The sequence below is a fragment of the Petromyzon marinus genome, unplaced genomic scaffold (assembly GCF_048934315.1).
Source record: "Petromyzon marinus isolate PM22_M1 ecotype Great Lakes invasive population unplaced genomic scaffold, UKy_Petmar_22M1.pri1.0 PM_G_Scaffold_142, whole genome shotgun sequence".
In the NCBI taxonomy this organism is placed as follows: Eukaryota; Metazoa; Chordata; class Hyperoartia; order Petromyzontiformes; family Petromyzontidae; genus Petromyzon; species Petromyzon marinus.
Window position 1 is genome coordinate 50,333 of NW_027422698.1, and position 72,089 is coordinate 122,421.

Below are 72,089 nucleotides of genomic sequence, written 5' to 3' on the forward strand. Positions count from 1 at the left end.
GTAGAGGGACCCTGGTAGAGGGACCCTGGTAGAGGGACCCTGGTAGTGGGACCCTGGTAGAGGGACCCTGGTAGAGGGACCCTGGTAGAGGGACCTCGGTAGAGGGACCCTGGTAGAGGGACCCTGGTAGAGGGACCCTGGTAGTGGGACCCCAGTAGAGGGACCCTGGTAGAGGGACCCTGGTAGTGGGACCCCAGTAGAGGGACCCCGGTAGAGGGACCCCGGTAGAGGGACCCTGGTAGAGGGATCCTGGTAGTGGGACCCTGGTAGTGGGACCCTGGTAGAGGGACCCTGGTAGAGGGACCCTGGTAGAGGGACCCTGGTAGAGGGACCCCGGTAGAGGGACCCTGGTAGAGGGACCCTGGTAGTGGGACCCTGGTAGAGGGACCCTGGTAGAGGGACCCTGGTAGAGGGACCCTGGTAGTGGGACCCCAGTAGAGGGACCCCGGTAGTGGGACCCCGGTAGAGGGACCCTGGTAGAGGGACCCTGGTAGAGGGACCCTGGTAGGGGGACCCCGGTAGAGGGACCCTGGTAGAGGGACCCTGGTAGAGGGACCCTGGTAGAGGGTCCCCGGTAGAGGGACCCTGGTAGTGGGACCCTGGTAGAGTGACCCTGGTAGAGGGACCCTGGTAGGGGGACCCCAGTAGAGGGACCCTGGTAGTGGGTCCCCCTCGTCCGCGTGCCACTCTCGTCACGTCCCGGTCGTTGGCGGCGATGGCGACGACGTCGCGAGTGAAGGTTTTGTTTTTGGCGTGAGGGAGAGCTGCCCAGGTCCTGGGGGGCTGTCCCCCCTCCTCCTCCCCCCCCAATCCTCCCCCCCCCCCCGGTTGCCGTAGCCCCCCACGAAACTCTTTAGTCGGACGTGGCGGCGGTGTGGACGACGACGGTGGCGAAGGTGGCGAAGGTGGCGAAATTGGCGAAGGTGGCGAAGGTGATTCACGCGAACACGGAGGAGGGCGATGATGGGTGGTGGCGGCATCTCTCTCCAGGGCGATGTCTCGTCTCTCTCTGGGCGTGCGATCCGCATGGCTAGCGCATCGATGTTAGGGGTTTGATCGCTGTGTGTGTCTGTGTGTGTGTCTGTGTCTGTGTGTGTGTCTGTGTGTGTCTGTGTGTGTCTGTGTGTGTGTCTGTGTGTGTGTCTGTGTGTGTGTCTGTGTGTGTGTCTGTGTGTGTCTGTGTGTGTGTGTGTGTGTCTGTGTGTGTGTGTCTGTGTGTGTGTCTGTGTGTGTGTGTGTCTGTGTGTGTGTCTGTGTGTGTGTCTGTGTGTGTGTCTGCGCGTACACTTATTTGTTAATTGTTTTAAATAAGTATTAAATAGTTGTTGACGATTTTGCTGCGTTTGAAATTGTTCATTTGTTTGGGCTGCCAGAATTGAGGCCCATTTTGCTTAGTCGTAACGTGTGTAAGTTAGACCTTACGTATCGCTTGATTGATGAATGATCGCGAGCGTTATCGGTTCTAGTTAACGTAAGCTCTGCAGTGATTCTCACAGTGCTAAGATATTCGTATTGTCCCTCTCAGTCACGGCGGGGCTGTTTAGTGCTTATCATAGACGTGATAAGTCGGGCAATACAAATGATAGCCAGGATAAGATTCAGACTTTAAATCCTAGTCTGGATAGGTAATATAATGAATTTCGTAGATAGGATGAGTATGGTAATACAAATGATAGCTGAAACATGTGTTAAGGGGCCGTCCATAAATGACGTAACCCAGCTGGGGGGGTGGAGGAGAGGTCAGACATTTGTGACGATGTGTGAGGAGGTGGGGGGGGTGTTTGAGAAATGTGACGTCACGTCAAAATGCGCAACTTTAAATAAACACGTCCTGCTGAATTAAAGAGTAAACAGACTTCTTAATAAACGTTTCCTGATGACAGTGAACACACACCCAGCATGCACGTGCCTTGACACTCACTACAGTCAGGACACAGCAAGAACATTTATTTGATGAAGTGGGAGAGAGATGCTGTGGTAAGAGGTTATACAGTTTTGATTTAAATCTTTCATGACTGCAGTAATTCATATTATTAGTTTTTTCGGTAAAGTCACGTTGAAGAGAAACAACAAAATAATAAAATATATATAAAACAATAAAAAATTCTCACGACGTTTCGACCATAACTCAAACGGTCATCTTCAGGTGTGTTGGTTTGCATAAACACCTGAAGATGACCGTTTGAGTTATGGTCGAAACGTCGTGATAATTTTTAATTGTTATATATTTTATTATTTTGTTGTTTCTCTTCAACGTGACTTTACCGAAAAAACTAAGAATGTAGGTTATACAGTGTCGGTAAGAGAGGGGGGTAGGGGGAGGGGAGCGTCCACGCAATTCTTGCTGTGGTTTTCCCAATGATGATGATGGACGCTTGTGTTACAATCGAAACGTCATTTATTTTATTTGATTACCTACGTGACTTTACCGAAAGAACCAAAGAGCATGTTTCCTCTTTGCGATAAGATATCATTAAACCTGGGTACAATGTATATGTGTGTGCACCCTAGTGGAGATAATGCATACTAGAATTTAAATAAAAACCTAGTGCCATTTGGTACGCTTCGTACCAAGACAGTTATATATCCATACGGTTTTATTTTCTGGGTGAGATCACTTCAATACAAATGTGCCGTTAAACCCGCCAACCAATTGGTATGGTGTCACGTAAATAGAACGTGGACAATTCCTTACTAGTACAGTACAGCGGTATGTTTCAGTGTAAATAGAACGTGGACAATTCCTTACTAGTACAGCACACCGCTGTGTTTGAGGGTAAATAGAACGTGGACAATTCCTTACTAGTACAGCACAGCAGTATGTTTCAGTGTAAATAGAACGTGGACAATTCCTTACTAGTACAGCACACCGCTGTGTTTGAGGGTAAATAGAACGTGGACAATTCCTTACTAGTACAGCACACCGCTGTGTTTGAGGGTAAATAGAACGTGGACAATTCCTTACTAGTACAGCACACCGCTGTGTTTGAGTGTAAATAGAATGTGGACAATTCCTTACTAGTACAGCACACCGCTGTGTTTGAGTGTAAATAGAACGTGGACAATTCCTTACTAGTACAGCACACCGCTGTGTTTGAGGGTAAATAGAACCTGGACAATTCTTTACTAGTACAGCACGCCGCTGTGTTTGAGGGTAAATAGAACGTGGACAATTCCTTCATAGTACAGCACACCGCTGTGTTTGAGGATAAATAGAACGTGGAGAATTCCTTACTAGTACAGCGCACCGCTGTGTTTGAGGGTAAACAGAATGTGGACAATTCCGTACTAGTACAGCACACCGCTGTGTTTGAGTGTAAATAGAATGTGGACAATTCCTTACTAGTACAGCACACCGCTGTGTTTGAGTGTAAATAGAACGTGGACAATTCCTTACTAGTACAGCACAGTGGTGTGTGTGAGGGTAAATATAACGTGGACAATTCCTTACTAGTACAGCACACCGCTGTGTTTGAGGGTAGATAGAACGTGGAGAATTCCTTACTAGTACAGCACACCGCTGTGTTTGAGGGTAAATAGAACGTGGACAATTCCTTACTAGTACAGTACACCGCTGTGTTTGAGTGTAAATAGAACGTGGACAATTCCTTACTAGTACGGCACACCATTGTGTTTGAGTGTAAATAGAACGTGGACAATTCCTTACTAGTACAGCACACCGCTGTGTTTGAGGGTAAATAGAACGTGGACAATTCCTTACTAGTACAGCACACCGCTGTTTTTGAGTGTAAATAGAACGTGGACAATTCCTTACTAGTACAGCACAGCGGTGTGTGTGAGGGTAAATAGAACGTGGACAATTCCTTACTAGTACAGCACACCGTTGTGTTTGAGGGTAAATAGAACGTGGACAATTCCTTACTAGTACAGCACAGCGCTGTGTTTGAGGGTAAATTGAACGTGGACAATTCCTTACTAGTACAGTACACCGCTGTGTTTGAGTGTAAATAGAACGTGGACAATTCCTTACTAGTACAGCACACCGCTGTGTTTGAGGGTAAATAGAACGTGGACAATTCCTTATTAGTACAGTACACCGGTGTGTTTGAGTGTAAATAGAACGTGGACAATTCCTTACTAGTACAGCACAGCGGTGTGTGTGAGGGTAAATAGAACGTGGACAATTCCTTACTAGTACAGCACACCGCTGTGTTTGAGTGTAAATAGAACGTGGACAATTCCTTATTAGTACAGCACACCGCTGTGTTTGAGGGTAAATCCACAACATTTACTATTTGAGGACGACGTTTCACCAGTGATTACAGCCGGCATCGTCAGGCGACAGCCAGATTTGGCTCCCCAACACACAGCCGGTGTCGTGCTGCACTCGTAACGAATTGGCACGTCTTGTTCACGTGACAAACCTCCCTGTTTGGCTGTCGGGTGGTGGCGGGTTTCACGACACACATTTAAGTGATCTAACTCCCCCCCAAAAAAACCCCCTCATGGATAAAATTGGTCGCAAAAGCTTCCTACTTCTACCACGTGTTCAAGTGTTTATACATTTCGTTTATTTTGACGGTAACTTTTTTTTTTACGTCTGTTGCAGTCGTGAAAAACCGAACATTAAAACGTTAATAACGGACATGAATACCGAGTCTGTGGTTTTCTCTCCCGTGATGGAACGTTCATATATCGCGACAATCGTCGTACCTAATAGCGAGAACTGGTATCGTACCGTGCACAACGACACCACGACAACACTCGTCACAACCCAGCTGGTACAGCAGGTTATGGTTGCAGCTTGTTGTGCTAAGTGCCTCCTGTAAAGCTGCCCTCTTGCATTCCTTGAAGCAATGACAGCTGAAAAGAAATCACTGGAAGTCTTAGAGCAGGGGTGGGGAACATTTTTTCTGCCAAGGGACATTCGGATATTTATAACATCATCATTCGCAGGGCCATACAAAATCATCAACTTAAAAATTTGCCCGTTAATATTTGGTCAAACATTTAATTAACTCGCCCCCTAATGCGATGGGCTGGAACTGCTTCTCTTTGGTGAGGCGTGTGATGATGTTAGCTGGTATTGATGATGTTAGCTGGTATTGATGTTAGCTGGTATTGATGATGTTAGCTGGTATTGATGATGTTAGCTGGTATTGACGATGTTAGCTGGTATTGACGATGTTAGCTGGTATTGATGATGTTAGCTGGTATTGACGATGTTAGCTGGTATTGATGATGTTAGCTGGTATTGATGATGTTAGCTGGTGTTGACGATGTTAGCTGGTATTGACGATGTTAGCTGGTATTGATGATGTTAGCTGGTATTGACGATGTTAGCTGGTATTGACGATGTTAGCTGGTATTGATGATGTTAGCTGGTATTGATGATGTTAGCTGGTATTGATGATGTTAGCTGGTATTGACGATGTTAGCTGGTGTTGACGATGTTAGCTGGTGTTGACGATGTTAGCTGGTATTGACGATGTTAGCTGGTGTTGACGATGTTAGCTGGTATTGACGATGTTAGCTGGTATTGATGATGTTAGCTGGTATTGATGATGTTAGCTGGTGTTGACGATGTTAGCTGGTATTGACGATGTTAGCTGGTATTGACGATGTTAGCTGGTGTTGACGATGTTAGCTGGTGTTGACGATGTTAGCTGGTATTGACGATGTTAGCTGGTATTGATGATGTTAGCTGGTATTGATGATGTTAGCTGGTATTGATGATGTTAGCTGGTGTTGACGATGTTAGCTGGTGTTGACGATGTTAGCTGGTATTGACGATGTTAGCTGGTGTTGACGATGTTAGCTGGTATTGACGATGTTAGCTGGTGTTGATGATGTTAGCTGGTGTTGACGATGTTAGCTGGTATTGACGATGTTAGCTGGTATTGACGATGTTAGCTGGTATTGATGATGTTAGCTGGTATTGATGATGTTAGCTGGTATTGATGATGTTAGCTGGTGTTGACGATGTTAGCTGGTATTGACGATGTTAGCTGGTGTTGACGATGTTAGCTGGTGTTGACGATGTTAGCTGGTATTGACGATGTTAGCTGGTGTTGACGATGTTAGCTGGTATTGACGATGTTAGCTGGTGTTGATGATGTTAGCTGGTGTTGACGATGTTAGCTGGTATTGACGATGTTAGCTGGTATTGACGATGTTAGCTGGTATTAACGACTTAAATTTACAGCACAATTGTGGAGTTCTGACAATACGCCCCCACGTGCACCACCGTCTAAAGTTACAGATGTATTAATTTCCGGCCTGTCTGCTTGCAGGCCAAGGACAGCAAATGTAGCGGAAGCCAACCAACGGGTTTTGGGGCGTGACTGCCTCGCCCAATGGGGGTCATTTAATGGCACGTCAATCAAAACCAAGAGCCGCAAGCCGCCGTGCACTTTGTCTCTCGGGACGGATGATCCCGGTGCACGCAAAAAAACACGGAAATAAACAAAACGAGAGGATCGACGGGGAGACCTGGGAGGGGTCGCGAGGGACACACGAGAGAGAGGGAGGCAAGACGAGCCGGAGGGGTCGAGTCGATGAAGACAGAGGACGAGAGAAGCCGGACCGGCCAAGCTCGCCAGGCTGAGAGTAGCCCTGTGTGGCCCTGCGTAGCTGCCTAGGGTAGGGCCGCTAGGGGGTTAAGCGCGGTCCGTACGTCGGCACGCTTGACCCCCCGGGGGCTGCTGAGACACGGCGAGACACGGCAGCCGGGAGGGGTGAAACGGGGAGAGTAGGGAAGGAGAGCAGTGAATAGGATCGGGAAGGAGAGTAGTGAATAGGATCGTGAAGGAGAGTAGTGAATAGGATCGGGAAGGAGAGTAGTAATAGGATCGGGAAGGAGAGTAGTGAATAGGATCGTGACGGAGGGTAGTAATAGGATTGGGAAGGAGTGTAGTAATAGGATCGTGAAGGAGAGTAGTAATAGAATCGGGAAGGAGAGTAGTGAATAGGATCGTGAAGGAGTGTAGTAATAGGATCGGGAAGGAGTTTAGTAATAGGATCGTGAAGGAGGGTAGTAATAGGATCGTGAAGGAGTGTAGTAATAGGATAAGGACGAGGCGAGTGAGGGAGCGAACGAGCGACGGGCCTAGCAGGTGAGTGTTGTGTAACGAACTGTGATAAAGTGGCCCGGACAGAAGACAAGAAATCGTCTTTATTTTCCACGCTGCAGGTAAGCACGAAGAGGCATACAGCAGCACGCATCAACTGGTTCAAGGCCAGCGTGCTTTGTCAACAATCTCGGCAAAAGCACCGGCGCTTGTGTCGCCGCAGAGTATCTCCTATGGGGATGGAAAAATAAAAAAATTAATGCGGTCAAGCAATTGGCTTATTGCCCCCCCCCCCAATCACTTTCGACTCAAGAGCTCACTCAGCATCTGGCTGTGATCGTGCTGCTGCACGCTGAGCGGCTGTCCAAGAGAAGCAAACAGCGGCTTCTTGACACCACCACCACCACCACCGCTACCCCCAGCACCACCACTCTCGGTGTCAGCGTCGGCTGATTGACGTCGTTTGGATGCTCACCGAGGAGCAGCGGCGGCGGCGGCAGCTTGCCGCTCCGCATGCTCCAGGTCAAGCTCCATCCGCTGCAGCTTGCTGCCACTCCGGATGCTCCAGCTGCTGCTGCCGCTGCTGCTCCCGAAGATCCAGCTGCTCCAGCCGCTGCTGCTCCCGGAGCTCCAGCTGCTGCGGCTGCTGATGCTGCCGGTGCCTCAGCACCAGGTGCAGCTCCAGGTGTGGGTCCAGCTGCTGCTCCTCAAACTCAAGCCGCTGCTGCTGCTGCTGCTGCTCCAGCTGATGCTGCTGCTACAGCAGCTCCAGCTGCTGCTGCAGCTCCAGCTCCAGCTGCTGCGCCAGCTGCTGCTGGTGCCGCAGCTCCAGCGGCTGCTGCTGCTGCTGCCGAAGTTCCAGCGGCTGCTGCTGCAGCTGCTGCTGCAGCTCCAGCTCCTGCTGCTGCTGCTGCTCCAGCGCCTGCTGGTGCCGCAGCTCCAGATGCTGCTGCTGCTCCTGCTGCTGTTGCCGGAGCTCCGCCTGCTCCAGCCACTCGTGGTGCTGAAGCCTCGTCACCAGGTGCAGCTCCAGGCTCGCGTCCAGCTGCTGGAAAAGCAGCTCCTCCTGCTGACGCCTCAGCTGCTGCTGCTGCTGCTGCAGCTCCAGCCGCTGCTGCTGGAATTCCAGCTGCTGCTGCTGCAGCTCCAGCTGCTGCTGCAGCTGCGGGAGATAACGCAGGAGCTCTAGGCAATACACTCCCCTATTCATCATCATCATGCAGTAACAAGCAGCATCATCATCAGCAGCAGCATCCATCATCACCCATCATCATGCAGTAACAAGCATCATCATCAGCAGCAGCATCCATCATCATCATGCAGTAACAAGCAGCATCATCATCATCAGCAGCATCCATCATCACCCATCATCATTCAGTAACAAGCATCATCATCATCATCCATCATCACCCATCATCATTCAGTAACAAGCATCATCATCATCAGCAGCATCATCACCCATCATCACGCAGCAACAAGCAGCATCATCATCAGCAGCAGCAGCAGCACCATCATCACCCATCATCATGCAGTAACAAGCAGCATCATCATCATCAGCAGCAGCATCCATCATCACCCATCATCATGCAGTAACAAGCAGCATCATCATCAGCAGCAGCAGCATCATCATCACCCATCATCATGCAGTAACAAGCAGCATCATCATCAGCAGCAGCATCATCACCCATCATCATGCAGTAACAAGCATCATCATCATCAGCAGCAGCAGCATCGCTGTTTGCCTTTTCCGAAAATGTAACGAAGAATGATTCTGCCCGTTTGGGTGTCATCAGGACGTAGCGCGGGGGCGTGGAGAGGGAGCACACCGCTCACGGCCCGCTGCATCACCCCTCGCCACAGACACAGAGAGATAACACAGAGACAACAACAACAACCGCCGTTCGCCACTAAGTGGCGGTGACATCACCACGACGCTTGTGCCAGGCCATGTGCACCCTGAGGCCACGTGAAGTGTCGAACGCCCGCTGGCAGGGGGTCACGGGGCAGACCCAGCAGGTGCCACGGGTTGACTGACTGAGATGACTGGCTGATGCACCACCTGTGCCTCCTACTGTGCCAACCTGCTGTGCTTTAGCCACCTGGCGCTCCGCTCGTTGTTGTGAGCGTCGTTCCTCCGCCCTCCGTTGTTGTTGGAGGGCGACTACCTCCAACTGCCCAGTAGCGTCCTTCACGAGCCTCCTCCACAGAGGCCGATCTTGACACCGCTGGTACCGGTCATCGGCAAGTCCACTCAGCTCCACGTCTTTCTGTACCACATCACTCCATCTCTTCTCCAGCCCGTGCCGCGCCCGTTTAGCCCCCTCAATCCGTCCGAACAAAAGCTGTTTAGACATGCGGTGGCTGGGCATGCGGGCTACATGACCCAGCTAACGCAGCCTTACCTGCCTGGAGGAACTCACCGATGGGACTTTGTCCAGATCTTTCGAGGATTTGTGAGCTGCTCACACAATCCAGCCTGGTTAAACCCAGGATTGATCGTAGGCAGGCCAGCCTAAATGTTTTTAACCGGCGAAGATATTCCATTAGGGGGGTCCATGTTTCGCAAGCGTAGAGATGCGGAGCGACAGACCATGTAGCTTCCACACAGCGTTATGCAACCGATGAAAAGATAATGCCGCTCGACTGATTCGGAGTGAGACCTCTGCTGTTAAACTGGAGCCGGCCATGAGCACACTGCCCAGGTATGGGAAACTCTCCACTCTCTCCACAACTGTCCCATCACCGATTGTGAGTTTCGGGGGTGGAGTGCCCGATGGTACAAAATACCCAGGCAGGTGCTTAGTTTTGGTGGGGCTGATGGTAAGGCCCCACCTCTTAGTGGCACACTCCAGTTTCAGCAGCAGCACCTCCAACGCCTCCTCTGAGTGAACCCCAATTACCAGGTCGTCGGCATACATAACGTGGTTGACCAATAGGGAGCCATCCCTTGACTGCACCCGGGCATCGATCAGCCTCCGATTGTATCTGTACCAGATGGAAATTCCTCTGGTACAGCTACTGAAGGTTTCACGAACTACGTGGTCAAAATAGATGTTAAATCATGTGGGAGCCAGAGGACATCCCTGTCGCACCCCAAGGTGTACAGGGAATGGCTCTGACTCCCAGCCACGTAGTTTTACCCGGGTCCGCTCACCATCATGAAGGTCCTTAATGATCGTGAGCAGAGGGTCAGGTACTCCAAAAGCACGAAGAACAACCCAGAGCCCAGGATTACTGATGGTATCATAGGCCTTGACCAGGTCAATAAAGCAGAGATGTAGGTCTTGTTGGAATTGCCTACACCACTGCTAACACAGAGACACACAGAGACACACAACATAGACACACAGACAGACACAGAGAGAGAGAGAGACAACACAGAGACACAGAGAGAGAACACAGAGACAGACACAAAGAGAGAGAGAGAGAGACACAGCAACAACACAGAGAGAAACACAGAGAGAGAGAAACACAGCAACAACACAGAGACACAGAGAGAGTTCATAGTTCATAGTTCATTTATTTGGTATAGCCCTGTGAGACATTCGGCTCTTGAATCGGGTGCAACCGCAACAAACAAAAAACATGAACAGGAAAACATCTTAAAGTGATTTTGTGACTGTGCAAACAGAAAATACAGGAAAAAAATATCAAAATATTCCTGAAATAGCACCGTACACCAACGCTGTGTGCAAAAATCCCAGTGGGATGCAGGTCAAACAACAACAACAACCACAAGACAACTAAGATTAAGGCTATCAGTCTAACTCCGTACTACAATAAACAAAAACATGGCCAAAACAAAAAAAACTTTTTGAAATCACCAAAATAAAAGCCATAAATGCAATGTAACAGTGATCATAGGGACTGTGACCGAATTTTTAACAATAAACTCCATAAATAAATTATAACACCAAAATCTAGGGCCATAATTTAGGCCACTGAATAGCAGTGGCAGCTAGGGTTGTACAACTCCTCTAGAGCAGTTTTGAGTGAGAGACAGCAACAACACAGAGACACAGAGAGAGGCACACCACAGAGACACAGATAGAGAGAGACACAGCAATAACACAGAGACACAGATAGAGAGAGACACACAGCAACAACACAGAGACACAGAGAGAGACACAGATAGAGAGAGAGACACACAGCAACAACACAGAGAGAGAGACACAGATAGAGACACACAGCAACAACACAGAGACACAGAGAGAGAGACAGATATAGAGACACAGCAACAACACAGAGACACAGAGAGAGGCACACCACAGAGACACAGATAGAGAGAGACACAGCAACAACACAGAGACACAGATAGAGAGAGACACAGCAACAACACAGAGACACAGAGAGAGAGACAACACAGAGACGCACTTGGCTGCTGAAGTCAAAACTGCGGGAATGAAGGACGCGCGGTACGGGAGGTGGATGGGGGAGAGAGTCGGGGTAGGGGGAGAGAGAGAGAGATGGGGAGAGATGTTGGAGCGCTGAATGAGAGAGAGGGGGGGTTATCTACTCACTTGCAGCGGAGATTTTACATTCTCCATCGCTACACCGGCAGATAAAAAAAATTTTTGTCAGCTGAGAAGCGGAGGAGCAGATTCCACCACCACCACCGTCACCACCACCGCTGCTGTGCGTGTGGGGGTGGGGGTGTCACGTGTCAGTATTTAAATGGCTTAGCCCAGCCACGTGCTGTGTTCAAAGTGCCTAGCTGGTGTGTCACGTGTCAGTATTTAAATGTCTTAGCCCAGCCACGTGCTGTGTTCAAAGTGTCTAGCTGGTGTCACGTGTCAGTATTTAAATGTCTTAGCCCAGCCACGTGCCTCCACTTAACACCTTAATTAACTGAGTGGTTAATTGCTTTAGCGGGTGGCGCGTGAGCATTTAAATGGTTTAGCCCAGCCACGTGCCTCCACTTAGCACCTTAATTAACTGAGTGGTTAATTGCTTTAGCCAGGTGTGGTGGTGTGTATATAAAATCTCCTCTTGAAATCACGCAATACCCTCCACCCCATTATTTTGGCCAAGTGTAAGAAATACAATTTTAAGACTTAAAACTTTCATGACTGCAGGAATTCATTTTCTTGGTGTTGGGATCGAAACGTCGTAGTTTATTTTATTTCCTTTGAAACCTTTATCCGTGACTTTACCGAATGACCCAAAGTCGCGTGACGTCATTTATGGACGTCCCCTTAATTATTATTTTTGTATAGAGGATTTTACCACGGTCAAGTCGTGCGTGAATGAAATGATCATTATTGCTGGGTTCCCAATCACTCCGTGTTCACACCTCGTCACACCTCGTCATGCTGTGTGTGTGTTCACACCTCGTTCACACCTCGTCACGCTGTGTGTGTGTTCACACCTCGTCACACACTGTGTGATCACACCTCGTTACAATGTGTGTGATCACACCTCGTTACAATGTGTGTGTGTTCACACCTCGTTACAATGTGTGTTCACACCTCGTCACGCTGTGTGTGTTCACACCTCGTCACACACTGTGTGATCACACCTCGTCATCCTGTGTGTTCACACCTCGTCACACTGTGTGTATGTTACACCTCGTCACACTGTGTGTGTTCACACCTCGTCACACTGTGTGTGTCTTCACACCTCGTCACGCTGTGTGTGTGTTCACACCTCGTCACACACTGTGATCACACCTCGTTACAATGTGTGTTACACCTCGTCACACTGTGTGTGTGTTCACACCTCGTCACGCTGTGTGTGTTCACACCTCGTCACACTGTGTGTGTTCACACCTCGTCACACACTGTGTGTGTTCACACCTCGTTACAATGTGTGTTCACACCTCGTCACGCTGTGTGTGTGTTACACCTCGTCACACTGTGTGTGTTCACACCTCGTTACAATGTGTGTTCACACCTCGTCACACTGTGTGTGTTCACACCTCGTCACACTGTGTGTGTGTGTTACACCTCGTCACGCTGTGTGTTCACACCTCGTCACACACTGTGTGTGTTCACACCTCGTCACACACTGTGTGTGTTCACACCTCGTCACACACTGTGTGTGTGTGTGTGTTCACACCTCGTCACACTGTGTGTTCACACCTCGTCACACTGTGAGTATTCACACCTCGTCACGCTGTGTGTGTTCACACCTCGTCACGTTGTGTGTGTGACGAGGTATTCTGGCTGTGGTGGGTGGGTGAGGCAGGGCGGGGCCAGGCACACACAAACACAAAGACAAAGATTCCCCACTGTGTAGCCTGTAACAGACTGTAGGGGCAAGTGCTGTTAGCGAGTAGCAGCAGCTATGAAGGCTGCCGGCACTGTGGCACACGAGGGGGTGGGTGGTCAGCACCACGCCCGGCCGCCTTTGTCTCCCTCCTGGCGATGATTACTACACACCGCACCAGGTACTCATTTGAGGTGAGGTGGGTGGTGGTTGTAGTGGTTGCAGTGGTGGCAGTGGTGGTGGTGGCCGTGGTGGTGGTGGTGGTGGTGGCGGTCGTGGCGGTGGTGGCAGTGGTGGTGGTGGCGGTCGTGGCAGTGGTGGCAGTGGTGGTGCGCGTTCACACACTAGGGGGCAGTGGGGGTGGTGTCTGACTTAGTCCACTAGGGGGCAGTGGGGGGTGGTGTCTGACTTAGTTAGTCCACTAGGGGACAGTGGGGGTGGTGTCTGACTTAGTCCACTAGGGGACAGTGGGGGTGGTGTCTGACTTAGTTAGTCCACTAGGGGGCAGTGGGGGGTGGTGTCTGACTTAGTCCACTAGGGGACAGTGGGGGTGGTGTCTGACTTAGTCCACTAGGGGACAGTGGGGGTGGTGTCTGACTTAGTCCACTAGGGGACAGTGGGGGTGGTGTCTGACTTAGTCCACTAGGGGGCAGTGGGGGTGGTGTCTGACTTAGTTAGTCCACTAGGGGGCAGTGGGGGTGGTGTCTGACTTAGTCCACTAGGGGCAGTGGGGGGTGGTGTCTGACTTAGTCCACTAGGGGGCGGTGGGGCGCCACCCCACCAGGCAGCTGGACATGAGAATGATTTTTCAAATAAAAAAGACTTTTCTATAGGTAACATTTTGAGTAGTTCGTATAAGAAACCGCCGCTGCAACGCCGCGCGGTCTGATTTGTGCCTCGTGGGAGGTCTCGAGACCTTTCGCCGTGGGGTTTATATCTTGCAGAACTAACGGACAACCTGAAGTGGCATCACCCTGTTTGGGCCGAAACGTCGTGAGAATTTTATTTGATCAATTTATTATTTTATTCTCATTCTACGTGGTAATGACTTTACCGAAAGAACCAAAGAAGATGAATCCTTGCAGTCACGAAAGCTTTAAATCGGAATTTAATGTTTGTGTTTTTTAATCACGAGTATGTTTGTTCTGTTCTGTATGTACATGGACACAGTTCAACATTCAAAGCATCACAAGGGACAATATCCTCTAAATGCGATGGGTTTTATTCCGCTGTTTAGCCGCTACAAGCAGGCACGGAGGAACAAACGCGGCCGCTCGTGAGCCCCGTACTTAGACCGCTTCGAGTCGCACCTTGGCACAGCGATGAGCAATGTCACCCGATTCCACCAAACGCGGCGTCCAACGTTTTGACCCACGTGCTGTCGTCAGGTGCCGCCAGCCCACGTGACCGTCTGTTGTGACGAGAATGTCGCCCCGATTGTCGGTGTCACTCGCTGAGCCCCGTGCCCCTGCTGGACGTCTTTGCGGGGGGGAAAAATTAATGAGTGGGTGAGTGAGTGGGTGGTTGGGTGGGTGAGTGGATGGGTGAGTGAGTGGGTGGTTGGGTGGGTGAGTGGATGGGTGAGTGAGCGGGTGAGTGGGTGGGTGAGTGGGTGGGTGAGTGAGTGGGTGAGTGGATGGGTGAGTGAGCGGGTGAGTGGTTGGGTAAGTGAGTGGGTGAGTGAGTGGTTGGGTGAGTGGGTGAGTGGATGGGTGAGTGAGTGGGTGAGTGGATGGGTGAGTGAGCGGGTGAGTGAGTGACCGGGTGAGTTAGTGAGTGGGTGAGTGAGCGGGTGAGTGAGTGAGTGGGTGAGTGAGCGGGTGAGTGAGTGAGTTAGTGAGTGGAACGCGAGCCCGCCCGCCCACCCGCACGCCCGCATGCACGACCCTCCCCTGTATGTCCAGTGTGTCCGGCCTTCCACCCCGGCTGGCCGGCGCACAGTTGAATTTGGCTGCTCCTCGCTCGTCGACTCGATGGGCGACGAGGTCATGGAGAGGGAGGAGGAGGAGGAGAGAGAGAGAAGGGCGGGCGGGCGGGCGGGCGGCGATGAGAAAGGAAGATAGCGCGTGAGTCCGTGACGCGGGTCGCTCCACGCGCATCGAACGCACGCGGAGACACGGAGAGACATGGAGAGACGCGGAGAGACACGGAGAGAAGCGGAAACACGCGGAGACACGCGGAGACACGGAGAGACATGGAGAGACACGCAGAGACACGCGGAGACACGGAGAGACACGGAGAGACACGGAAAGACGCGGAGAGACAAGGAGAGACGCGGAGAGACACACGGAGACACGGAGAGACACGGAGAGAGACGGAGAGACGCGGAGAGACACGGAGAGACACGGAGAGACACGGAGAGACACGCGGAGAGACACGGAGAGACAAGGAGAGACACGGAGAGACGCGGAGAGACACGGAGAGACACGGAGAGACACAGAGAGACAAGGAGAGACGTGAAGAGACGTGGAGAGACACGGAGAGACACGGAGAGATGCAGAGAGACACGGAGAGACAAGGAGAGACACGGAGAGAAACGGAGAGACACGCGGAGACAAGGAGAGACACGGAGAGACAAGGAGAGACAAGGAGAGACATGGAGAGACACACGGTGACAAGAGACATGGAGAGGCACGGAGAGACGCGGAGAGACACGGAGAGACGTGGAGAGACACGGACACGGAGAGACACGGAGAGACACGCGGTGACAAGAGACACGGAGAGACGCGGAGAGACGCGGAGAGACACAGAGAGACGAGAGACACGCGGTGACAAGAGACACGGAGAGACACGGAGAGACATGGAGAGACACGCAGAGACACGGAGAGACACGCGGAGACAAGGAGAGACACGGAGAGACAAGGAGAGACAAGGAGAGACACGGAAAGACAAGAGACACGGAGAGACGCAGAGAGACACGGAGAGACAAGGAGAGACGCGGAGAGACACGGAGAGACACGGAGAGACACGCGGAGACAAGGAGAGACACGGAGAGACAAGGAGAGACAAGGAGAGACGCGGAGAGACACGGAGAGACACGCGGTGACAAGAGACACGGAGAGACACGGAGAGACGCGGAGAGACACGGAGAGACACGGAGAGACACGCGGTGACAAGAGACACGGAGAGACGCGGAGAGACGCGGAGAGACACGGAGAGACACGGAGAGACACGCGGTGACAAGAGACACGGAGAGACACGGAGACACGGAGAGACACGGAGAGACACGGAGAGACACGCGGAGACACGGAGAGACACGGAGAGACACGGAGAGACACGCAGTGACAAGAGACACGGAGAGACACGGAGAGACGCGGAGAGACACGGAGAGACGTGGAGAGACGCGAGAGACACGGAGAGACACGGAGAGACACGCGGTGACAAGAGACACGGAGAGACGCAGAGAGACACGGAGAGACACGGAGAGACACGCGGAGACACGGAGAGACACGGAGATACACGGAGAGACACGCAGAGAAATGGAGAGACACGCGGTGACAAGAGACACGGAGAGACGCGGAGAGACACGCGGAGACACGGAGACACGGAGAGACACGGAGAGACACGGAGAGACAAGGAGAGACATGGAGAGACGTGGAGAGACACGGAGAGAAACGGAGAGACACGGAGAGACGCGGAGAGACACGGAGAGAAACGGAGAGATACGGAGAGACGCGGAGAGACACGGAGAGACACGGAGAGACACGGAGAGACGCGGAGAGACACGGAGAGACACGCGGAGACAAGAGACACGGACACGCGGAGAGACACGGAGAGACACGGAGACACACGGAGACACAGAGAGACGTGGAGAGACACGGAGAGACTCTCTCCCCCTCCTCTGTTCCGACCATGGACGAACTCATCCGTCTGAACGGGGCCCGTAGCTATCCGTGGTGCTAAAGTTGAGGGTAAGAATCCACCCATTTTTTGCCATATAGCATTGTGATATATAACGACTTATTGTTGGTAGCTGAGCTGATTGGAGAATATAGAGTTTATTGATAACATTAAGGTAATTTATATTTTAGTTTTTATTGGGTCACTATATAGTACTGTGAATAGCTCAGATGTGTAGGCCTTGACTTCAACATAGTCATTTCTGTGACCAGTCACTAGCTAATCACTCAGTTATTTCAATGCTAAATTCGCCTAGTTATTTCAATGCTAAATTCTCCTGTTTGATTTGTACTAAGTGCCTCGGTGAATGTGTATGGTCTGACTTTAACGTAGCTATTTCTGTAAGCAGTTACAAGCTAATCACTCAGCTATTTCAATGCTAAATTCTATGCTAATTCCATTGTCAAGGAGTGCCTCTGCGGATGTGTATGCTTTAACTTAGCTATTTCAATGCTAAATTCTATGCTAATTCCATTGTCAAGGGGTGCCTCTGCGGATGTGTATGCTTTAACTTTTAACATAACTATTTCTGTGACCAGTCACAAGCTAATCATTCAGCCATTTCAATGCTAAATTATATGCTAATTCCTTTGTCAAGGCGCTTTGTTCCTCTCACACAGCTTAAAGGCCGTGATCTGAACGTGGCTCTTTCACTCCAGCGCTGTCCTACCAGTCTCGTCCCTTCACCTGATGAAGGCCGCTTGTGTTGTGGCCGAAAGGTCGTGAGAATATTATTGTGTTATTTTATTTTATCAATTTATTATTTTATTCTCATTCCTCGTGACTTTACCGAAAGAACCAAAGAAGACACAGGGTTTTATTAGTGATTCCTGGTCCTTTCTATGAAGTAACGGTAGATAGAAAATAAAAATAACGCGGCAAAAATTAGATAGTAAAAATGTTTAAATAATCACTGGGGAAATAACAAAAGCCAAAAAAGCCCACGACGTTTCGATGGCAACACGAGCGGCCTTCATCAGGCGGAGAGAAGAGTTGTTGTTAGTGTGAGAGCTGTACAGAGCAGCACACGAGGCGTGGCGGGGGGGGGGGCGACGTTGGGGATTGACCCACTCACCGGCACAGCGACGGCCTCACCACTGGCACAGCGAGAGAGAACAGCTTACCACTGGTACAGCGAGAGAACAGCTCACCACTGGCACACAGAGAGAACAGCTCACCACTGTTACAGAGAGAACAGCTCACCACTGGCACACACTAACAGCTCACCACTGGCACACAGAGAGAACAGCTCACCACTGGCACTGAGAGAGAACAGCTCACCACTGGCACAGAGAAAACAGCTCACCACTGGCACAGAGAACAGCTCACCACTGACACAGTGAGAGAGAACAGCTCACCACTGACACAGTGAGAGAGAACAGCTCACCACTGTCACACACAGAGAGAACAGCTCACCACTGGCACACAGAGAGAGAACAGCTCACCACTGGTACAGAGAGAACAGCTCACCACTGGCACACACTAACAGCTCACCACTGGCACACAGAGAGAACAGCTCACCACTGAAACACAGAGAGAACAGCTCACCACTGGCACACAGAGAGAACAGCTCACCACTGGCACACAGAGAGAGAACAGCTCACCACTGGCACACAGAGAGAGAACAGCTCACCACTGGCACACAGAGAGAGAACAGCTCACCACTGGTACACAGAGAGAACAGCTCACCACTAGCACACAGAGAGAGAACAGCTCACCACTGGCACACACTAACAGCTCACCACTGGCACACAGAGAGAACAGCTCACCACTGGCACACAGAGAGACAGCTCACCACTGGCACACAGAGAGAGAACAGCTCACCACTGGCACACAGAGAGAGAACAGCTCACCACTGGCACACAGAGAGAGAACAGCTCACCACTGGTACACAGAGAGAACAGCTCACCACTAGCACACAGAGAGAGAACAGCTCACCACTGGCACACACTAACAGCTCACCACTGGCACACAGAGAGAACAGCTCACCACTGGCACACAGAGAGAGAACAGCTCACCACTGGCACACAGAGAGAACAGCTCACCACTGGCACACAGAGAGAGAACAGCTCACCACTGGCACACAGAGAGAACAGCTCACCACTGGCACAGCGAGAGAACAGCTCACCACTGACACAGAGAGAACAGCTCACCACTGGCACAGAGAGAACAGCTCACCACTGGCACTGAGAGAGAACAGCTCACCACTGACACACAGAGAGAGAACAGCTCACCACTGGCACACAGAGAACAGCTCACCACTGGCACAGCGAGAGAACAGCTCACCACTGACACACAGAGAGAACAGCTCACCACTGGCACACAGAGAGAACAGCTCACCACTGGCACACAGAGAGAACAGCTCACCACTAGCACAGAGAGAGAGAACAGCTCACCACTGGCACACAGAGAGACAGCTCACCACTGGCACACAGAGAGAGAACAGCTCACCACTGGCACACAGAGAGAGAACAGCTCACCACTGGCACACAGAGAGAGAACAGCTCACCACTGGTACACAGAGAGAACAGCTCACCACTAGCACACAGAGAGAGAACAGCTCACCACTGGCACACACTAACAGCTCACCACTGGCACACAGAGAGAACAGCTCACCACTGGCACACAGAGAGAGAACAGCTCACCACTGGCACACAGAGAGAACAGCTCACCACTGGCACACAGAGAGAGAACAGCTCACCACTGGCACACAGAGAGAACAGCTCACCACTGGCACAGCGAGAGAACAGCTCACCACTGACACAGAGAGAACAGCTCACCACTGGCACAGAGAGAACAGCTCACCACTGGCACAGAGAGAGAACAGCTCACCACTGACACACAGAGAGAGAACAGCTCACCACTGGCACACAGAGAACAGCTCACCACTGGCACAGCGAGAGAACAGCTCACCACTGACACACAGAGAGAACAGCTCACCACTGGCACACAGAGAGAACAGCTCACCACTGGCACACAGAGAGAGAACAGCTCACCACTGGCACAGAGAGAACAGCTCACCACTGGCACACAGAGAGAACAGCTCACCACTGGCACACAGAGAGAACAGCTCACCACTGAAACACAGAGAGAACAGCTCACCACTGGCACACAGAGACAACAGCTCACCACTGGCACACAGAGACAACAGCTCACCACTGGCACACAGAGAACAGCTCACCACTGATACACAGAGAGAACAGCTCACCACTAGCACACAGAGAGAACAGCTCACCACTGGCACACACTAACAGCTCACCACTGGCACACAGAGAGAACAGCTCACCACTGGCACACAGAGAGAGAACAGCTCACCACTGGCACACAGAGAGAACAGCTCACCACTAGCACAGAGAGAGAGAGAACAGCTCACCACTGGCACACAGAGAGAGAACAGCTCACCACTGGCACACAGAGAGAGAACAGCTCACCACTGGCACACAGAGAACAGCTCACCACTGGCACACAGAGAGAACAGCTCACCCCTAGCACATAGAGAGAGAGAGAACAGCTCACCACTGGCACAGCGAGAGAACAGCTCACCACTGGCAAACACAGAGAGAGAACAGCTCACCACTGGCAAACACAGAGAGAGAACAGCTCACCACTGACACACAGAGAGAACAGCTCACCACTGGCACACAGAGAGAACAGCTCACCACTGGCACACAGAGAGAGAACAGCTCACCACTGGCACACAGAGAGAACAGCTCACCACTGGCACAGCGAGAGAACAGCTCACCACTGACACACAGAGAGAACAGCTCACCACTGGCACACAGAGAGAGAACAGCTCACCACTGGCACACAGAGAGAACAGCTCACCCCTAGCACATAGAGAGAGAGAGAACAGCTCACCACTGGCACAGCGAGAGAACAGCTCACCACTGGCAAACACAGAGAGAGAACAGCTCACCACTGGCAAACACAGAGAGAGAACAGCTCACCACTGACACACAGAGAGAACAGCTCACCACTGGCACACAGAGAGAACAGCTCACCACTGGCACACAGAGAGAGAACAGCTCACCACTGGCACACAGAGAGAACAGCTCACCACTGGCACAGCGAGAGAACAGCTCACCACTGACACACAGAGAGAACAGCTCACCACTGGCACAGAGAGAAAGCTCACCACTGGCACACACAGAGAGAACAGCTCACCACTGACACACAGAGAACAGCTCACCACTGGCACAGAGAGAACAGCTCACCACTGGCACAGAGAGAGAACAGCTCACCACTGACACACAGAGAGAGAACAGCTCACCACTGGCACACAGAGAACAGCTCACCACTGGCACAGCGAGAGAACAGCTCACCACTGACACACAGAGAGAACAGCTCACCACTGGCACACAGAGAGAACAGCTCACCACTGGCACACAGAGAGAGAACAGCTCACCACTGGCACAGAGAGAACAGCTCACCACTGGCACACAGAGAGAGAACAGCTCACCACTGGCACACAGAGAGAACAGCTCACCACTGGCCTACAGAGAGAACAGCTCACCACTGGCACACACACAGAGAGAACAGCTCACCACTGACAGAGAGAGAACAGCTCACCACTGGCACACAGAGAGAACAGCTCACCACTGGCACACAGAAAGAAAAGCTCACCACTGGCACACAGAGAGAGAACAGCTCACCACTGGCACACAGAGAGAACAGCTCACCACTGGCACACAGAGAGAACAGCTCACCACTGACACACAGAGAACAGCTCACCACTGGCACAGAGAGAACAGCTCACCACTGGCACACAGAGAGAACAGCTCACCACTGGCACACAGAGAGAACAGCTCACCACTGGCACACAGAGAGAGAACAGCTCACCACTGGCACACAGAGAGAGAACAGCTCACCACTGGTACACAGAGAGAACAGCTCACCACTAGCACACAGAGAGAACAGCTCACCACTGGCACACACTAACAGCTCACCACTGGCACACAGAGAGAACAGCTCACCACTGGCACACAGAGAGAGAACAGCTCACCACTGGCACACAGAGAGAGAACAGCTCACCACTGGCACACAGAGAGAACAGCTCACCACTAGCACAGAGAGAGAGAACAGCTCACCACTGGCACACAGAGAGAGAACAGCTCACCACTGGCACACAGAGAGAGAACAGCTCACCACTGGCACACAGAGAGAACAGCTCACCACTGGCACAGCGAGAGAACAGCTCACCACTGACACACAGAGAGAACAGCTCACCACTGGCACAGAGAGAAAGCTCACCACTGGCACACAGAGAGAGAACAGCTCACCACTGACAAACAAAGAACAGCTCACCACTGGCACAGAGAGAACAGCTCACCACTGGCACAGAGAGAGAACAGCTCACCACTGACACACAGAGAGAGAACAGCTCACCACTGGCACACAGAGAACAGCTCACCACTGGCACAGCGAGAGAACAGCTCACCACTGACACACAGAGAGAACAGCTCACCACTGGCACACAGAGAGAACAGCTCACCACTGGCACACAGAGAGAGAACAGCTCACCACTGGCACAGAGAGAACAGCTCACCACTGGCACACAGAGAGAACAGCTCACCACTGGCACACAGAGAGAACAGCTCACCACTGAAACACAGAGAGAACAGCTCACCACTGGCACACAGAGACAACAGCTCACCACTGGCACACAGAGACAACAGCTCACCACTGGCACACAGAGAACAGCTCACCACTGATACACAGAGAGAACAGCTCACCACTAGCACACAGAGAGAACAGCTCACCACTGGCACACACTAACAGCTCACCACTGGCACACAGAGAGAACAGCTCAGCACTGGCACACAGAGAGAGAACAGCTCACCACTGGCACACAGAGAGAACAGCTCACCACTAGCACAGAGAGAGAGAGAACAGCTCACCACTGGCACACAGAGAGAGAACAGCTCACCACTGGCACACAGAGAGAGAACAGCTCACCACTGGCACACAGAGAACAGCTCACCACTGGCACACAGAGAGAACAGCTCACCCCTAGCACATAGAGAGAGAGAGAACAGCTCACCACTGGCACAGCGAGAGAACAGCTCACCACTGGCAAACACAGAGAGAGAACAGCTCACCACTGGCAAACACAGAGAGAGAACAGCTCACCACTGACACACAGAGAGAACAGCTCACCACTGGCACACAGAGAGAACAGCTCACCACTGGCACACAGAGAGAGAACAGCTCACCACTGGCACACAGAGAGAACAGCTCACCACTGGCACAGCGAGAGAACAGCTCACCACTGACACACAGAGAGAACAGCTCACCACTGGCACACAGAGAGAGAACAGCTCACCACTGGCACACAGAGAGAACAGCTCACCCCTAGCACATAGAGAGAGAGAGAACAGCTCACCACTGGCACAGCGAGAGAACAGCTCACCACTGGCAAACACAGAGAGAGAACAGCTCACCACTGGCAAACACAGAGAGAGAACAGCTCACCACTGACACACAGAGAGAACAGCTCACCACTGGCACACAGAGAGAACAGCTCACCACTGGCACACAGAGAGAGAACAGCTCACCACTGGCACACAGAGAGAACAGCTCACCACTGGCACAGCGAGAGAACAGCTCACCACTGACACACAGAGAGAACAGCTCACCACTGGCACAGAGAGAAAGCTCACCACTGGCACACACAGAGAGAACAGCTCACCACTGACACACAGAGAACAGCTCACCACTGGCACAGAGAGAACAGCTCACCACTGGCACAGAGAGAGAACAGCTCACCACTGACACACAGAGAGAGAACAGCTCACCACTGGCACACAGAGAACAGCTCACCACTGGCACAGCGAGAGAACAGCTCACCACTGACACACAGAGAGAACAGCTCACCACTGGCACACAGAGAGAACAGCTCACCACTGGCACACAGAGAGAGAACAGCTCACCACTGGCACAGAGAGAACAGCTCACCACTGGCACACAGAGAGAGAACAGCTCACCACTGCCACACAGAGAGAACAGCTCACCACTGGCCTACAGAGAGAACAGCTCACCACTGGCACACACACAGAGAGAACAGCTCACCACTGACAGAGAGAGAACAGCTCACCACTGGCACACAGAGAGAACAGCTCACCACTGGCACACAGAAAGAAAAGCTCACCACTGGCACACAGAGAGAGAACAGCTCACCACTGGCACACAGAGAGAACAGCTCACCACTGGCACACAGAGAGAACAGCTCACCACTGACACACAGAGAACAGCTCACCACTGGCACAGAGAGAACAGCTCACCACTGGCACACAGAGAGAACAGCTCACCACTGGCACACAGAGAGAACAGCTCACCACTGGCACACAGAGAGAGAACAGCTCACCACTGGCACACAGAGAGAGAACAGCTCACCACTGGTACACAGAGAGAACAGCTCACCACTAGCACACAGAGAGAACAGCTCACCACTGGCACACACTAACAGCTCACCACTGGCACACAGAGAGAACAGCTCACCACTGGCACACAGAGAGAGAACAGCCTCTTCACTGCTAGCCTGTTCTCTCTCACCCTCCTAGCCTCTCTACTGCTAGCCTGTTCTCTCTCACCCTCCTAGCCTCTCTACTGCTAGCCCGTTCTCTCACACTCCTAGCCTCTCCACTGCTAGCCTGTTCTCTCACGCTCCTAGCCTCTCCACTGCTAGCCTGTTCTCTCACCCTCCTAGCCTCTCCACTGCTAGCCTGTTCTCTCTCCCGCTCCTAGCCTCTCTACTGCTAGCCTGTTCTCTCTCACTCTCCTAGCCTCTCCACTGCCTGCCTGTTCTCTCTCACTCTCCTAGCCTCTCCACTGCTAGCCTGTTCTCTCTCACGCTCCCAGCCTCTCCACTGCTAGCCTGTTCTCTCACCCTCCTAGCCTCTCCACTGCTAGCCTGTTCTCTCTCCCGCTCCTAGCCTCTCTACTGCTAGCCTGTTCTCTCACGCTCCTAGCCTCTCCACTGCTAGCCTGTTCTCTCTCACTCTCCTAGCCTCTCCACTGCTAGCCTGTTCTCTCACCCTCCTAGCCTCTCCACTGCTAGCCTGTTCTCTCTCACTCTCCTAGCCTCTCCACTGCCTGCCTGTTCTCTCTCACTCTCCTAGCCTCTCCACTGCTAGCCTGTTCTCTCACGCTCCTAGCCTCTCCACTGCTAGCCTGTTCTCTCACACTCCTAGCCTCTCCACTGCTAGCCTGTTCTCTCTCACGCTCCTAGCCTCTCTACTGCTAGCCTATTCTCTCACGCTCCTAGCCTCTCCACTGCTAGCCTGTTCTCTCACTCTCCTAGCCTCTCCACTGCTAGCCTGTTCTCTCACTCTCCTAGCCTCTCCCCTGCTAACCTGTTCTCTCTCTCCTAGCCTCTCCACTGCTAGCCTGTTCTCTCTCTCCTAGCCTCTCCACTGCTGCCCTGTTCTCTCTCACTCTCCTAGCCTCTCCACTGCTAGCCTGTTCTCTCTCACTCTCCTAGCCTCTCCACTGCTAGCCTGTTATCTCTCACTCTCCTAGCCTCTCCACTGCTAGCCTGTTCTCTCACGCTCCTAGCCTCTCTACTGCTAGCCTGTTCTCTCACTCTCATAGCCTCTCCACGGCTAGCCTGTTCTCTCTCACCCTCCTAGCCTCTCTACTGCTAGCCCGTTCTCTCACACTCCTAGCCTCTCCACTGCTAGCCTGTTCTCTCACGCTCCTAGCCTCTCCACTGCTAGCCTGTTCTCTCTCTCCTAGCCTCTCCACTGCTAGCCTGTTCTCTCACGCTCCTAGCCTCTCCACTGCTAGCCTGTTCTCTCACCCTCCTAGCCTCTCCACTGCTAGCCTGTTCTCTCTCACTCTCCTAGCCTCTCCACTGCCTGCCTGTTCTCTCTCACTCTCCTAGCCTCTCCACTGCTAGCCTGTTCTCTCTCACGCTCCTAGCCTCTCCACTGCTAGCCTGTTCTCTCACCCTCCTAGCCTCTCCACTGCTAGCCTGTTCTCTCTCCCGCTCCTAGCCTCTCTACTGCTAGCCTGTTCTCTCACGCTCCTAGCCTCTCCACTGCTAGCCTGTTCTCTCTCACTCTCCTAGCCTCTCCACTGCTAGCCTGTTCTCTCACCCTCCTAGCCTCTCCACTGCTAGCCTGTTCTCTCACCCTCCTAGCCTCTCTACTGCTAGCCTGTTCTCTCTCACCCTCCTAGCCTCTCTACTGCTAGCCCGTTCTCTCACACTCCTAGCCTCTCCACTGCTAGCCTGTTCTCTCACGCTCCTAGCCTCTCCACTGCTAGCCTGTTCTCTCACCCTCCTAGCCTCTCCACTGCTAGCCTGTTCTCTCTCCCGCTCCTAGCCTCTCTACTGCTAGCCTGTTCTCTCTCACTCTCCTAGCCTCTCCACTGCCTGCCTGTTCTCTCTCACTCTCCTAGCCTCTCCACTGCTAGCCTGTTCTCTCTCACGCTCCCAGCCTCTCCACTGCTAGCCTGTTCTCTCACCCTCCTAGCCTCTCCACTGCTAGCCTGTTCTCTCTCCCGCTCCTAGCCTCTCTACTGCTAGCCTGTTCTCTCACGCTCCTAGCCTCTCCACTGCTAGCCTGTTCTCTCTCACTCTCCTAGCCTCTCCACTGCTAGCCTGTTCTCTCACCCTCCTAGCCTCTCCACTGCTAGCCTGTTCTCTCTCACTCTCCTAGCCTCTCCACTGCCTGCCTGTTCTCTCTCACTCTCCTAGCCTCTCCACTGCTAGCCTGTTCTCTCACGCTCCTAGCCTCTCCACTGCTAGCCTGTTCTCTCACACTCCTAGCCTCTCCACTGCTAGCCTGTTCTCTCTCACGCTCCTAGCCTCTCTACTGCTAGCCTATTCTCTCACGCTCCTAGCCTCTCCACTGCTAGCCTGTTCTCTCACTCTCCTAGCCTCTCCACTGCTAGCCTGTTCTCTCACTCTCCTAGCCTCTCCCCTGCTAACCTGTTCTCTCTCTCCTAGCCTCTCCACTGCTAGCCTGTTCTCTCTCTCCTAGCCTCTCCACTGCTGCCCTGTTCTCTCTCACTCTCCTAGCCTCTCCACTGCTAGCCTGTTCTCTCTCACTCTCCTAGCCTCTCCACTGCTAGCCTGTTCTCTCTCACTCTCCTAGCCTCTCCACTGCTAGCCTGTTCTCTCACGCTCCTAGCCTCTCTACTGCTAGCCTGTTCTCTCACTCTCATAGCCTCTCCACGGCTAGCCTGTTCTCTCTCACCCTCCTAGCCTCTCTACTGCTAGCCCGTTCTCTCACACTCCTAGCCTCTCCACTGCTAGCCTGTTCTCTCACGCTCCTAGCCTCTCCACTGCTAGCCTGTTCTCTCTCTCCTAGCCTCTCCACTGCTAGCCTGTTCTCTCACGCTCCTAGCCTCTCCACTGCTAGCCTGTTCTCTCACCCTCCTAGCCTCTCCACTGCTAGCCTGTTCTCTCTCACTCTCCTAGCCTCTCCACTGCCTGCCTGTTCTCTCTCACTCTCCTAGCCTCTCCACTGCTAGCCTGTTCTCTCTCACGCTCCTAGCCTCTCCACTGCTAGCCTGTTCTCTCACCCTCCTAGCCTCTCCACTGCTAGCCTGTTCTCTCTCCCGCTCCTAGCCTCTCTACTGCTAGCCTGTTCTCTCACGCTCCTAGCCTCTCCACTGCTAGCCTGTTCTCTCTCACTCTCCTAGCCTCTCCACTGCTAGCCTGTTCTCTCACCCTCCTAGCCTCTCCACTGCTAGCCTGTTCTCTCACCCTCCTAGCCTCTCCACTGCTAGCCTGTTCTCTCTCACGCTCCTAGCCTCTCTACTGCTAGCCTATTCTCTCACGCTCCTAGCCTCTCCACTGCTAGCCTGTTCTCTCACTCTCCTAGCCTCTCCACTGCTAGCCTGTTCTCTCTCACTCTCCTAGCCTCTCCACTGCTAGCCTGTTCTCTCACGCTCCTAGCCTCTCTACTGCTAGCCTGTTCTCTCACTCTCATAGCCTCTCCACGGCTAGCCTGTTCTCTCTCACCCTCCTAGCCTCTCTACTGCTAGCCCGTTCTCTCACACTCCTAGCCTCTCCACTGCTAGCCTGTTCTCTCACGCTCCTAGCCTCTCCACTGCTAGCCTGTTCTCTCTCTCCTAGCCTCTCCACTGCTAGCCTGTTCTCTCACGCTCCTAGCCTCTCCACTGCTAGCCTGTTCTCTCACCCTCCTAGCCTCTCCACTGCTAGCCTGTTCTCTCTCACTCTCCTAGCCTCTCCACTGCCTGCCTGTTCTCTCTCACTCTCCTAGCCTCTCCACTGCTAGCCTGTTCTCTCTCACGCTCCTAGCCTCTCCACTGCTAGCCTGTTCTCTCACCCTCCTAGCCTCTCCACTGCTAGCCTGTTCTCTCTCCCGCTCCTAGCCTCTCTACTGCTAGCCTGTTCTCTCACGCTCCTAGCCTCTCCACTGCTAGCCTGTTCTCTCTCACTCTCCTAGCCTCTCCACTGCTAGCCTGTTCTCTCACCCTCCTAGCCTCTCCACTGCTAGCCTGTTCTCTCACCCTCCTAGCCTCTCCACTGCTAGCCTGTTCTCTCTCACGCTCCTAGCCTCTCTACTGCTAGCCTATTCTCTCACGCTCCTAGCCTCTCCACTGCTAGCCTGTTCTCTCACTCTCCTAGCCTCTCCACTGCTAGCCTGTTCTCTCTCTCCTAGCCTCTCCACTGCTAGCCTGTTCTCTCTCACTCTCCTAGCCTCTCCACTGCTAGCCTGTTCTCTCTCACTCTCCTAGCCTCTCCACTGCTAGCCTGTTCTCTCTCACGCTCCTAGCCTCTCTACTGCTAGCCTGTTCTCTCACTCTCATAGCCTCTCCACGGCTCGCCTGTTCTCTCTCACCCTCCTAGCCTCTCTACTGCTAGCCTGTTCTCTCACGCTCCTAGCCTCTCCACTGCTAGCCTGTTCTCTCACGCTCCTTAGCCTCTCCACTGCTAGCCTGTTCTCCCTCTCTCACTCTCCTAGCCTTTCCACTGCTAGCCTGTTCTCTCTCACGCTCCTAGCCTCTCTACTGCTAGCCTGTTCTCTCACTCTCCTTAGCCTCTCCACTGCTAGCCTGTTCTCTCACGCTCCTAGCCGCTCCACTGCTAGCCTGTTCTCTCTCACGCTCCTAGCCTCTCCACTGCTGCCCTGTTCTCTCTCTCCAAGCCTCTCCACGGCTCGCCTGTTCTCTCTCACCCTCCTGGCCTCTCCACTGCTAGCCTGTTCTCTCACGCTCCTAGCCTCTCCACTGCTAGCCTGTTCTCTCTCTCCTAGCCTCTCCACTGCTAGCCTGTTCTCTCACGCTCCTAGCCTCTCCACTGCTAGCCTGTTCTCTCACGCTCCTAGCCTCTCCACTGCTAGCCTGTTCTCTCACTCTCCTAGCCTCTCCACTGCCTGCCTGTTCTCTCTCACGCTCCTAGCCTCTCTACTGCTAGCCTGTTCTCTCACGCTCCTAGCCTCTCCACTGCTAGCCTGTTCTCTCACTCTCCTAGTCTCTCCACTGCTAGCCTGTTCTCTCACGCTCCTAGCCTCTCCACTGCTAGCCTGTTCTCTCTCTCCTAGCCTCTCCACTGCTAGCCTGTTCTCACTCACTCTCCTAGCCTCTCCACTGCTCGCCTGTTCTCTCTCTCTCTCCTAGCCTCTCCACTGCTAGCCTGTTCTCTCACGCTCCTAGCCTCTCCACTGCTAGCCTGTTCTCTCACCCTGCTGGCCTCTCCACTGCTAGCCTGTTCTCTCACGCTCCTAGCCTCTCCACTGCTAGCCTGTTCTCTCTCTCCTAGCCTCTCCACTGCTAGCCTGTTCTCTCACGCTCCTAGCCTCTCCACTGCTAGCCTGTTCTCTCACCCTCCTAGCCTCTCCACTGCTAGCCTGTTCTCTCTCACGCTCCTAGCCTCTCCACTGCTAGCCTGTTCTCTCACCCTCCTAGCTTCTCCACTGCTAGCCTGTTCTCTCTCACGCTCCTAGCCTCTCTACTGCTAGCCTGTTCTCTCACGCTCCTAGCCTCTCCACTGCTAGCCTGTTCTCTCACTCTCCTAGCCTCTCCACTGCTAGCCTGTTCTCTCACTCTCCTAGCCTCCACTGGTAGCCTGTTCTCTCTCTCCTAGCCTCTCCACTGCTAGCCTGTTCTCTCTCACGCTCCTAGCCTCTCCACTGCTAGCCTGTTCTCTCACTCTCCTTAGCCTCTCCACTGCTAGCCTGTGCTCTCACGCTCCTAGCCTCTCCACTGCTAGCCTGTTCTCTCTCACGCTCCGAGCCTCTCCACTGCTGCCCTGTTCTCTCTCTGCAAGCCTCTCCACTGCTAGCCTGTTCTCTCTCTCCTAGCCTCTCCACTGCTAGCCTGTTCTCTCTCACTCTCCTAGCCTCTCCACTGCTAGCCTGTTCTCTCTCACGCTCCTAGCCTCTCTACTGCTAGCCTGTTCTCTCACTCTCATAGCCTCTCCACGGCTAGCCTGTTCTCTCTCACCCTCCTAGCCTCTCTACTGCTATCCTGTTCTCTCACGCTCCTAGCCTCTCCACTGCTAGCCTGTTCTCTCTCTCACTCTCCTAGCCTCTCCACTGCTAGCCTGTTCTCTCTCACGCTCCTAGCCTCTCCACTGCTAGCCTGTTCTCTCACTCTCCTTAGCCTCTCCACTGCTAGCCTGTTCTCTCACGCTCCTAGCCTCTCCACTGCTGCCCTGTTCTCTCTCTCCAAGCCTCTCCACTGCTAGCCTGTTCTCTCACCCTCCTGGCCTCTCCACTACTAGCCTGTTCTCTCACGCTCCTAGCCTCTCCACTGCTAGCCTGTTCTCTCTCTCCTAGCCTCTCCACTGCTAGCCTGTTCTCCCTCATGCTCCTAGCCTCTCCACTGCTAGCCTGTTCTCTCACCCTCCTGGCCTCTCCACTACTAGCCTGTTCTCTCACCCTCCTAGCCTCTCCACTACTAGCCTGTTCTCTCACACTCCTAGCCTCTCCACGGCTCGCCTGTTCTCTCACGCTCCTCGCCTCTCCACTGCTAGCCTGTTCTCTCACCCTCCTAGCCTCTCCACTGCTAGCCTGTTCTCTCACGCTCCTAGCCTCTCCACTGCTAGCCTGTTCTCTCACCCTCCTAGCCTCTCCACTGCTAGCCTGTTCTCTCACCCTCCTAGCCTCTCCACTGCTAGCCTGTTCTCTCTCACTCTCCTAGCCTCTCCACTGCCTGCCTGTTCTCTCACTCTCCTAGCCTCTCCACTGCTAGCCTGTTCTCTCTCATGCTCCTAGCCTCTCCACTGCTAGCCTGTTCTCTCACCCTCCTAGCCTCTCCACTTATAGCCTGTTCTCTCTCACGCTCCTAGCCTCTCTACTGCTAGCCTGTTCTCTCACGCTCCTAGCCTCTCCACTGCTAGCCTGTTCTCTCACTCTCCTAGCCTCTCCACTGCTAGCCTATTCTCTCACTCTCCTAGCCTCTCCACTGCTAGCCTGTTCTCTCACTCTCCTAGCCTCTCCACTGCTAGCCTGTTCTCTCACGCTCCTAGCCTCTCCACTGCTAGCCTGTTCTCTCACCCTCCTAGCCTCTCCACTGCTAGCCTGTTCTCTCTCACGCTCCTAGCCTCTCCACTGCTAGCCTGTTCTCTCACCCTCCTAGCTTCTCCACTGCTAGCCTGTTCTCTCTCACGCTCCTAGCCTCTCTACTGCTAGCCTGTTCTCTCACGCTCCTAGCCTCTCCACTGCTAGCCTGTTCTCTCACTCTCCTAGCCTCTCCACTGCTAGCCTGTTCTCTCACTCTCCTAGCCTCCACTGGTAGCCTGTTCTCTCTCTCCTAGCCTCTCCACTGCTAGCCTGTTCTCTCTCACGCTCCTAGCCTCTCTACTGCTAGCCTGTTCTCTCACTCTCATAGCCTCTCCACGGCTAGCCTGTTCTCTCTCACCCTCCTAGCCTCTCTACTGCTATCCTGTTCTCTCACGCTCCTAGCCTCTCCACTGCTAGCCTGTTCTCTCTCTCACTCTCCTAGCCTCTCCACTGCTAGCCTGTTCTCTCTCACGCTCCTAGCCTCTCCACTGCTAGCCTGTTCTCTCACTCTCCTTAGCCTCTCCACTGCTAGCCTGTTCTCTCACGCTCCTAGCCTCTCCACTGCTGCCCTGTTCTCTCTCTCCAAGCCTCTCCACTGCTAGCCTGTTCTCTCACCCTCCTGGCCTCTCCACTACTAGCCTGTTCTCTCACGCTCCTAGCCTCTCCACTGCTAGCCTGTTCTCTCTCTCCTAGCCTCTCCACTGCTAGCCTGTTCTCTCACGCTCCTCGCCTCTCCACTGCTAGCCTGTTCTCTCACCCTCCTAGCCTCTCCACTGCTAGCCTGTTCTCTCACTCTCCTAGCCTCTCCACTGCTAGCCTGTTCTCTCACCCTCCTAGCCTCTCCACTGCTAGCCTGTTCTCTCTCACTCTCCTAGCCTCTCCACTGCCTGCCTGTTCTCTCACTCTCCTAGCCTCTCCACTGCTAGCCTGTTCTCTCTCATGCTCCTAGCCTCTCCACTGCTAGCCTGTTCTCTCACCCTCCTAGCCTCTCCACTGCTAGCCTGTTCTCTCTCACGCTCCTAGCCTCTCTACTGCTAGCCTGTTCTCTCACGCTCCTAGCCTCTCCACTGCTAGCCTGTTCTCTCACTCTCCTAGCCTCTCCACTGCTAGCCTATTCTCTCACTCTCCTAGCCTCTCCACTGCTAGCCTGTTCTCTCACTCTCCTAGCCTCTCCACTGCTAGCCTGTTATCTCTCACTCTCCTAGCCTCTCCACTGCTCACCTGTTCTCTCTCACTCTCCTAGCCTCTCCACGGCTAGCCTGTTCTCTCTCACCCTCCTAGCCTCTCTACTGCTAGCCTGTTCTCTCACGCTCCTAGCCTCTCCACTGCTAGCCTGTTCTCTCACGCTCCTAGCCTCTCCACTGCTAGCCTGTTCTCTCTCTCCTAGCCTCTCCACTGCTAGCCTGTTCTCTCACGCTCCTAGCCTCTCCACTGCTAGCCTGTTCTCTCACCCTCCTAGCCTCTCCACTGCTAGCCTGTTCTCTCTCACTCTCCTAGCCTCTCCACTGCTAGCCTGTTCTCTCACCCTCCTAGCCTCTCCACTGCTAGCCTGTTCTCTCTCACTCTCCTAGCCTCTCCACTGCCTGCCTTTTCTCTCTCACTCTCCTAGCCTCTCCACTGCTAGCCTGTTCTCTCTCACGCTCCTAGCCTCTCCACTGCTAGCCTGTTCTCTCACCCTCCAAGCCTCCCCACTGCTAGCCTGTTCTCTCTCCCTCTCCTAGCCTCTCCACTGCTCGCCTGTTCTCTCTCTCTCCTAGCCTCTCCACTGCTAGCCTGTTCTCTCTCACGCTCCTAGCCTCTCCACTGCTAGCCTGTTCTCTCACCCTCCTGGCCTCTCCACTGCTAGCCTGTTCTCTCACGCTCCTAGCCTCTCCACTGCTAGCCTGTTCTCTCACCCTCCTAGTCGAAACCTTCTCCTGCCAGGCCACCAAGATTATACGGCTTACCAAAAATACATAAAGTTGATACACCTCTTCGTCCCATAGTCTCTACTATCAGCTCCCCCACCTACAAACTAGTCTAAACCTTCTCCTGCCAGGCCACCAAGATTATACGGCTTACCAAAAATACATAAAGTTGATACACCTCTTCGTCCCATAGTCTCTACTATCAGCTCCCCCACCTACAAACTAGCTCGTTTTTTGTCTGAAATCCTGCGTCCTTTCACTGGAAAGACCACCTCTGCGGTACAAAATTCTACTCACCTGGTATCGACAATCAAGGGTATTTCCCTGTCCCCAGACGACCTGCTTGTCAGTTTTGATATAGTTTCCTTATTCACCAAGGTTCCTGTACCTGACACCATTGCAATCATTGAAGACTTGGTTCATCAAGGACTAAACACTGAGGTACCCCCCCTGGTGAGGCACTGTTTAACCAATACATACTTCACTTGGAATGGAACTTTCTACAAACAAACTGAGGGCACCCCAATGGGCTCCCCCCTTTCTCCAGTTATAGCTAACATTTTCATGGAGAAATTTGAGACTGACGCCATCCAGACTGCCACTCTGCGCCCAACCTTATGGAAGAGGTACGTGGATGACACTTTTGTCATCTGGCCACATGGCCGGCCTGCTCTAGACCAATTCTTCGACCACATCAATTCCATACACCCAGCCATCAGATTTACCATGGAAGTCGAAATAGATGGCAAGATACCTTTTTTGGATGTCCTAATTAAAAAGAGACCTGATGGTTCAATGAGCCACTCTGTCTACAGGAAAGCTACCCATACGGATGCTTATCTGAAACCGGATTCCCACCACCATCCATCACAGAAGAATTCTCTCATCAAGACTCTGTATCATAGAGCCCAATGCATATCCGACCAGGAACACATAAGCAGTGAACTCAAGCACGTACACCAAGCTCTTAGGGCTAATGGTTACTCCGACTATACAATCCGCAAAGCTATCACTCAAACCATGAAGAAGAACCCTCTTGAGGAGCCTTTCAAAACCATCACTTTACCCTACATTGCTGGGATCACAAAAAAGATCTCCAAAATCTTGAATAAACACAAGATCCAGGTCCGTTTCAACACATTACATAAAATCCGTGATCTGGTTCCGTCTGTAAAAGATGTGATTCCGGACATACAATACCCTGGTGTCTACAAACTAAGTTGCCTCTGTGGTAGTAGTTACATTGGAGAAACCAAACGCCATGTCTCGGACCGCATTCGTGAACATAAAGCAGACCTTAAACACGGTAGGACCAACACCTCGGCCGTAGCAGATCATTGTTCTAATTCAGTAGGCTCACATGCCATTGACTTTTCCAAGACGGAGGTTCTTTGTAAGCCATCTGGCTTCCATGAGAGATTCGTTCATGAGGCTATCCACATATACAAGCACAGAGACAATTTCAACCGAGAAGATGGATTCTATCTTAGCAATCATTGGAAAGATTTGATAAACCATTTCAGTTCTTAATTGATTGTTCACGCTTACAGTGGCTTTCAGACAGCATACATTATAAAAAATTTCGTCTCCCCCCTCCTCTTTTAAAAAAAAAATAGATGGACTAGTCCTGGGCAAACTGCCAAATCGCTGCGCGTGACGCCAACGTTTTTTATAAATAAATGCGCTGTTTAAAAATAAATTTATGCAAACCAACACACCTGAAGATGACCGTTTGAGTTATGGTCGAAACGTCGTGAGATTTTTTATTGTTATATATATTTTATTATTTTGTTGTTTCTCTTCAACGTGACTTTACCGAAAAAACTAAGAAGATTAAATTCAATAAGATAAAGACCACTTGTGTTGCGATCGAAACGTCGTGGGTTTATTGTTTTATTTTATTTTTCATTTTATTATTATTTTATTTTCTATCTACGTGACTTTATCGAATAAACCAAGAATATTAATTCCTGCAGTCACCAAAGTTTTAAGTCAAAACATTCACACACGTTGACAAAGCCTCACCTTGTGTTGTTGTGGGCAGGTCGCTTCTGACAACAAGAGCGGTATAGCAGCTCAAGCGGGCTTGGCCTGCTAACAAAAGAAAATAAAAACTGCGTGAATATTTACAATAAAACAAAGTTACAAAGTGGCGAGCCGGGTGAAGACAAATTAAACTTAAGCGAGATAATTAAAGTGAACGCAATCAGGCGAGGGCAGGAGGCAAGGCCCCGCGTGGCTAGGCCCCGCGTTGTAAGGTTCCAACCTGGACATCGATTCCCATGCTCGCTGCTACTCAACTGACATCCCTACGAGAGCGAGGCTCTACCTTGGTAAACAACAACAACAACCACCACCACAACGACCACCACCACAACGATGAGAATTTCTCACCTCGGATTTCAGTGCAAGCGCGCACACGGCAGCTTCCTGTTGCCTCGCGACAGCAGGAAGTAGTATGACGTCACTTCCCTCCCACGAGCGGCTCTCTAAGTGAATAAATTATGTTAATGAGACCAGACCATACGTCGAGGGATGGGGGCGTTGGCGCTGAACCCGTCGCAATAAATTCGCGACGGCTTTAACGGATACATTATGTTAATGAGCCGCCAGTCACTGGGCGTAGCTTTGCCCAAATAAGGATTGCCACTGGACCGATATCGGCAGTGACCCAGGCGGAGGTGACGTCACGCTCAAGAGCTCGGTGGACGGGGGAGGGGTGAATACCTTGGTGACATGACGTCACTAGCAAGTTACACCTCCCCCTTGCGTTTCACGCCGATGAGGTATGGCAGAGTGGTGACGTCACAGAGTTGGAGTTTAAGTTGATTTAGATTCATTTTCTACTGCTCCCTCCCTTGGGTGTGTGAGCTCAGCAACAACAACGTGGACATTATTGTGTATACACTGTGTGTGTACACTGTGTGTGTGTACACTGTGTGTCACTGTTTGTGTGTACACTGTGTGTACACTGTGTGTGTGTACACTGTGTATACTGTGTGTGTGTACACAGTGTGTGTCCGCATTGAACCGAACCCCCGGCAAGGCCATCTACTTAATGACGAGAGAAAATTCACACGAAATGTCCTTTGCAATGAAGTCTTCCAGATGTAAATTGATACAAGCTTTTATTGAAGAAATAAAATCATCTAACTCAAAACACAACACAATTCAAAGATGTTTCATTCTAAAACTTCAAAACGGAGCATGGGGTACTTGCGTGAATGCGTCCTTCGTGTGCAAATGTTGTGACTTTCCTGGCCTGAAGGCCGTCAACGTGTTGGACCTTTATTGGTGCACAGCGTCTCAACAACAGCAGTGGGGTTTGCTTCAACCGATGGTTACGAACATCCAGACGTGAATCAGCAAGGACCATATCTAGTCCCAGTTAGACAAAATCAACGTCAACACGTAAGACAAAACTACAATTTGTGTTGTAGAGAATGTACCTCCTCCTATACGTGTAACCTTCAAGTGGTATGCCTTGTAACTGATGAATGATCCAAGCGTGCTCCCTATTTCAAGGAAAATGAGTTGCTCCAGAGGCAAACGCTTCGTGAAACACAAAAGTACCCTTTGACCTGTATCACAAGAACAACGGGTCTCACCTGACTTCCCTGTACAGGTTACTTCCAAAACACACACACACACTTTGTCCTAACATCACTTATTCAATGTGTGACCTCAGACAAAATGATACATGTACGCGCACAGACAAGTATTCATTATAAATCATTGACGGGCATATTAACAACATTGAATTACTGCAGCGAAATTGACTGCATCACGTTACATCGTATTAACAAGAAGCTATTTTACAAATATGCACCGTCTGCTTAACAGTGTATGTACAACAAACTATTGTTGCGTCATTCAAAACGAGTAGGCCGTTGCATGCTGGCGTCTGGGTCAAAATGTAGCAAATTCTAAACATTACGCTACAAATAATAGATCACGGCGTTTCGAATGGCAACACAAGCAATCATCATCAGGTGGGACAAGCACAGCAGCAATAAGAAACTGCTGGAGTAGGCGCCTACTACTTCAGCAGTTTCTCTTGCTGTGGTTGTCCCACCTGATGACGATTGCTTGTGTTGTGATCTAAACGCCGTCATCTGTTATGTTTCTACCCACGTGGTGACTTTACCGAAATAACTCAAGAGTGTGGATTCCTGCAGTCACGAAAGCTATGAATCAAGATTACCTACAAACTACACAACTGAAATTACGCATCAATCATCGCCCCCTGACAGGCTCTTGTCCACATGCAGGCTGGTGTAGGACCACCACCTTGTGCCACACAGGTGCAGCTGCTACTTGGGGATGCTCTTCGAGTGCTTCAGACGAGATACAAAACTCCGAGTTGCTGAGGCGGTTAAGCAAGCACCGTGTAACTGCAATTATTATAACATAGTGAATGCTTGGGGGCTTATTGTCTCTCGCTCCTGGTTAGAGATCTACCCAACCCACGGGCCCACAAAGACTGGCCGCTCTTACTCTGCAGGTTGAACCTAGGAACTGAGTGTCCAACTTCACGTTCTTGTCATTAAAGGCCTGTGACAAAGGTGCATCTATTGTAGCGACATCGTCTCTGGCTTACACATCTACCGGGTCTCCACTTGACTTTGTATTGTCTAGGAAGTCCACCCACACCTCCACTTCCACAAACTGCTGGGAGTTGCCTCGCTCTGCCTCAGTCAGAATTCTCCTCCTGCTTTACGATGTGAAGGTCCCATTTTGGAGTTGAATCTTCATCTTCACATTTTACCTTCACTTCTTCGCTCATCACTTCTTCCCTCTTCACCATCACTTCTTCACATTTCACCTTCACCTCTTCATATTTCACCTCGATACCTTTAAAAGTGTCCAAGCTGGGATATTCGTCCGGTTCGTGATTCACGAGGGATGGGTTCATTGCGGCACTTTGACTTTCACAAGCTGATTTCAGACTCCACTCCTTGTGGATCTTCTGATGCTTCTGTGTTCTCTGGTGTACTTGAAGATTTGATGAACGTGCAAATGCCTTCCCACACACACTGCACTTGAAGGGTTTCTCTTCTGTATGTGTTCTCTGGTGTTTTAAAAGCAGATGAATCTGAAACTGTCTTCCCACACACACTGCACTTGAAGGGTTTCTCTTCTGTGTGTGTTCTCTGGTGTTTTTTAAGAGCAGATGACCGTGAAAATGCCTTCCCACAAACACTGCACTTGAAGGGTTTCTCTCCCGTGTGTGTTCTCTGGTGTAATACGAGATTATATGACTGTGTAAACGCCATCCCGCACATCGTGCACCTGAAGGGTTTCTCTCCCGTGTGTGTTCTCTGGTGTTTTACAAGATCAGATGACTGTGCAAATGCCTTCACGCACACACTGCACTTGAAGGGTTTCTCTCCTGTGTGTGTTCTCTGGTGTTTTTTAAGAGCAAATGACCGTGTAACCGCCATCCCGCACACACTGCACTTGAAGGGTTTCTCTCCCGTGTGTATTCTCTGGTGTTTTCTAAGAGTAGATAAATCTGAAAATGCCTTCCCACAAACACTGCACTTGAAGGGTTTCTCTCCCGTGTGTGTTCTCTGGTGGTTCTTAAAAACTGATGGCCATGCAAATGCCTTGTTACACACAGTACATTTGAAGGGTTTCTCTCCTGTGCGAGTTCTCTGGTGCCGTGTCAAATTTCCAGTCCGGTCCGTGCTGTATGCACGCTGGTCGCATTGTTGACTTGTCGTACCGAGCTGCGCTGAGTGCCTTTGCTCCATCAGACCAATTCTGCAGAAGAAGCATCAGCTGCAGACAGAAAAAAAGAATATCCACACCATCTACACGTCAGGCACAGAGGAATGCACACGTGACTTACACGTCTATACTTATTAATATATTCATGATGTAGTGAAAAAGTTTCCCAAATTCATCAGATTTGATGAATCTGCAAACGCCTTCACGCACAGAGTGCACCTGAAGGGTTTCTCTCCACGGGCTGCTATGGCACACAATGAGAGGGCAAATGTCATTAATATGCCTGGAAGTCCTCATATCTGCAAAATGAATGTTAACCCAAAACTCCGAGCACACAATTTCGGCTGTCTGACTACAAAGGAATATTTATGAAAGCTAAATTCGGCTGACATAGCAAAGGGTGTTGAAAAAAATACTATTTCTGTTGTGCAGAAATGCATTAATTAACGTTCAATTGCAACTCAGGTGTGAATTCAGGCTCATATGTCCTTGAATGCTGGGGATGAACAGTTCCGACTTCAGCTGCATGTGTGTGCTGTATTCACCTCCTGTTTCCATTCTTATAAAGAGTTCCAGCGGAAAACAAAAATAAACTATTGTTTTGATATAACCTCCGTGTTCAATAGAGTTAATAGACTTTACTGCAAACACAAACTTGACACTGTCACACACTGCCATGAGTAAACAGGTGGCGGTGTGACCAGCACCATGCCTGGCCACCTTCATCTGCTCAGCATTAATTCTTCCTCACTCCACCAAGTAATGAATCGAAGATCAATTAACATAGCCGAGGCTATCCGTGTCTCTGTCTCTCTCTCCCCGTGGTGAAGGTGTTCCCCTCCACACATTCAGAGTCAACAGCGGCACGCGCTTAGCGTCTTTGACCGATAGACATTGACGCACGTATTGTTGGTTCTTTCAGTAAAGTCACGTAGATAGAAAATAAAAATAACAGATTAAATTCAATAAGATAAAGACCACTTGTGTTGCAATCGAAACCTCGTGGGTTTTTTTGCTTTATTTTCAATTTTTCATTTAATTTAATTTTTATTTTCTATCTACGTGACTTTACCGAAAGAACCAAGAATATTAATTCCTACAGTCACCAAAGTTTTAAGTCGAAACATTCACAAACGTTGACAAAGCCTCACCTTGTGTTGTTGTGGGCAGGTCGCTTCTGATAACAAGAGCGGTATAGCAGCTCAGCGGGCTTGGCCTGCTAACAAAAGAAAATAAAAACTGCGTGAATATTGACAATAAAACAAAGTGACAAAGTGGCGAGCCGGGTGAAGACAAATTAAACTTAAGCGAAATAATTAAAGTAAACGCAATCAGGCGAGGGCAGGAGGCAAGGCCCCGCGTGGCTAGGCCCCGCGTTGTAAAGTTCCAACCTGGACATCGATTCCGATGCTCGCTGCTACTCAACTGACATCCCTACGAGAGAGAGAGGCTCTACCTTGGTAAACAACAACGACCACCACCACCACAACGATGAGAATTTCTCACCTCGGATTTCAGTGCAAGCGCGCACACGGCAGCTTCCTGTTACCTCGCGAAAGCAGGAAGTAGTATGACGTCACTTCCCTCCCTAGGGCGGCTCTGTAACTGAATAAATTATGTTAATGTTGCCGGCCCATATGCCGAGGGATGGGGGCGTGGGTGCTGAACCTGTCGCAATAAACTTGCGACGGCTTTAACGGTCACATTATGTTAATGAGCCACCAGTCACTGGGCGTAGCTTTGCCCAAATAAGGATTGCCACTGGAACGATATCGGCAGTGACCCAGCGGAGGTGACGTCACGCTCAAGAGCGCGGTGGACGGGGGAGGGGTGAATACCGTGGTGACATGACGTCACTAGCGAGGTACACCTCACCCTGGCGTTTCACGCCGATGAGGCAATGCAGAGTGGTGACGTCACAGAGTTGGCGTTTAAGTTGATTTAGATTCATTTTCCATTGCTCCCTCACTTGGGTGTGTGAGCTCAGCAACAACAACGTGGGCATTATTGTGTATACACTGTGTGTGTGTACACTGTGTGTGTACACTGTGTGTATACTGTGTGTGTACACTATGTGTATACACTGTGTGTGTACACTGTGTGTGTATGTACACTATGTGTATACACTGTGTGTCACTGTCACTGTGTGTGTGTCACTGTGCCTGGCACAAGCTTCGTGGTGACGTCACTGCCACTTAGTGGCGAATGGCGATTGTTGTGTCACTGTGTGTGTACCCTGTGTGTACACTATGTGTGCACACTATGTGTGTCACTGTGTGTGTGTATACACTGTGTGTACCCTGTATGTACACTGTGTGTGTACACTGTGTGTGTACACTGTGTATACACTGTGTGTGTACACTGTGTGTACACTGTGTGTACATTGCGTGTGTACAGTGTCTACACTGTGTGTGTACACTGTGTGTGTACACACTGTGTGTGTACACTGTGTGTGTACACTGTGTGTGTGTACACTGTGTGTGTACACTGTTTGTGTCCGCATCGAACCGAACCCCCGGCAAGGCCATCTACTTAATGACGAGAGAAAATTCACACGAAATGTCCTTTTCAATGAAGTCTTCCAGATGTAAATTGATACAAGCTTTTAATGAAGAAATAAAATAATCTAATTCAAAACACAACACAATTCAAAGATGTTTCATTTTAAAACTTCAAAACGGAGCATGGGGTACTTGCGTGAATGCGTCCTTCGTGTGCAAATGTTGTGACTTTCCTGGCCTGAAGGCCGTCAATGTGTTGGACCATTATTGGTGCACAGCGTCTCAACAACAGCAGTGGGGTTTGCTTCAACCGATAGGTAACGAACATCCAGACGTCAATCAGCAAGGAGCATTTCTAGTCCCAGTTAGACAAAATCTACATCAACACGTAAGACAAAACTACAATTCGTGTTGTAGAGAATGTACCTCCTCCTATACGTGTAACTTTCAAGTGGTATGCCTTGTAACTGATGAATGATCCGAGCGTGTTCCCTATTTCAAAGACAATGAGTTGCTCCAGATGCTTCGTGAAACACAAAAATACCCTTTGACCTGTATCACAAGAACAACGGGTCCCACCTGAGTTCTCTGTACAGGTTACTTTCAAACACACACACTTTGTCCTAACATCACTTATTCAATGTTTGACCCTTATAGATCAAATGTTACAAGTAAGCACAAAACCAGACAAGTATACATTTTAAATTATTGACAGGCATATTAACAAAATTGGATTACTGCAGTGAAATATACTGCATCACGTTACATCGTATTAACAAGAAGCTTTTAAAAAAAGTGGCACAGTCTACTTCACAGTGTATGTAAAACATACTATTGTGTCATTCAAAACGAGTAGGCCATTGCATGCTGGCGTCTGAGTGAAAATGTAGCAAATTCTAAACATTACCTACAAACTACACAACTGAGATGACACAACAATCATCGCCCCCTACTGACAGGCTCTTTTTTTCGATTTAAAGCTTTCGTGACTGCAAGGATTCATCTTCTTTGGTTCTTTCGGTAAAGTCACGTAGAATCTTAGCAGCGTTCATTGTAGCTCTGACGTCCCGACAGGTTTGTTCCTTCACCTGAAGGCCACTTGTGTTGTGGCCTAAACGTCTTGAGAATTTTATTGTTTTATTTTATTATTTTATTCTCATTCTACGTGACTTTACCGAAAGAACCAAAGAAGATGACAGGCTCTTGTCCACATGCAGGCCGGTGCAGGGACACCACCTTGTACCACACAGGGGCAGCTGCTATTTGGGGATGCACGAGCGTGAGATGAGATACAAAACTCCGAGTTGCTGAGGCGATTAAGCAAGCACCATGTAAAAGCAATTATTGTAACATAGTGAATGCTTGGGAGCTTATTGGCTCTTGCTCCTGGTTAGAGATCTACCCAACCCACGGGCCCACAAAGTGTTCAACTTCACGTTCTTGTCATTAAAGGCCTGTGACAAAGGTGCATTTATTGTAGCGACATCATCTCTGGCTTACACATCTACCGGGTCTCCACTTGACTTTGTATTGTCTCGGAGGAAGTCCACCCAAACCTCCACTTCCACAAACTGCTGGGAGTTGCCTCGCTCTGCCTCACAGTCAGAATTCTCCTGCTTCACGATGTGAAGGTCCCATTTTGGAGTTGAATCTTCATCTTCATGTTTTACCTTCACCTCTTTGCTCTTCACCATCACTTCACCACATTTCACCTTTACTTCTTCGCTCTTCACCATCACTTCTTCCCTCTTCACCTTCACTTCTTCATATTTCACCTGGATACCTTTAAAACTGTCCAAGCTGGAATTTTCTTCTGGTTCGTGTTTCATGAGGGATGGGCTCATTGCGGCACTTTGACTTTCACAAGCTGATTTCAGACTCTACTCATTGTGGATCTTCTGATGCTTCTGTGTTCTCTGGTGTAGTTGAAGATTTGATGAATGTGCAAATGCCTTCCCGCACACACTGCACTTGAAGGGTTTCTCTCCCGTGTGTACTCTGGTGTGTTTTAAGAGCAGATGACTGTGAAAATGCCTTCCCACACACACTGCACTTGAAGGGTTTCTCTCCCGTGTGTGTTCTCTGGTGTGTTTTAAGAGCAGATGACTGTGAAAATGCCTTCACACACACACTGCACTTGAAGGGTTTCTCTCCCGTGTGTATTCTCTGGTGTGTTTTAAGAGCAAATGAATCTGAAAATGCCTTCCCACATACACTGCACCTGAAGGGTTTCTCTCCCGTGTGTGTTCTCTGGTGTTTTTTAAGAGCAGATGAATCAGAAAATGTCTTCCCACACACACTGCACAAGAAGGATTTCTCTCCCGTGTGTGTTCTCTGGTGTGTTTTAAGAGCAGATGACCGTGAAAATGCCTTCCCACACACACTGCACTTGAAGGGTTTCTCTCCCGTGTGTGTTCTCTGGTGTGTTTTAAGAGTAGATAAATCTGAAAATTTCTTCCCACACACAGTGCACTTGAAGGGTTTCTCTCCCGTGTGTGTTCTCTGGTGTGCTTTAAGAGCAGATGACCATGAAAATGCCGTCCCACACACACTGCACTTGAAGGGTTTCTCTCCCGTGTGTGTTCTCTGGTGTTTTTTAATATTAGATGAATCTGGAAATGCCTTCCCACACACACTGCACATGAAGGGTTTCTCTCCCGTGTGTGTTCTCTGGTGTGTTTTAAGAGCAAATGAATCTGAAAATGTCTTCACACACATACTGCACTTGAAGGGTTTCTCTCCCGTGTGTGTTCTCTGGTGTTTTTTAAGAGTCGATGAATCTGAAAATGCCTTGCCACACACAGTGCACTTGAAGGGTTTCTCTCCTGTGCGAGTTCTCTGGTGCTGTGTCAAATTTCCAGTCCGATCCGTGCTGTATGCACGCTGGTCGCATTGTTGACTTGTCATACCGAGCTGCGCTGACTGCATTTGCTCCATCAGACCAATTCTGCGGAGGAAGCGTCAGAGGAAGCGTCAGCTGCAGACAGAAAAAAATAATATCCACACCATCTACACGTCAGTATCGAGGCACAGAGGAATGCATATATAGTCACATGTGACTTCCACGTCTATACTATACTTGTTCATATATTCATGATGTAGTAAAACGTTTCCCAAATTCATCACAGGGCTGTTATGGCACACAATGAAAGGGCAAATGGTTATAAACATGCCTTGAAGTCCTCGTATCTTCAAAATGAATGTTCACCCAAAACTCCGAGCACACAATTTCAGCTGTCTGGCTACAAAAGGAATATTTATGAGAGCTAAATTCAGCTGACATAGCAGAGGCTGTTGAAAACAATACTATTTCTGTAATGCAGAAATTCATAAATTAACATTCAATCGCAACTTAGAGGTGTGAATCCAGGCTCAGATGTCCTTGAATGCTGGGATGAACAGTTCCGACTTCAGCTGCATGTGGGTGCTGTGTTAACTTCCTGTTTCCATTCTTATAAAGAGTTCCAGAGGAAAACAAAAGTAAACTATTGTTATGATATAACCTCCGTGTTCAACAGAGTTAATAGACGTTACTGCAAACACAAACTGTACACTGTCACTGGGTAAACAGGCGGTGGCGTGTCTAGAATCACGCCTGGCCACCTTCATCTGCTTGGCATGAATGCTTCCTCACTCCACCAAGTAGTTAATTGAGGATCAACGAACATAGCTGAGGCTAACTGGAGTTTGCGTGTCTCTCTCCGTGGTGAGATGTTAACTACCTCACCTGGTATACAGGAAGTCGTGGGTTTGTGTGTCACTCCGTTTAGCGTCTTTGACCGATAGACATTGACACACGTATTCTTGTTTCTTTTGGTAAAGTTACGTAGATAGAAAATAACAATAACAGATAATACAATTACATTAAAGACCACTTGTGTTGCGATCAAAACGACATGAGTTGTGCTTTATTTACAATTTAGTTTTATTATTTATTGCTATTTACATTTTATTTTCTATCTACGTAACTTTACCAAACCAAGAATATTAATTCCTACAGTCACCAAAGTTTTAAGTCAAAACATTCACACACGTTGCCAAAGCCTCACCTTGTGTTGTTGTGGGCAGGTCACTTCTGATAACAAGAGCGGTATAGCAGCTCAAGCGGGCTTGGCCTGGTGAAAAAAATAAAAACTGCGTGAATATTTACAATAAAACAAAGTTACAAAGTGGCGAGCCGGGTGAAGACAAATTAAACTTAAGCGAGATAATTAAAGTGAATGCAATCAGGCGAGGGCAGGAGGCAAGGCCCCGCGTGGCTAGGCCCCGCGTTGTAAAGTTCCAACCTAGACATCGATTCCCATGCTCGCTGCTACTCAACTGACATCCCTACGAGAGAGAGGCTCTACCTTGGTAAACAACAACAACAACCACCACCACAACAACCACAATCGCAATGAGAATTTCTCACCTCGGATTTCAGTACAGGAAGCTATTGCTTCCTGTACCTCGTGACGTCACGCGGCAGCAGGTGGCGTGACGTCACTTCCGTGGTACGAGACACGCTCCCACAATGAGCTGCTCCGTAAATAAATAAATTAGAGTATGATTAAATTATGTTAATGTACCATGCGATATATCATAGGTGCTGAACCCGTCGCAATAAACTCGCGACGGCTTTAACGAATACATTATGTTAATGAGCCGCCAGTCACTGGGCGTAGCTTTGCCCAAATAAGGATTGGCACTGGAACGATAACGCCAGTGACCCATGCGGAGGAGACGTCACGTTCAAGAGCGCGGTGGAATACCTTGGTGACATGACGTCACTAGCGAGGTACACCTCCCCCTGGCGTTTCACGCCGATGAAGTAATGCTGAGTGGTGACGTCACAGAGCGGGGTTGGAGTTTAAGTTGATTTAGATTCATTTTCATTGCTCCCTCCCTTGGGTGCGTGGGCTCAGCTACAACAACGTGGACATTATTTTGTATACACTGTGTGTGTGTACACTGTGTGTGTACACAATGTGTGTGTGTACACTGTGTGTACACTATGTGTGTGTGTACACTGTGCGTGTGTACACTGCGTGTACACTGTGTGTACACTGTGTGTGTGTACAGTGTGTGTGTACATTGTGTGTACACTGTGTGTGTGTGTACTGTGTGTGTACACTGTGTGTGCAAGCCAACTGTGGACCGGTTTTGGTGGACAATGTCTCAACAGCAGTGGGGTTTGCTTCAAGCCATGGTCGTGAACATCCAGACGTTAATCAGCAAGGAGCATTTCTAGTCCAAGTTCGACAAAATCTACGTCAACACGTAAGACAAAATTATAATTCGTGTTGTAGAGAATGTACCTCCTCCTCTACGTGTAACTTTAAGGTGGTATGCCTTGTAACTGATGAATGATCCGAGTGTGCTTCCTATTTCAAAGACGATGAGTTGCTCCAGATGCTTCGTGAAACACAAAATACCCTTTGACCTGTATCACAAGAACAACGGGTCTCACCTGAGTTATCTGTACAGGTTACTTCCAAAACACACACACACACACTTTGTCCTAACATCACTTATTCAATGTGTGACCCTTATAAATGAAATGATGCATGTACACACAAAATCAGACAAGTGTTCAATCGAAATAATTGACAGGCATTTTAACAAAATTTAATTACTGCAGTGAAATATACTGCATCAGATAACATCTGATTAAGAAGCTATTTAAAAAAATATGCAGCGTCTGCTTAACAGTGGATGTAAAACATACTATTGTAGTGTCATTCAAAACGAGTAGGCCATTGCATGCTGGCGAATTCTAAACATTAGCGACAAATTGCAGAAGGGTCAAATACTTATTTCCCTCATTAAAATGCAAATCAATTTATAACATTTTTAACATGCGTTTTTCTGGATTTTTTTGTTGTCATTCTGTCTCTCACTGGCCAAATAAACCTACCATTAAAATTCTAGACTGATCATTTCTTTGTCTGCGGGAAAACGTACAAAATCAGCAGGGGATCAAATACTTGTTTCCCTCACTGTACATACATACATTCCCTCACTGTACACACAGTGTGCGGGTTGACTGAATGAGGCGGTGTCCAGGTCTGGCTCAGGTGTCACTCCGCCACTTGACGGTTAGCCGTGACGGAGAACTTTCGCGGCTGCAGGAATTAAAATATTCCTCATTTGCCGTTACGTCTACGTGACTTTACCGAAAGGACCGAGAATATCGATGTGAAACACAACACACGATTCGCAATAGCTAAACGGTTTGCGCCTGGGTACATGCTAATTTGTGTCCCATTGTCTCTGAAACCCAGTCCCTTCATCTCTGGCTATTTAAGGGCTCGGTACAGAGCTGCTTCACCTCTTAACTGTGTGCGTGTCTCCCCCATAGGTCTCTCTACGGTATGTATTCTATCACTATCTTAAATTTCACACTCAACTTACAATTTAACAATCTTTGAAATAGCATATTCAACTAGACCATGCGTTAATTGTGCTTAAACCGACCATCTGTGTTGCTTTACATAGTTTCCAAATTTTGCTAAACCCTGTTTGATTTAGTGTGATGCTCCGTCTCTCTGTATCCCCTGGTATATCTGTGTTAATTCCCTCTATCCTTCTGTTTTGCAAAGTTAGCGAGGGTAGAGTTTGTATGATCTCCCCCTGTTCTACAGAGTGAGTGCAGTTTGTATGATATCCCCGTTCTAGAGAGTGGAGTTTGTGTGATATCCCCCTGTTCTACAGAGTGAGTGGAGTTTGTATGATCTCCCCCTGTTCTACAGAGTGGAGTTTGTATGATCTCCCCCTGTTCTACAGAGTGAGTGGAGTTTGTGTGATCTCCCCCTCTTCTACAGAGTGAGTGGAGTTTGTATGATCTCCCCCTGTTCTACAGAGTGAGTGGAGTTTGTATGATCTCCTGGCGGACCACGAATTTCAGAAGAGTGTTAAATTTCATGTTCAACCTTTGGATTGCAGATACCAGCATAGATAGAATGAAAAATACGAGGTACACGGTCAGTAGAAATACATATACAAGTCCACCAAGAGGTAAGGAGGGAGGAAAGACGGACAGGGAGGCAGAGAGAGAGGGGGGGGAGGGATGAACAGAAGCTTAAATAGGAAATACGGTTGGAGGGGGGGAGGGGCCAGAGCGAGAGCGGCAGCTCAAACACGCAACATCTTACACATACAAAACGGCAGCTCAAAAAAGGACCACCTCTTGTAAATACAAAACGGCAGCTCAAAAAAGGGTACATCTTACACATAATTACAACGGTAACTTGTAATTATGTGCTGTCCTCCAGACAGTCTCGTCCCTTCACCTGATGAAGGCCGCTTGTGTTGTGGCCGAAACGTCGTGATTTTTGTTATTTTATTTTTTACCTACGTGACTTTACCCAATAGCACCAAAGAGTATGGATCCTAGCAGTCACGAAAGCTTTAAAATCTAGAATAGAAATGTAATGCAATACAACACAGAGAGTCGGCCAACATAAGAGTCAACACCCCACCTGGTTGATAACGTTCTTCCAAAGATTGCTCAATTTGAAAGAGAGACAAAACACAGACACGGAGACACATAGACAGAGAGAGATAACACAGAGACACACAGAGAGAGATACATACAGTGAGGGAAAAAAAGTATTTGATCCCCTGCTGATTTTGTACGTTTGCCCACTGACAAAGAAATGATCAGTCTATAATTTTAATGGAAGGTTTATTTGAACAGTGAGAGACAGAATAACAACAAAAAATCCAGATAAACGCATGTCAAAAATGTTATAAATTTACTTGCATTTTAATGAGGGAAAAAAGTATTTGACCCCTCTGCAAAACATGACTTAGTACTTGGTGGCTAAACCCTTGTTGGCAATCACAGAGGTCAGACGTTTCTTGTAGTTGGCCACCAAGTTTGCACACATTTCAGGAGGGATTTTGTCCCACTCCTCTTTGCAGATCTTCTCCAAGTCATTAAGGTTTCAAGGCTGACGTTTGTCAACTCGAACCTTCAACTCCCTCCAGATTTCCTATGGGATTAAGGTCAGGAGACTGGCTAGGCCACCCCAGGACCTAAATGTGCTTCTTCTTGAGCCACTCCTTTGTTGCCTTGGCCGTGTGTTTTGGGTCATTGTCATGCTGGAATACCCATCCACCATCCATTTTCAATGCCCTGGCTGAGGGAAGGAAGTTCTCACCCAAGATTTGACGGTACATGGCCCCATCCATCGTCCCTTTGATGCGGTGAAGTTGTCCTGTCCCCTTAGCAGAAAAACACCCCAAAGCATGTTTCCACCTCCATGTTTGACGGTGGGGATGGTGTTCTTGGGGTCATAGGCAGCATTCCTCCTCCTCCAAACACGGCGAGTTGAGTTGATGCCAAAGAGCTCCATTTTGGTCTAATCCGACCAAAACACTTTCACCCAGTTGTCCTCTGAATCATTCAGATGTTCATTGGCAAACTTCAGACGGGCATGTATATGTGCTTTCTTGAGCAGGGAAACCTTGCAGGTGCTGCAGGATTTCAGTCCTTCACGGTGAAGTGTGTTATCAATTGTTTTCTTGGTGACTATGGTCCCAGCTGCCTTGAGATCATTGACAAGATCCTCCCGTGTAGTTCTGGGCTGATTCCTCACCGTTCTCATGATCATTGCAACTCCACGAGGTGAGATCTTGCATGGAGCCCCAGGCCGAAGGAGATTGACAGTTTTTGCGTTTCTTCCATTTGCGAATAATCGCACCAACTGTTGTCACCTTCTCACCAAGCTGCTTGGCAATGGTCTTGTAGCCCATTCAAGCCTTGTGTAGGTCTACAATCTTGTCCCTGACATCCTTGGAGAGCTCTTTGGTCTTGGCCATGATGGAGAGTTTGGGATCTGATTGATTGATTGCTTCTGTGGACAGGTGTCTTTTATACAGGTAACGAGCTGAGATAAGGGGCACTCCCTTTAAGAGTATGCTCCTAATCTCAGCTCGTTACCTGTATAAAAGACACCTGGGAGCCAGAAATCTTTCCGATTGAGAGGGGGTCAAATACTTATTTCCCTCATTAAAATGCGAATCAATTTATAACATTTTTGACATGCGTTTATCTGGATTTTCTTGTTGTTATTCTGTCTCTCACTGTTCAAATAAACCTACCATTAAAATTATAGACCGATCATTTCCTTGTCAGTGGGCAAACGTACAAAATCAGCAGGGGATCAAATACTTTTTTCCCTCACTGTAGGCACACAGAGAAACAACGCCTCAGTGTCGAGGCCTTAAATAGAGAGAGAGGGGGGCAGAGAGAGAGGGGAGGGGGTGTAGAGAAATCCGCGAGTCAATGCAAGGCCGTAGCCATGGAGTCAACATTGGGGGGGACCAAATCTACCAGGGGGTCTGGGGTCCCCCCCCCCCCAGAAAGAAAAATCTAAATTTGAAAACTAATTTCCTGACATTTCCTAAAATATTGAAAAATTTCACTAACACATGGGATGGAATTTTTGTTTTATTTGATACAATAATGTATAATATTGTATTGTATTACATTGCTCTGTGTTGTTTATTCTTTAACTTTTCTTGTTTCATAGTATGTATTGGCAGAGATTAGGGATTCATAAAGTACAAGGCAATCATACAAACACAAATCTACGCATTGTTACGTGAAGACAAGTCCACATTTTGTGGCCAAGGTTTAGCAAATTGTTTTTATTAACATAGCATAGCAATTATTATTTTAAATAATATTTTTAATGCAATATATTTTGAGCATATTTGATTATTGGGGGGGGATATGTCCCCCACCAATATATATCATAACTATTATAACATATTATCATTACGGCCTTGTGTCAATGAGAGATTTGGAACTTTGGTGACTGCAGGAAATAATAATAACACGAGCACACGCAGAGAGAGAGAGAAAGCTCACTTATAATCTTGGTTCTTTCGGTAAAGTCACCACGTAGAAGGGAAACAATAAAATAATAAAAATATAAAACAATAAAATTCTCACGACGTTTCGACTGCAAGACGAGCAATCATCATCAGGTGTGAAAACCACAGCAACACAAGAACATTTTCTTGCTGATGGTTTTCACACCTGATGATGATTGCTTGTGTTGCAGTCGAAATGTCGTGAGAATTTTATTGTTTTATATTTTTATTATTTTATTGTTTCCCTTCTACGTGGTGGTAACTTTACCGACAGAACCAAGAATATGAATCCCTGCAGTCAAGAAAGCTTTAAATCAAAAGCTCACTTAATCAAACAAACTGAGTAAAATTTGGAAATGTAATGCAATGCAACACAGAGAGTCGGTCAACACACAATAAACGCATAGCCTGGTAGATTACTTTCTTACAAAGATTGCTCAACTAAGCGAGATAATTGAAGCAAACGCGATCAGGCGAGGGCAGGAGGCAAGGCCCCGCGTGGCTAGGCCCCGCGTTGTAAAGTTCCAACCTGGACATCGATTCCCATGCTCGCTGCTACTCAATTGACATCCCTACGAAAGAGAGGCTCTACCTTGGTAAACAACAACAACCACCAGCACAACGACCAACACCACAACCGCGATGAGAATTTCTCACCTCGGATTTCAGTTCACGCGCGGAGCGGCAGATTTCTGTTACATCGTGACGTCACCCGGCAGCAGGAGATGACGTCACTTGCGTGGTACAAGACACTCCCCTCCCGCAACGAGCGGGTCCTAATTTAAATAAATTATGTTAATGAGCCCGGGCCATACGTGGAGGGATGGGGCGTGGGTGCTGAAACCCGTTGCAATAAACTCGCGATGGCCTTCACGAATATATTATGTTAATGAGCCGCCAGTCACCGGGCGTAGCTTTGCCCAAATAAGGATTGTACAGATAACGGAAGTGACCCAGGCAGAGGTGGCGTCACGCTCAAGGGCGCGGTAGACGGGGTGGGGTGAATACCTTGGTGACATGACGTCCTAGCGAGGGACACCTCCCCCTGGCGTTTCACGCCGATGAGGTGATGCTGAGTAGTGATGTCACAGAGCGGGATTGGAGTTTAAGTTTATTTAGATTCATTTTCCATTGCTCCCTCCCTTGAACTCAGCAACAACAACAACGTGGACATTGCATCCCACTGGGAATTTTAGCACACAGCGTTGGTGTACGGTGCTTTTTTCAGGAATATTTTGCTGTTTTTTATTCATGGATTTTCTGTTTGCAGTCACACAAAGTAGTCACTTTAAGATGTGTTTCTTGTTCGTGTTTGTTGTGGTTGCACTTGATTCAAGAGCCGAATGGCTCACAGTGGTATACCAAAATAAACTGAAATTATTGTGTACACTCTGTGTGTGTACACACTGTGTGTACGTACACTGTGTGTGTACACTGTGTGAACACTGTGTGTGTACACATACACACTGTGTGTGCACTGTGTGTATGTACACTGTGTGTGCGTATACACTGTGTGTGTTCACTGTGTGTGTGTACACTATGTGTGTACACGTACACACTGTGTGTGTGTACACTGTGTGTGTGTGTGTACACTGTGTGTGTGGGCACTGTGTGTGCACTGTGTGTGTACACTGTGTGTGTACACTGTGTGTGTGTACACGTACACACTGTGTGTGTGTGTACACTGTGTGTGTGTACACTGTGTGTACACGTACACACTGTGTGTGTACACTGTGTGTGTGTGTACACTGAGGGTGTGTGCACTGTGTGTGCACTGTGTGTGTGTGTAAATTGTGGGGGGCACAGTCATCTCAGTCGACCAATGGGCATCTTTTCATCAATTTATAATTTTCCAATTTTCTTGTTTTTCTTATTTTCTATCTACGTGACTTTATGGAAAGAACCAAGAATGTGGTAGCACATTCTCTATTTATTGCAGAGGTTCAAGGTTAAAATCTGACAGGCACACCTGGCTACCCCAGTAACATTCACCACAATATGCGCAGTCTGCTAAACGGCAGATGTAAAACATAACGTTGCGTCATTCACAACGCACATTGCATGTTGGTGTCACGGTCAAAATTGCGGAAATTCCAAACATTATCCAGAAACTCCACAACGGAGACACGCACCGCTTGTACCAACGACGGAGTCGCAGGGGCAGACACTCGATTACGTTGGAATCGATCTGCAGACGGCCAGCAGCTCCGTGTCGCCTTATCTCGATCCCGCAATCCCAATCAGGTGAAAGTCCGCATCGAACCGAACCCCCGGCAAGGCCATCGTCTACTTAACGACGAGAGAAAATTCAAACGAAATATCGTTTTCAATGAAGTCTTCCAGATGTAAATTGAGACAAGCTTTTAATGAAAAAATAAAATAATCTAATTCAAAACACAACACAATTCAAAGATGCTTCATTTTAAAACTTCAAAACGGAGCATGGGGTACTTGCGTGAATGCGTCCTTCGTGTGCAAATGTTGTGACTTTCCTGGCCTGAAGGCCGTCAATATGTTGGATTATTATTGGTGCACAGCGTCTCAACAACAGCAGTGGGGTTTGCTTCAACCGATAGGTATGAACATCCAGACGTCAATCAGCAAGGCACATTTCTAGTCCTAGTTAGACAAAATCTACGTCAACACGTAAGACAAAACTACAATTCGTGTTGTAGAGAATGTACCTCCTCCTATACGTGTAACTTTTAAGTGGTATGCCTTGTAACTGATGAATGATCCGAGCGTGACCTATTTCAAAGACAATGAGTTGCTCCAGATGCTTCGTGGAACACAAAAACACCATTTGACCTGTATCACAAGAACAACGGGTCTCACCTGAGTTCTCTGTACAGGTTACTTTCAAACACACACACACACCTTGTCCTAACATCACTTATTCAATGTTTGACCCTTACAGATCAAATGTTGCAAGCATGCACAAAATCAGACAAGTATTCATTCTAAATTATTGACAGGCATATTAACAAAATTGGATTACTTCAGTGAAATATCCTGCATCACGTTACATCGTATTAACAAGAAGCTTTAAAAAAAATGCAGTCTGCTTCACAGTGTATGTAAAACATACTATTGTGTCATTCAAAACGAGTAGGCCATTGCATGCTGGCGTCTGAGTGAAAATGTAGCAAATTCTAAACATTACCTACAAACTACACAAATGAGATTACACATCAATCATCGCCCCCTACGGATAGGCTCTTGTCCACATGCAGGCCGGTGCAGGGTCACCACCTTGTGCCACACAGGGGCAGCTGCTACTTGGGGATGCTCATTGAGTGTTTCAGGCGAGGTATGACACAAAACTCCGAGTTGCTGAGGAGATTAAGCAAGCAACATGTAAAAGCAATTATTATAACATAGTGAATGCTTGGGAGCTTATTGGCTCTTGCTCCTGGTTAGAGATCTACCCAACCCACGGGCTCACAAAGTGTTCAACTTCACATTCTTGTCATTAAAGGCCTGTGACAAAGGTGCATCTATTGGATAGACATTATATCAAGCTTACACATCTACCGGGTCTCCACTTGACTTTGTATTGTCTAGGAGCAAGTCCACCCACACCACTTCCACAAACTGCTGGGAGTTGCCTCACTCTGACTCACAGTCAGAATTCTCCTCCTGCTTTACGATGTGAAGGTCCCATTTTGGAGTTGAATCTTCATCTTCACATTTTACCTTCACTTCTTCGCTCATCACTTCTTCACATTTCACCTTCACCTCTTCATATTTCACCTTGATACCTTTAAAAGTGTCCAAGCTGAGATTTTCGTCCGGTTCTTGTTTCATGAGGGATGGGCTCATTGCGGCACTTTGACTTTCACAAGCTGATATCAGACTCCGACTCGACTCCTTGTGATGCTTTTGTGTTCTCTGGTGTCTTAGAAGATTTGATGAATCTGCAAACGGCTTCCCGCACAGAGTACACTTGAAGGGTTTCTCTCCTGTGTGTGTTCTCTGGTGTTTCACAAGATCAGATGACTGTGCAAATGCCTTCACGCACACACTGCACTTGAAGGGTTTCTCTCCCGTGTGTGTTCTCTGGTGTTTTACAAGAGCAGATGACTGTGCAAATGCCTTCATGCAGACACTGCACTTGAAGGGTTTCTCTCCCGTGTGTGTTCTCTGGTGTACTTGAAGATGTGGTGACTGTGCAAACGCCATCCCGCACACAGTGCACTTGAAGGGTTTCTCTCCCGTGTGTGTTCTCTGGTGTGTTACAAGATGACATGAATCTGACAACGCCTTTCCGCACAGAGTACACTTGAAGGGTTTCTCTCCCGTGTGTGTTCTCTGGTGTTTTTTAAGAGCAGATGACCATGAAAATGCCTTCCCACAAACACTGCACTTGAAGGGTTTCTCTCCCGTGTGTGTTCTCTGGTGTGTTTTAAGAGCAAATGAACCTGAAAATGCCTTCCCACAAACACTGCACTTGAAGGGTTTCTCTCCTGTGTGTGTTCTCTGGTGTACTTTAAGATTTGATGAATGTGCAAACGCCTTCCCGCACAGAGTGCACCTGAAGGGTTTCTCTCCCGTGTGTGTTCTCTGGTGTGTTACAAGATTATATGAATCTGAAAACGCCTTCCCGCACAGCGTACACTTGAACGGTTTCTCTCCTGTGTGTGTTCTCTGGTGCCGTGTCAAATTTCCAGTCCGGTCCGTGCTGTATGCACGCTGGTCGCATTGTTGACTTGTCGTACCGAGCTGCGCTGAGTGCCTTTGCTCCATCAGACCAATTCTGCAGAGGAAGCATCAGCTGCAGACAGAAAAAAAGAATATCCACACCATCTACACGTCAGGCACAGAGGAATGTACACGTGACTTACACGTCTATACTTATTCATATATTCATGATGTAGTGAAAAAGTTTCCCAAATTCATCAGATTTGATGAACGTGCAAACGCCTTCCCGCACAGAGTGCACCTGAAGGGTTTCTCTCCACGGGCTGTTATGGCACACAATGAGAGGGCAAATGTCATTAATATGCCTGGAAGCCTTCATATCTTCAAGATGAATGTTAACCCAAAACTCTAAGCACACAATTTCGGCTGTCTGACTACAAAAGGAAAATTTATGAAAGCTCAATTCGGCTGACATAGCAAAGGGTGTTGAAACCAATACTATTTGTGTTATGCAGAAATGCATAAATCAATGTTCAATCGAAACTTAGAGGTGTGAATCCAGGCTCAGATGTCCTTGAATGCTGCGATGAACAGATCCGACTTCAGCTGAATGTGTGTGCTGTGTAAACTTCCTGTTTCCATTCTTATGAAGAGTTCCAGAGGAAAACAAAAATAAACTATTGTTTTGATATAACCTCCGTGTTCAACAGAGTTAATAGAAATTTTGATTTAAAGCTTTCGTGACTGCAGTAATTCATATTCTTAGTTTTTTCGGTAAAGTCACGTTGAAGAGAAACAACAAAATAATAAATATATAAAACAATAAAAATTCTCACGACGTTTCGACCATAACTCAAATGGTCATCTTCAGGTGTGTTGGTTTGCATAAATTTATTTTTAAACGGCGCATTTATTTATTTATAAAAAAACGTTAGCGCCACGCGCAGCGATTTGGCAGTTTACCCAGGACTAGTCCATCTATATTCTGAAAAGAGGAGGGGGGAGACGAATTTTTTTTATAATGTATGCTGTCTGAAAGCCACTGTAAGCGTGAACAATCAATTAAGAACTGAAATGGTTTATCAAATCTTTCCAATGATTGCTAAGATAGCATCCATCTTCTCGGTTGAAATTGTCTCTGTGCTTGTATATGTGGATAGCCTCATGAACGAATCTCTCATGGAAGCCAGATGGCTTACAAAGAACCTCTGTCTTGGAAAAGTCAATTGCATGTGAGCCTACTGAATTAGAACAATGATCTGCTACGGCCGAGGTGTTGGTCCTACCGTGTTTAAGGTCTGCTTTGTGTTCACGAATGCGGTCCGAGACATGGCGTTTGGTTTCTCCAATGTAACTACTACCACAGAGGCGACTTAGTTTGTAGACACCAGGGTATTGTATGTCCGGAATCACATCTTTTACAGACGGAACCAGATCACGGATTTTATGTAATGTGTTGAAACGGACCTGGATCTTGTGTTTATTCAAGATTTTGGAGATCTTTTTGTGATCCCAGCAATGTAGGGTAAAGTGATGGTTTTGAAAGGCTCCTCAAGAGGGTTCTTCTTCAAGGTTTGAGTGATAGCTTTGCAGATTGTATAGTCGGAGTAACCATTAGCCCTAAGAGCTTGGTGTACGTGCTTGAGTTCACTGCCTATGTGTTCCTGGTCGGATATGCATTGGGCTCTATGATATAGAGTCTTGATGAGAGAATTCTTCTGTGATGGATGGTGGTGGGAATCTGGTTTCAGATAAGCATCCGTATGACTAGCTTTCCTGTAGACAGAGTGGCTCATTGAACCATCAGGTCTCTTTTTAATTAGGACATCCAAAAAAAAGGTATCTTGCCATCTATTTCGACTTCCATGGTAAATCTGATGGCTGGGTGTATGGAATTGATGTGGTCGAAGAATTGGTCTAGAGCAGGCCGGCCATGTGGCCAGATGACAAAAGTGTCATCCACGTACCTCTTCCATAAGGTTGGGCGCAGAGTGGCAGTCTGGATGGCGTCAGTCTCAAATTTCTCCATGAAAATGTTAGCTATAACTGGAGAAAGGGGGGAGCCCATTGGGGTGCCCTCAGTTTGTTTGTAGAAAGTTCCATTCCAAGTGAAGTATGTATTGGTTAAACAGTGTCTCACCAGGGGGGGTACCTCAGTGTTTAGTCCTTGATGAACCAAGTCTTCAATGATTGCAATGGTGTCAAGTACAGGAACCTTGGTGAATAAGGAAACTACATCAAAACTGACAAGCGGGTCGTCTGGGGACAGGGAAATACCCTTGATTGTCGATACCAGGTGAGTAGAATTTTGTACCGCAGAGGTGGTCTTTCCAGTGAAAGGATGCAGGATTTCAGACAAAAAACGAGCTAGTTTGTAGGTGGGGGAGCTGATAGTAGAGACTATGGGATGAAGAGGTGTATCTACTTTATGTATTTTTGGTAAGCCGTATAATCTTGGTGGCCTGGCAGCAGAAGGTTTCAACGAAAACTGTTTAGATTGATCAATTAATGCGGTTGAATCAGAAATTATTTTGTTGGTTTGTGTGACGAGGCTGTTGGTGGGATCTCTTTTTATTTTTGTATAACTACCATCGTCGAGTAATTCTTTAATTTTGTTGTTGTATTCTATTTTATCCATGATGACAGTAGCATTGCCTTTGTCAGCTGAGAGGATTACAATATCATTCCTCTTTTTTAATTTATATAATTCAAAACGCTCATCTTTGTTGAGGTTGCTAGCTGGCATCTTCGCGTTTTTGAGGGTTGCAGCGATTTCAGATCTTGCTACGTCTGCAGCGATGTGACCCAGGCCCCTGAGAGCAACGTCTACTTGGGCAATTATATCATTAACTGGTATGTGTTTAGGTGTGACTGCAAAGTTTAGACCTTTAGCTAAAACGGATTTCAGACCATCGGAAATAGAACTGTTACTGCAATTAATTACGACTTTATTAACGTCTAACTTTTTGGTGTGTGGGTCCGGTCTTTTGTTGAAGAGGAGGTTAAATTTGGAAATCAGGTTTTCCTTACATTTTCATGGAGAAATTTGAGACTGACGCCATCCAGACTGCCACGCTGCGCCCAACCTTATGGAAGAGGTACGTGGATGACACTTTTGTCATCTGGCCACATGGCCGGCCTGCTCTAGACCAATTCTTCGACCACATCAATTCCATACACCCAGCCATCAGATTTACCATGGAAGTCGAAATAGAGGGCAAGATACCTTTTTTGGATGTCCTAATTAAAAAGAGACCTGATGATTCAATGAGCCACTCTGTCTACAGGAAAGCTAGCCATACGGATGCTTATCTGAAACCGGATTCCCACCACCATCCATCACAGAAGAATTCTCTCATCAAGACTCTGTATCATAGAGCCCAATACATATCCGACCAGGAACACATAAGCAGTGAACTCAAGCACGTACACCAAGCTCTTAGGGCTAATGGTTACTCCGACTATACAATCCGCAAAGCTATCACTCAAACCATGAAGAAGAACCCTCTTGAGGAGCCTTTCAAAACATCACTTTACCCTACATTGCTGGGATCACAAAAAAGATCTCCAAAATCTTGAATAAACACAAGATCCAGGTCCGTTTCAACACATTACATAAAATCCGTGATCTGGTTCCGTCTGTAAAAGATGTGATTCCGGACATACAATACCCTGGTGTCTACAAACTAAGTTGCCTCTGTGGTAGTAGTTACATTGGAGAAACCAAACGCCATGTCTCGGACCGCATTCGTGAACACAAAGCAGACCTTAAACACGGTAGGACCAACACCTCGGCCGTAGCAGATCATTGTTCTAATTCAGTAGGCTCACATGCCATTGACTTTTCCAAGACAGAGGTTCTTTGTAAACCATCTGGCGTTCATGAGGCTATCCACATATACAAGCACAGAGACAATTTCAACCGAGAAGATGGATTCTATCTTAGCAATCATTGGAAAGATTTGATAAACCATTTCAGTTCTTAATTGATTGTTCACGCTTACAGTGGCTTTCAGACAGCATACATTATAAAAAAATTTCGTCCCCCCCCCTCCTCTTTTCAGAATATAGATGGACTAGTCCTGGGTAAACTGCCAAATCGCTGCGCGTGGCGCTAACGTTTTTTAAATAAATAAATGCGCCGTTTAAAAATAAATTTATGCAAACCAACACACCTGAAGATGACCGTTTGAGTTATGGTCGAAACGTCGTGAGAATTTTTATTGTTTTATATATATTTTATTATATTTGTTGTTTCTCTTCAACGTGACTTTACCGAAAAAACTAAGAATAAGAGTTAATAGACTTTACTGCAAACACAAACTTGACACTGTCACACACTGCCATGAGTAAACAGGTGGTGGTGTGACCAGAACTATGCCTGGCCACCTTCATCTGCTCAGCATTCATTCTTCCTCACTCCACCAAGTAATGAATCGAGGATCATCAACATAGCCGAGGCTATCCGTGTCTCTGTCTCTCTCTCCCCGTGGTGAAGGTGTTCCCCTCCACACATTCAGAGTCAACAGCGGCACGCGCTTAGCGTCTTTGACCGATAGATACATTGACGCACGTATTGTTGGTTCTTTCAGTAAAGTCACGTAGATAGAAAATAAAAATAACAGATTAAATTTAATAAGATAAAGACCGTTTGTGTTGCGATCGAAACGTCGTTGGTTTTTTTTATTTTTATTTAATTTTCTATCTACGTGACTTTACCGAAAGAACCAAGAATATTAATTCCTGCAGTCACCAAAGTTTTAAGTCAAAACATTCACACACGTTGACAAAGCCTCACCTTGTGTTGTTGTGGGCAGGTCGCTTCTGATAACAAGAGTGGTATAGCAGCTCAAGCGGGCTTGGCCTGGTGAAAATAATAAAAACTGCGTGAATATTTACAATAAAACAAAGTTACAAAGTGGCGAGCCGGGTGAAGACAAATTAAACTTAAGCGAGATAATTAAAGTGAACGCAATCAGGTGAGGGCAGGAGGCAAGGCCCCGCGTGGCTAGGCCCCGCGTTGTAAAGTTCCAACCTGGACATCGATTCCCATGCTCGCTGCTACTCAACTGACATCCCTACGAGAGAGAGCGCGAGGCTCTACCTTGGTAAACAACAACAACCACCACCACAACAACCACAATCGCAATGAGAATTTCTCACCTCGGATTTCAGTGCAGGAAGAGATAGCTTCCTGTTACCTCGTGACGTTACGCAGCAGCAGGTAACGTGACGTCACATCCGGGGTACGAGACACGCTCATCCCACAATGAGCAGCTCCGTAACTGAATAAATTGGATAATTAATAAATTATGTTAATGTTACTCGTCGCATATGTCGTGAGTGCTGAACCCGTCGCAATAAACTCGCGACGGCTTTAACGAACCCATTATGTTAATGAGCCGCCAGTCACTGGGTGTAGCTTTGCCCAAATAAGGATTGGCACTGGAACGCAATCGGCAGTGACCCAAGCGGAGGTGACGTCACGCTAAAAAGCTCGGTGGAATACGTTGGTGACATGACGTCACTAGCGAGGTAGACCTCCCCCTGGCGTTTCACGCCGATGAAGTAATGCTGAGTGTTGACGTCACAGAGCGGGATTGGAGTTTAAGTTGATTTAGATTCATTTTCATTGCTCCCTCCCTTGGGTGTGTGAGCTCAGCTACAACAACGTGGACATTATTGAGTATACACTGTGTGAGTACACTGTGTGTGTACACTGTGTGTACACTGTGTGTGTGTACACTGTGTGTGTGTACACTGTGTGTGTACACTGTGTGTGTGTACACTGTGTGTGTATACACTGTGTGTGTGTACACCGTGTGTGTGTGTATACACTGTGTGTATACACTGTGTGTGTACACTGTGTGTGTGTGTGTGTACACTGTGTGTGTACACTGTGTGTGGACAGTGTGTGTGTGTACACTGTGTGTGTGTACACTGTGTGTGTGTACACTGTGTGTATACTGTGTGGGTACACTGTGTACACTGTGTGTACACTATGTGTGTGTGTGTACACTGTGTGTACACTGTGTGTGTGTACACTGTGTGTACAGTGTGTGCAAGCCAACTGTGGACCGGTTTTGGTGGACAATGTCTCAACAGCAATGGGGCTTGCTTCAACCCATGGTTGTGAACATCCAGACGTTAATCAGCAAGGAGCATTTCTAGTCCAAGTTCGACAAAATCCAAGTCAACACGTAAGACAGAATTATAATTCGTGTTGCAGAGAATGTATCTCCTCTACGTGTAACTTTAAGGTGGTATGTCTTGTAACTGATGAATGATCCGAGTGTGCTTCCTATGTCAAAGACAATGAGTTGCTTCAGATGCTTCCCGAAACACAAAAATACCCTTTGACCTGTATCACAAGAACAACGGGTCTCACCTGAGTTATTTGTACAGGTTATTTCCAAAACACACTTTGTCCTAACATCACTTATTCAATGTTTGACCCTTATAAATGAAGTGATGCATGTACACACAAAATCAGACAAGTGTTCATTCTGAATTATTGACAGGCATTTTAACATTTAATTACTGCAGTGAAATATACTGCATCAGATAACATCTGATTAAGCTATTTAAAAAAAATGCGCCGTCTGCTTAACAGTGGATGTAACACATACTATTGTCATTCAAAACGAGTAGGCCATTGCATGCTGGCGTCTGAGTGAAAATGTAGCAAATTCTAAACATTACCTACAAACTACACAACTGAGATGACACATCAATCATCGCCCCGTAAGGACAGGCTCTTGTCCACATGCAGGCCGGTGCAGGGCTACCAGCTTGTGCCACACAGGGGCAGCTGCTACTTGGGGATGCTCTTCGAGTGTTTCAGACGAGGTATGACAAAAAACTCCGAGTTGCTGAGGCGATTAAGCAAGCACCATGTAAAAGCAATTATTATGATAACATATTGAATGCTTGGGAGCTTATTGGCTCTTGCTCCTGGTTAGTGATCCACCCAACCCATAGGTCCACAAAGACTGGCCGCTCGCTCTTACTCTGCAGGTTGAACCTAGGAATTGAGTGTTCAACTTTGCATTCTAGTCATTAAAGGCCTGTGACAAAGGTGCATCTATTGGAGCGACATCGTCTCTGGCTTACACATCTACCGGGTCTCCACTTGACTTTGTATTGTCTCGGAGGAAGTGCACCCACACCTCCACTTCCACAAACTGCTGGGAGTTGCCTCGCTCTGCCTCAGTCAGGATTCTCCTCCTGCTTCACGTTGCCTTCATCAATGTAAAGGTCCCATTCTGGAGATGAATCTTCATCTTCACATTTCACCTTCACTTCTTCACATTTCACCTTCACCTCTTCATATTTCACCTCGATACCTTTAAAAGTGTCCAAGCTGGGATTTTCTTCCGGTTCGTGTTGCATGAGGGATGGGCTCATTGCGGCACTTTGACTTTCACAAGCTGATTTCAGACTCCACTCCTTGTGGATCTTCTGATGCTTCTGTGGTCTCTGGTGTACGTAAAGATTTGATGAATTTGCAAACATCTGCCTGCACAGAGTGCACTTGAAGGGTTTCTCTCCCGTGTGAGTTCTCTGGTGTGTTACAAGAGCAGATGACTGCGCAAATGCCTTCCCACACACACTGCACTTGAAGGGTTTCTCTCCCGTGTGTGTTCTCTGGTGTTCTACAAGAGCAGATGACCCTGCAATGCCTTCCCACACACACTGCACTTGAAGGGTTTCTCTCCCGTGTGAGTTCTCTGGTGTATTTTAAGAGCAGATGGCCGTGCAAATGCCTTGTTACACACACTGCACTTGAAGTGTTTCTCTCCCGTGCGAGTTCTCTGGTACTGTGTCAAATTTCCAGTCCGATCCGTGCTGTATGCACGCTGGTCGCAATGTTGACTTGTCATACCGAGCTGTGCCGACTGCCTTTGCTCCATCAGACCAGCGTCAGCTGCAGACTGAAAATAATATCCACACCATCGACACGTCAGCATCGATGCACAGAGGAATGCATATATAGTCACATGTGACTTACATGTTTATACTTATTCATATATTCATGATGTAGTAAAAACGTTTCCCAAATTCATCACACGGCTGTTATGGCACACAATGAGAGGGCAAATGATCACAAACATGCCTGGAAGCCCTCGTATCTTCAAAATGAATGTTAACTCAAAACTCCAAGCACACAATTTCGGCTGTCTGGCTACAAAAGGATTATTTATGAGAGCTAAATTCAGCTGACATAGTAAAGGGTGTTGAAAACAATACTATTTGTGTTATGCAGAAATGCATGAATTAATGTTCAATCGCAACTTAGAGGTGTGAACCCAGGCTCAGATGTCCTTGAATGCTGGGATGAACAGTTCCGACTTCACCTCCTGTTTCCATTCTTATTAAGAGTTCCAGAGGAAAACAAAAATAAACTATTGTTTTGACATAACCTCCGTGTGCAATAGAGTTAATAGACTTTACTGCAAATACAGATAGAAAATAACAATAACAAATACAATTAAATTAAGACCACTTGTGTTGCGATCGAAACGACGTGGGTTTTTTTGCTTTATTTACAATTATTATTTTATGTTATTTTTTATTTTCTATCTACGTGACTTTACCGAAAGAACCAAGAATATTAATTCCTGCAGTCACCAAAGTTTTAAGTCAAAACATTCACACACGTTGACAAAGCCTCACCTTGTGTTGTTGTGGGCAGGTCGCTTCTGATAACAAGAGCGGTATAGCAGCTCAAGCGGGCTTGGCCTGGTAACAAAAGAAAAGCAAAACTGCGTGACTATTTACAATAAAACAAAGTTACAAAGTGGCGAGCCGGGTGAAGACAAATTAAACTTAAGCGAGATAATTAAAGTGAATGCAATCAGGCGAGGGCAGGAGGCAAGGCCCCGCGTGGCTAGGCCCCGCGTTGTAAAGTTCCAACCTGGACATCGATTCCCATGCTCGCTGCTACTCAACTGACATCCCTACGAGAGAGAGACTCTACCTTGGTAAACAACAACAACCACCACCACAACGATGAGAATTTCTCACCTCGGATTTCAGTGCAAGCGCGCACACGGCAGCTTCCTGTTACCTCGCGACAGCAGGAAGTAGTATGACGTCACTTCCCTCCCACGAGCGGCTCTGTAACTGAATAAATTATGTTAATGTTGCCGGCCCATATGTGGAGGGATTGGGGCGTGGGCGCTGAACCCGTTGCAATAAACTCGCGACGGCTTTAACGAACACATTATATTAATGAGCCGCCAGTCATTGGGCGCAGCTTTGCCCAAATTAGGATTGCCACTGGAACGATATAGGCAGTGACCCGAGCGGAGGTGACGTCACGCTCAAGAGCGCGGTGGACGGGGGAGGGATGAATACTTTGGTGACATGACGTCACTAGCGAGGTACACCTCACCCTAGCGTTTCACGCCAATGAGGTAATGCATAGTGGTGACGTCACATAGTTGAAGTTTAAGTTGATTTAGATTCATTTTCCATTGCTCCCTCCCTTGGGTGTGTGAGCTCAGCAACAACGTAGACATTGTGTATACACTGTGTGTGTGTGTACAATGTGTGTGTACACTGTGTGTATACACTGTGTGTGTGTCACTGTGTGTGTGTACACTGTGTGTGTGTACACTGTGTGTGTACAGTGTGTGTGTACACTGTGTGTGTGTACACTATGTGTATACACTGTGTGTCACTGTGTGTGTGTACACTGTGTGTGTGTACACTATGTGTATAAACTGTGTGTGTACACTGTGTATGTACACTATGTGTATACACTGTGTGTGTCACTGTGTGTCACTGTGTGTGTGTCACTGTGCCTGGCACAAGCTTGGTGGTGGGTGTACACCCAGGACCCCATTCCAACATAAAGTGGCCTGGTCTCAGTTATCTGATGAAAGTTGCAAGCGAGAATTTCATCATCGCTTGCGGCTGGGATTGGCATCGTCCCCGACTCCTCCTGATGTCGAGGGTAAATGGGCGAGGTTTAGGACTGTGACTCATGCAGCTGCAATGGCTGCTTTGGGTACGCGGTCCAGACCTCCCCAGAGACCCTGGCTGACAGAGGAGGTGTTCAGGATGGTTGAGAAAAAGCGACAGGCCCACTGTCATCGGCTACAGAATCCCACGTCAGAGAATGAGGAGGCTTACCGCAGCCTTCGCTCGGAGGTTCGGAGAGCCGTGAGGCGCTGCAAGGATGGGTGGTGGTCGCGGGTTGCTGAGGAGATGGAGTCTGCCTCAGTGGCCCGTGATCACAAATCTCTATTTAACTCCATCAAAAAAGTAACCTGCAGCGCCACACCTATTACCATCATTAGGGGAAAAAACGGTGATCCAATTTCCGACCCCCAGGAACAGGTTCGCAGATTTGCTGAGCATTTCTGTGAGGTCCTGGGGGAGGGAAAATCCCTCAGCCAGGAACACATCGTGGCACAAAATCAGGATGACCCTGCTGAGGCTGCGGTGCCTCAAATATTGGAAGAAATCACCCCCTGTGAGTGGCTGGCTGAGGTGCCATCTGCTGAGGAAGTATTGAAGGCGATCCGGAGTCTTAGACCAGGAAAGGCAGCGGGCAGAGATGATCTCCCAAGCGAAATGCTGAGGGAGGGTGGCGTTTGTGCACAGACTGCCCTATATGACATCATAACAACAGTCTGGACCACTGGACGGGTTCCGCAGGATTGGAAGGATGCCCTGGTGGTCCCCCTTTTTAAGAAGGGGGACCGCACAGACTGTAACAACTACAGGGGCATCTCACTCCACAGTGTGCCGGGAAAGGTCCTGGCAAGGATTATTCAGCATCGCCTTGCCAGGCACGCTGAGGAGAGGCTTGTGGAGCCCCAATGCGATTTCAGGAAAGGGCGGTCCTGCACAAATGCCATATTTTCTGTCCGTCTGCTACAGCAGAGGTGTAGGGAATTCCAACAAGACCTACATCTCTGCTTTATTGACCTGGTCAAGGCCTATGATACCATCAGTAGGCCTGGCCTCTGGGTCGTTCTTCGTGCTTTTGGAGTACCTGACCCTCTGCTCACGATCATTAAGGACCTTCATGATGGTGAGCGGGCCTGGGTAAAACTACGTGGCCGGGAGTCAGAGCCATTCCCTGTACACCTTGGGGTGCGACAGGGATGTCCTCTGGCTCCCACATTATTTAACATCTATTTTGACCACGCAGTTCGTGAAGCCTTCAATAGCTGTACCGGGGGAATCTCCATATGGTACAGATATAATGGGAGGCTAATCGATGCCCGGGTGCGGTCAAGGGATGGCTCCCTATTGCTCAACCACGTTATGTATGCTGATGATTTGGTAATAGCTGCTCAGTCAGAGGAGGAGTTGGAGACGCTGCTGCTGAGACTGGAGCGTGCCACTAAGAGGTGGGGCCTTACTATCAGCCCCACCAAAACTAAGCACCTGCCTGGATATTTTGTACCATCGGACACTCCACCCCCAAAACTCCCAATCGGTGGGGCAGTTGTGGAGAGAGTGGAGAGTTTCCCATAACTGGGCAGTGTGCTTATGACTGGCTCCAGTTTAACAGCAGAGGTCTCACTCCGAATCAGTCGAGCGGCAATATCTTTTCATCGGTTGCGTAACGCTGTGTGGAAGCTACCTGGTCTGTCGCTCCGCACTAAGCTTCAGGTCTTCTCGGCCACGGTCATTCCCTCCCTTCTCTACGCTTGCGAAACGTGGACCCCCCTAATGGAACATCTTCGCCGGTTAGAAACATTTAGGCTGGCCTGCCTACGATCCATCCTGGGTTTAACCAGACTGGATTGTGTGAGGAGCTCACAAATCCTTGAAAGATCTGGGCAGGGTCCCATCGGTGAGCTCCTCCGGCAGGCAAGGCTGCGATGGCTGGGTCATGTAGCCCGCATGCCCAGCCACCGCATGCCGAAACAGCTTTTGTTTGGCCGGATTGAGGGGGCTAAGCGGGCGCGGCACGGGCTAGAGAAGAGATGGAGTGATGTGGTACAGGAGGACGTGGAGCTGAGTGGACTTGCCGATGACTGGTACCAGCGGTGTCAAGATCGGCATCTGTGGAGGAGGCTCGTGAAGGATGCTACTGGGCAGTTGGAGGCAGTCGCCCTCCAACAACAACGGAGGGCGGAGGAGCGACGCTCACAACAACGAGCGGAGCGCCGGGTGGCTAAAGCACAGCAGGTTGGCACAGTAGGGGGCACAGGTGGTGCATCAGCCAGTCATCTCAGTCAGTCGACCCGTGGCACCTGGGTCTGCCCAGTGACCTCCTGCCAGCGGGCGTTCGACACTTCACGTGGCCTCACGGTGCACATAGCCTGGCACAAGCGTCGTGGTGACGTCACCGCCACTTAGTGGCGAATGGCGGTTGTTGTTGTTGTTGTTGGCACATGCTTCGTGGTGACGTCACCACCACTTAGTGGCGAATGGCGATTGTTGTTGTGTCACTGTGTCACTGTGTGTACACTGTGTGTGCACTGTATGTACACTGTGTGTACACTGTGTGTGTGTACACTGTGTTTATGTACACTGTGTGTATACACTGTGTGTGTACACTGTGTGTGTGTACACTATGTGTACACTGTGTACACTCTGTGTGTACAGTGTGTATACACTGTGTGTGTGTACACTGTGTGTGTACAGTGTGTGTGTACATTGTGTGTGTACACTGTGTATACACTGTGTGTACACTGTGTGTACACTGTGTGTGTACACTGTCTGTGTGTACACTGTGTGTACACTGTTTGTGTACACACAGTGTACACACTGTGTGTACACTGTGTGTACACTGTATAAACTGTGTGTGTACAGTGTGTACGTGTACACTGTGTGTACACTGTGTGTATAGACTCTGTGTGTACACTGTGTGTGTGTACACTGTGTGTGTGTGTACACTGTTTGTGTCCGCATTGAACCGAACCCCCGGCAAGGCCATCTACTTAATGACGAGAGAAAATTAACACGAAATGTCCTTTTCAATGAAGTCTTCCAGATGTAAATTGATACAAGCTTTTAATGAGGAAATAAAATCATCTAATTCAAAACACAACACAATTCCAAGATGTTTCATTTTAAAACTTCAAAACGGAGCATGGGGTACTTGCGTGAATGCGTCTTTCGTGTTCAAATGTTGTGACTTTCCTGGCCTGAAGGCCGTCAATGTGTTGGACCATTATTGGTGCACAGCGTCTCAACAACAGTAGTGGGGTTTGCTTCAACCGATGGTCACGAACATCCAGACGTGAATCAGCAAGGTGCATTTCTAGTCCCAGTTAGACAAAATCTACGTCAACACGTAAGACAAAACTACAATTCGTGTTGTAGAGAATGTATCTCCTCCTATACGTGTAACTTTTAAGTGGTATGCCTTGTAACTGATGAATGATCCGAGCGTGCTCCCTATTTCAAAGACGATGAGTTGCTCCAGAGGCAGACGCTTCGTGAAACACAAAAGTACCCTTTGACCTGTATCACAAGAACAACGGGTCTCACCCGAGTTCTCTGTACAGGTTACTTCCAAACACACACACACACACTTTGTCCTAACATCACTTATTCAATGTTTGACCCTCAGACAAAATATTACATGTACGCGCACAATCAGACAAGTATTAATTCTAAATTATTGACGGGCATATTAACAACATTGAATTACTGCAGCGAAATTGACTGCATCACGTTACATCGTATTAACAAGAAGTTATTTTACAAATACGCACCGTCTGCTTAACAGTGTATGTACAACGTACTATTGTTGCATCATTCAAAACGAGGCCGTTGCATGCTGGCGTCTGGGTTAAAATGTAGCAAATTCTAAACATTACGCTACAAATAATAGATCACGGCACTTCGATGGCAACACAAGCAATCGTCATCAGGTGGGACAAGCACAGCAGCAAGAAGAAGAAACTGCTGGAGTAGGCGCCTACTACTTCAGCAGTTTCTCTTGCTGTGGTTGTCCCACCTGATGACGATTGCTTGTGTTGTGATCTAAACGCCGTGATCTGTTATGTTTCTACCCACGTGGTGACTTTACCGAAATAACTCAACAGTGTGGATTCCTGCAGTCACGAAAGCTTCGAATCAGGATTGCCTACAAACTACACAACTGAGATGACGCATCAATCATCGCCCCCTACTGATAGGCTCTTGTCCACATGCAGGCCGGTGCAGGGCCACCACCTTGTGCCACACAGGGGCAGCTGCTACTTGGGGATGCTCTTCGAGTGTTACAGACGAGGTACGACATAAAACTCCGAGTTGCCGAGGCGATAAGGCAAGCACCGTGTAAATGCAATTATGATAACATAGTGAATACTTGGGGGCTTATTGTCTCTCGCTCCTGGTAAAAGATCTACCCAACCCACAGGTCTACAAAGATTGGCCGCTCTTACTCTGCAGGTTGAACCTAGCCATTGAGTGTCCAACTTCACGTTCTTGTCATTAAAGGCCTGTGACAAAGGTGCATCTATTGGAGCGACATCATCTCAAGCTTACACATCTATCGGGTCTCCACTTGACTTTGTATTGTCTCGGAGGAAGTCCACCCACACCTCCACTTCCACAAACTGCTGGGAGTTGCCTCACTCTGCCTCACAGTCAGAATTCTCCTCCTGCTTTACGTTGCCTCCATCGATGTGAAGGTCCCATTTTGGAGTTGAATCTTCATCTGCACATTTTACCTTCACTTCTTCCCTCTTCACCATCACCTCTTCCCTCTTCACCATCACCTTTTCATATTTCACCATCACTTCTTCACATTTCACCTCGATACCTTTAAAAGTGTCCAAGCTGGGATGTTTTTCCGGTTCGTGTTTCATGAGGGATGGGCTCATTGCGGCACTTTGACTTTCACAAGCTGATTTCAGACTGCACTCCTTGTGGATCTTCTGATGCTTCTGTGTACTCTGGTGTGTTTTAAGAGCAGATGACTGTGAAAATGCCTTCCCACACACACTGCACTTGAAGGGTTTCTCTCCCGTGTGTGTACTCTGGTGTGTATTAAGAGCAGATGACTGAAAATGTCTTCCCACACACACTGCACCTGAAGGGTTTCTCTCCCGTGTGTGTTATCTGGTGTGTTTTAAGAGCAAATGACTGTACAAATGCCTTCCCACATACAGTGCACTTGAAGGGTTTCTCTCCCGTGTGTTCTGTTGTGTTTTAAGAGCAGATGAATCTGAAAATGTCTTCCCACACACAGTCCACTTGAAGGGTTTCTCTCCCGTGTGTGTTCTCTGGTGTTTTTTAAGAGCAGATGACTGTGCAAATGCCTTCCCACACACAGTGCACTTGAAGGGTTTCTCTCCCGTGTGTGTTCTCTGGTGTGTTTTAAGAGCAAATGAACCTGAAAATGTCTTCCGACACACACTGCACCTGAAGGGCTTCTCTCCCGTGTGTGTTCTCTGGTGCTTTTTAAGAGTAGATGAATGTGAAAATGTCTTCCCACACACTGCACAAGAAGGGTTTCTCTCCCGTGTGTGTTCTCTGGTGTGTTTTAAGAGTAGATGAATCTGAAAATGTCTTCCCACACACAGTGCAATTGAAGGGTTTCTCTCCTCTGTGTGTTCTCTGGTGTGTTACAAGAGTAGATGACTGTGCAAACGCCATCCCACACATCGTGCACATGAAGGGTTTCTCTCCTGTGTGTGTTCTCTGGTGTGTTACAAGATCAGATGACTGTGCAAATGCCTTCACGCACACACTGCACTTGAAGGGTTTCTCTCCTGTGTGTGTTCTCTGGTGTTTTTTAAGAGTAGATAAATCTGAAAATGTCTTCCCACACACACTGCACTTGAAGGGTTTCTCTCCTGTGTGTGTTCTCTGGTGTTTTTTTAAGAGTAGATAAATGTGAAA

At 48.6% G+C, this 72,089-nt stretch overlaps 1 long non-coding RNA gene across 1 annotated transcript; it reads right to left on the reverse strand.

Annotated features, from left to right (window-relative positions):
• Positions 1-14,328: 14,328 nt before the first annotated feature.
• On the reverse strand, positions 14,329-35,618 carry LOC142910382 (uncharacterized). Its single transcript, XR_012932879.1, has 2 exons — positions 35,548-35,618; positions 14,329-15,207 (listed from the first exon to the last, which is right to left on the reverse strand). It is a non-coding gene; the product is annotated as an uncharacterized LOC142910382 (long non-coding RNA).
• Positions 35,619-72,089: the final 36,471 nt, after the last annotated feature.